This window comes from Pinus tabuliformis, chromosome 8 (assembly GCF_031772625.1).
Source record: "Pinus tabuliformis cultivar Carrire ecotype Pingquan chromosome 8, CPIR1, whole genome shotgun sequence".
NCBI lineage: Eukaryota > Viridiplantae > Streptophyta > Pinopsida > Pinales > Pinaceae > Pinus > Pinus tabuliformis.
Window position 1 is genome coordinate 536,485,957 of NC_142294.1, and position 72,089 is coordinate 536,558,045.

Genomic DNA, 72,089 nt, shown 5'->3' on the forward strand with positions numbered 1-72,089 from the left:
CAAGCCAGCTAGTATTTCAACAAATTCAAATTGGATTCGATGGATCCATGTCATGGTAGATACATGGATGCGGATGTGTGGCAGACAACGAAAGTTGGAAAATGGTGGGAGATGAAAATGGAACTAGGGATCGAAGGCCATAATAGAATAGACAACTAGTGTCACAGAGAAATTCGAGGTTGTCGGAGGACAGTCGTTAGCTAGAGGAAGGCGCAAAAACCAAAGGGGAATTCTTCGACTAGTTAGGATACTCCCATTTTATATTTTTAAGTCAAAATTTGATGACAATCATTTGTTTTTCATGCCTGTTACTTTAGGTTTAATGTAGTTTTTTAGTGTCAATTTTTTGTTGTTGTTATATGCAACCTTTTTTTATAATAGTTGAGAGGTAAATTTAAAGGTAATTATCCTTAAAGAAAGAACAATAACTCACTAGTCTATCTTTATAATGCAAAAAAAATGTTTATACTACAATCTTTTAAAGTATTCATTCTTGGATAAAATTCTTGGAAACCAAAATTGTTGACCATTAACAAGTTGCACCCAAAACTTTGGTATCTAATGCAGTCGAATGTTGAAGAGTTTTGGTAAGAGTATTTCCATTGAACCAACACAATTATTGAATCTGATTTCCCTAAGAGATCTTATAGGGTCAATCATCCACATTAGTCTTTAAGAACGTCGGGGTTTTATTTTCAAAATCGTAGGATGGACTAGAATTGAAAATCTATTTAGGATCCTCAAGTCGTGATGTCGACAACCACTTATTCTCATTGGGCCCATGTACCACACATTTGCATATGTCTATGCTATAAAACTTCTCGAATCACATGAAAGCATTCATGTTCAGAATATGCAATGTGATTAGTTGAATTTGTGCATTACCCTATTTTAGAAATCTAAATATCATTTTGTGAAAAAATGGAACCATCTATGCAAGGTACTCTTTAAAGTAGAAGATTTTTTGGACATGTGATTTTCTAGTGATGGCTACCAAAGGAGAAGAATTTTCTACCAAATAAAATGATGGTAAACTTGGATAAGATGCCCCTCACGAATTTAACTATGACTATGATTATTATGAAATATGATAAGTAATTTAAAATGGTGAACGTCAAATTGACGGTTTCAATTTTTTTTGTAGGTCACCTTAGATGTTTCCAAATTTTTGTTAACCGTCAAATACATCCAAAAAGAAAAAAAATATTATGTGGAACATCAAATTCCAAGCCTAACTCATGCTAAAGTAATAATTTCCTTATTCAAAATTTTAATATTTTTAAAACTAAACCATAGAATAAACACAATAAACAATAGAGAGTATGTATTTAGCCAGGGTGGACTTCTAACCTCTTTCCTTTATATCAAATGAGTCTATCACTCACCCAATGGAAATGTATAAATGCTATATATTGTTGTCCTTTTTTTCCATTGATATAAGAAATAATGAAACAACAAAATATTTGCATGGCCACATCTGAATATATCATAATATCAAGTAAGTTTCCTTTATATCAAGTGATTTTTTCACTCATCCACTTACAAAGTATAACTTCCATATATTGTTGTCCTTTTTTTCATTGATATATCAAATAATGAAGCAACATCATTGATATATCAAATAATGAAACAACAAACCCTTTCCATGGCCACATTTGAATTTATTATAATATCAAGTGTGTTTTCTTTATATAAAGTGAATCTTGCACTAGCCCACTTTCAAAATATAAATGCCATATAATGATACAACATCATTAATATATCAAATAATGAAACAACAAACCCTTTGCATGGCCACATCTGAGTTTATCAAGTGTGTCTCACTTATATCAAGTGAGACTTTCATGCACCCACGTGCAAAGTATAAATGCCATATATTGTTGTCCTTTTTTTTCATTGATATATCAACTAATGAAACAACAAACCCTTTGCATGGCCACATCTGAATTTATCAAATATGGGTTACATGCTATATATTGTTGTCCATATACATGCATAACATTGGATGCATTAATTCCTTTGATGTAAGTAATGTAATTCATAATGGTGTTTCATGCATAAATGCCATATATTGTTTTCCTTATATATGCATAAGATTGGATGCCTTGATGCCTTTGACATAAGTAATGGAATTTATAATGGTGTTTCGTGGATGATTTTGAGCATCAATATTGAGAAAATGAGGTTTAAAGCAAGTTAGAAGGCAAAATATTCGATATTGTAATAAGAAGGCAACTTATTTTAAGGTGGATTATTACGAGAAGAAACTCATCAAAACTTACCCGTTGGTATAAATAATTTAATTAGTGTATATAGAGTAGTTTTAGAAGTATGATTTTCAAACATGATTAAGAGGAGAAAAGTTGTTAGATCATTTATTATATTTATAAAATTATAAGCAATAAGTGACACTTTTGAGTACGGTTTTGTAAAAATATGATCAATTATGTTGCTACAACCTAATCAGTTCAATGCCTAAGTTATAAAATTAAATAGAAATGAAACATTAATTGCATAATTCAAGGGATTGGAATACAACATGCAAACTAGACTTAAGTAATTGTCAAGATTGAGGAAGATTAATGATAATGGAAACAATACTTTTATTCAGTAAGGAAACCAAAGATGTTGCATTGAGGAGCAATATTAAGCATTCTAGAGAGTTAAAGAAAAGCTGAAATTCTTATTGAGGTAGAAACATTTGCAAATAAATATGCCTTATTTTAACATAAATAGGTGTGGTGAGATAGATAAAGAAACACCCTAAAAAAAAACTGTACAAAAAATCAACTTGAATTGATTAGATAACTGACACATTTTCATAGTTTTGTAACATAGGAGAATGTGATAACAACCACCCAAGCTAGTATTAAAAAAAATTCATAGATGAAGCCATAAGAACTCCTAGATGGATTGTTTGGTGCCAAGGATATCAAATGGAACTATTCTAACATAGGCACAAGTTGAAGTAGGCTTCATGTCTTTTAGATAGGAGAACTGAGTCATCTTGACTATGAAATGGAGTTTGTTAAGAAACCAAAGAAAAAAAAAGGCCCACATATGAATTTGGCTTCAAAAGAATTTAGATAAAATACTACCCCTATACTTTGTATAAGATTTCACATAAGTATTCTCTTAAATTATCAATTTTTAACTTAAAACTCCTTTTAAAATATATTAACGTTATTTCTTCGATTAAGATCAATTGAATTTTCATGGCACACTAATCTCATTATATCAATGATTTTTTTCCAAGGAAAAAAATAGTAACTTTATTTATCCAAATAAAAAAAATTACATTATGTATATGCACTTTAGGAGTGCATTCAAGAAGGATCTACCTAGTTCCATACTATGGAAAAAAATATTAAAAAACATCTTGACAAATAGTCTTTATCCATAAATGTCATGCGAAAAGAGTCAATTTTGCGGACAAAACCAACCTCTCTAGAAGCTAAGGCTTTCTAGTGACAAACAAGACAATTAAGAACTAACCTTCTCTAAATATGCATTTACCATATAAGTAATCAAGTGTTTAGATCCTACCTGTAGTCCAACGCTGTTGTAGTAGTCCAGCCTCGTCGATCCGGATGAGCTCCTCCTTCTCTTCGAAACCTGCATTCACTAACAAGCAAACGATTAAATAGCACCTGAATAACTCATAAAATAAAACATATTTAACATATAGACCAAGGAGTATATGAAACAACTCATAAATAACAAATTGTTGAGAAGAATGGACTTATTTGTATTAATAGGAAACCAAAGAAACCTTACAACCTGAGCCTTGGTGTTGTGTAGGTCCCTCCGAGGGTCCAGCAAGAGTTCTCCTTTACTTTGATCAGCTCACCCACTTCCAGATGAAACAAGAAAGGATGGGAATCTCTCCTCACAAGCTTCTACAAGGAAGTCCTAATTCCAGCAACATCTACCCTTAGGAATGTTCAGCTTTCAACCTCTCCTCCCTCTGGCCCAATGCCTGTATTTATAGTGCTTTGGAGGAAGTTAATTAGGTCCACCATGAATGGGATAAGCCCCTCTTTCAATGGGATAGCTCCCCTCTTCATGGGATAAGTTCCTCTTTATTTGGGGTGCATGAACCATCTGGAGGCGCTCAATACACATCAAACCATCTTCTAGAATGCTCTAGATTTGACCACAAGTAACTTTTTTGAAGTGAAACTCGCGCCTTTTGACCTTTACAGGGGTACGCACCCATCCCTTTACATACAGAGCGTACAAGTACGCAGGTATTGTGAACTGGGGTTGCGTACACACAGGTAAGGCTAAGAGAAACTGCGTACCCAGAGTTAATTGACTTTAAAGGACTTTTCTCTCTTTCTTGAGTTTGACATGAAGAGCAGAGGTATGAGACTTGCCAAGGAGGATAGTATGACAATTGATGGAGCCATACTAACTGCAAATAGTCATGGTGACAAATTTTATTGTAATAGATTGCCCCCTAAAGTGCGAAGCCTGCAGTAGATTAGGGTTTTATATCATCTAGGAAGGGTGAAGTACTTTATCATTTCAAGGATTATCTTGTGGAGAGCCCGGTCAAAACCTGCAAATATTCAACACAAAATACATATATAAGATCATATCATCGCTGAGGTAGGCATTCCCATACTGAGATTGAAAACTTTAACTAACAAGCTAACTACTGCTCTAATACATGAATGATTTCGCAGTACATCATAATCATAGACTCATGTAGACACAGTATGGACGCAGCCATATTTTTATGATTAGTCTACTATATAATGAATACAAAACTCCTCGCAGCCTGGATGGTGGAAACTAGATCCAGGGTCTTCATTTCCACTTCCTGAATTGGTACGATCCTACCCATGCGAATAAATGAGTTGATGTCGAACATGGTAGAAACCACTTGATTACCATTCGATGATGTAAACTGTTAACAAGTGTGAGAGAGACCACCAGTGATGTCAATGGTTCTCAAAGTACCCAGTACAATCCATGAGATGCGAATGAATGGGTTGATGTCGAACATGTCACAGAATCCTTCGATCGAAAGTCAATGATGTAAACTGTCGTCAAAGGCGAGAAACCTGCCATTGATGCATGCAAACTTCAAGGTACTAACGATTTCTAAGTCATCTTTCTAGATAATGTGCTGATGTCGATAGAAAGCGACTCGTTGCAGGCAAGCCCACAACACGAAATCATAGTTCAAGTTGAAGAAATGTTGTTGTAAGGACTGACTCAGGGATGGTCAAAATGGATGACAAGTATTTTGCATATGAATGGTTTATTTGCAGAGACCTCTTGAACACATAACGACACGACAGATGGCTTGGTGACAATTGACCCAAAGTTAATACCCAGAAACGGTTGAAGACTTTCAAAGTAGTTTGATCAACTTTTAGGCAAAGGATTTCCCAACCCAGGTGAATGAAAGTGTCGTGTTCAAGAGTGGTGATAAGGTTTTTCTGTGACAAAGGATAACAAGTAGGCTCATTCTTCTCTCTTTTCCCCCACCATTTCTGGCAAGTACCTCTTTATTTTTTACAAGCTTGAGGAGGATAACATATGCTTGATTATAAGCTCATCCTTCAGATGAGTCCAACTTAGTTTAAATTCGGACCCTAAGAAGGAGTGGTCCGTTCCTGTTTGTAATCGAACAGGTCCTTTACTGTGAAATTTTAACGAGTCCAGTATAGGAGAAACTCGGCGTTTTTCAATTTTAGAGAGTCTGAAAAAACTAAAGAAGACTCCAGGGTTGAACTTTTTCGTAAATTTGTGTCTCCCAAGCCCGAAAAAGTATAAAATAATACTTGAGAGAACCGCTTGATCTTGCGACCAAGGAGTACTTTCATGATTAGTGCCTCTGACCTGAAAAGTAAAAAGCGATCAAGGGCATGTCGTTTTATTTCCAGTATCGAATTTGAAACGACAAAAATCCGACAATCCTTTCGTGTTTTTACGGTCAGAAAAGGGCTATAAGAGGACTGTCTTTTAATTCCATTTTAACGAGTGTAAAAGAAACGCTCGGTGATCTTTTCATGTTTTAGGAGTCAGAAAAGGGCTTAAAGATGACTCTGATGTTTTGGTTCGTAAAAAATGACAATTTTCCCTGAAAATCCTTTTGTCCTGCACAAAAACAACACATTACTCATACCTGTTTAAGATAGGCAAAAATACATTGAAAAATATCCTTTCATGGTGAAAAATAAACAAACTTAGCATTCATTTACCCAAAAAACCCAATAAAAAGAACTTTTACCATTTTACTGTTGAGGGAGAGAAAAGGGATTTTGGCAAGAAACTTCCCGTGGACTTTGCGGAGAATCCGACCGTCGGAATCGAGTGTCGTCTCTTTCAGGTATTTCACAACATCCTCCTCTTTGTTTTCATCCATTTAGAATTTCATTTTAGGCCCTAGTTTGATTTTTTGGGGGCTTTGGGGTTTCAAGGTCCGCCTTTCGGGGTACGCAGGTGCTCCATGGGTGACCCGTGTACCCTGACATTTTCTCAATTGGGAAAATGGCAGGTGTACGCAACCTACCTTCAGAGAAGCTGTGTACCTATGCTCTGTCTCTAAAGGCGGGGTGCGTAGTCTGCGCAAAGCAATTTTAAACCCCCAAATTTCCAAATTGAACCATTAATTTTTGATTTAGTGAATTCTAATAGATGTTTTCTGGTGTGTAGATTGCCCACCATGCTTGATTGGCGCGAAAGAGAACACGAAGATGTCGATTTGGCCGCGATTAATCATCAACCTTCCATTGATGCTTTGAAGGCATGCGGTCTCTACAAATACTGGGCCATACCTGGCATGAGGGCCCAGGTGCGATTCTTAGAGTGGCTGGTTGAAAGGTGGAACGTTCAGGATCAATGCTTTTACATCGGAGGGCACCAGCTCGAGATAGAGCCCTCAGACATATATTTTCTCACTGGTTTGCCCAAGAGGGGCGAACAATTGTCTCTGTACGGGACTAGGCCGGGTGGCCAATCCCTTGCTAGTCTCCGTCTAGAGTGGTGCAATAATCAGAACCAGGAGAAGGGGATAGATATCAAATATATATCCCGACCTGAACTTATGGTAATTGCCTTTACAGTTACCAGACTTTGCGGGGCTGCCGCTTTGCACATTGCCACTGGATCCCAAATGCGGATGGCGATTGATTGTTACCGAGGCACCATTTTCAACTGGTGTGATGCTGTGTTGGCCAATTTAAAGGGCCAACTGACTAGGGCAAAAAATGGGCAACTAAATACTTTTGGTTATGGGCCTTTAGTTGTGAGCTTTGCTCTAGAGAGAGTTTCGATGCTGATCCCGCAGCATCTCACTGTTGAGGTTGGGCCTCCTCGGGAGCCTAAGTTGATGCGATGGGTTGCGGTGATGGCCCGTCATCCTGATGAGGGAGCGGGAGTTGTCCGATTTCCTACGGGTTACTTTCAATGGTTAGAGGACCAGGTCTTTGCGATCCAGGATTTTCCTTATGCCGGAGTGGATTTTCGTGGAGATCCAGACATGGTTATTCCACAGGGAGAACAATGGGACGACACAGGTACTTCATTTTTCACAAGTTTTTAAATTATCTATTTTTTTTGTTTTTTATATATCGTCTCAAAACTGACAGTAAAAATTTTCAAAATGCAGATGTAGGCCCACGGCGTCCAGCCAATCTCCGGCCTTTCGAGAGGAGACAACCAGTTGCACCGGCACCGGTCCCACAGGACGAGGCTACAGAGACCTTAGCTAAGTTGGAGCAAGACCTAGAGCGTCTGACGGCAGATATACCAGAGACTACTATAGATGATATTCCTATCAGACTTCAGCGCTATGTAGTCGGAGTCCCAGGACCTTTTAGGAGGTTCTTGTGTAGGGTAGCCCGTGCAGTGGTGTCATATAGGGAGCACCACCAGTGATTGGATGGTCACTTTGTAGACACATGTGACATTTTGGTTTTTTGTACTTATCATTTTTGCCGATCATAAGGTGTTTTTCAACCTATGATCGAAGACGATGTATTTTTTGACACACTCCTATCTATATATATATCATTATTACCGGCTTATTTTGTTAAACATGTGTGATGAAATGTTTGTAAATTTACATGTATGATTATTGCAAATGTCTATTTAACATTCGAGAAGCAATTGCATCTGCTAATGTATTTAAAGACCTTGGAATATGTTGATATTCAATGTAATCAAATTCACGTTCCAAGAGACGCACTCTCAAAAACAACCTTAATAACACTGGATTTCTAATGGCATAGACTCTATTAAGCTGTAATACAACGAGTTCAGAATCTAACCTCACTATCAAATTCCGAATCCCAAATGAAATAGATTCAGATAATAACTCAATCACTGCACTATATTCTGCAATGTTGTTTGTTGTTTGACCGAGGCTCACCCCATGCAGAGAAACTAACTCGTCAGAGGGCGAATAGATAACCCAGGCTGCGGAAGAGATATTCCGTGTACTACGACAAGCACCATCAGCGAATCCAATGTACGTTTGGAGAGGCGTCGACATCTGCAATATCAAGAGTAAAACCAAGATAAGCCAGAATAACGACGAAAAACACACTCTCTAAGCTAAGCACACTGTCTAAACTAACAAACACACCAACTAGAAAGAAAAACCTAACCTAACTAAAATCTCCATACCCATCATTTAAGCATAATACCTCTTTAGGTAAAGTCCATTTCTGGGTTTAGCCAAAGAGTCCCCGTCAAAGTCTACCAGCTCATAGGCCCCTTTTGCTAGCTTTCGCTTGACAATATAGGGCCCATGCCACATAGGAACGAATTTCCAGCACCTAATTTATCATTAGCTTGATCATATAACAACACTTGGTCTCCTTCCGAAAAATTTCAAGGGGTCACATTCCGATCATACTGAGATTTCATACGTTTTGCGTGAGTCTCGATCGCCAATGCAGCATCACGTCGAGTCTCATCTAATTTAGCTAAGTATAATAAATGCTTCTCCTCTTCGGAAGTAGCTGGAAGTAATTCGATGGCCATTTGCAGTGACGGGATTTCGCATTCAATGGGCAGCACAGCTTCCAAACCATAAACTAGTTGGAAAGGAGTGAACCCTGTTGATGTTTTCACTGAGGTTCGGTACGCCCAAAGCGCTGAAAATAACATGTTGTGCCAATTCGACCGATGAATACCAATGATTCGTCGGATCATGATAACTAAAACTTTGTTGATGGACTCAACCAGACCGTTCGCTTGGGGATAATAAGGGGTAGAACTATCGTGACGTAAACCAAGCTGGCATGTAAGTTCTATCATCATAATGTTTCGAAAATGGCGCCCATGGTCAGTGATTATCACTTGTGGGACACCAAACCTAGCAATAATGTGATTGAATACGAAAATTGCAGCTGTCTTGCCGTCTACCTCGAATGTAGGCATCGCCTCGGCCCACTTAGTAAAATAATCAACCACAAGGATGATATACGCATGCCCCCGGGCCGAGTGAGGGTTACATGTAATAAAATCGATACCCCATTTGGCGAAAGGACCAACAGGGATTATAGGGTGGAGAGGAGCAGGTGGCGCGTGCATCTTTCGATCAAACACTTGACAGTTGTGGCATTTTCGGACCGCAATAATACAGTCTTTAAACAAGGACGACCAAAAATAGCCAGCGCGCAATATCTTTTGGGCTATGGCATACCCAGACATATGACCGCCACATGCTCCAAAGTGACAGTCATTCAAAACCCTTTCAGCTTCCTCAACGTCAAAAAACCAAATCCGCCCCACGACGATAAAGAGTATCTCCAATAATTTTGTATTGTTGGGACTGGAATTGAATTTTCCGACGCTCCGACTTTGAAATTTCGGGCCGAAAGGATTGGGTCTGGAGATAGACGATTATATCCCCATACCACGGATCTAAAGTGCTGATAAGAAACAAAGATTTGTCCGCAATGGACTCCTCTGCCATTGTTTCTGTATCGGCACACGGGAAATCACACATTAACTCGGCAAAGACTAAAGATTTCTTAGACTTAGATTTCTCAAACTCCAAGTCGAACTCCTGCAGGATAACTATCCATTTGGAGTACTTGCCCCCTAGCAGTTGTTTAGTCAAAATATAAATCATAGGGTTGCAATCCGAAATCACTGTAGTTTTACGGAGTAGAATGTAGTGACGAAAACGCTGGACAGCTTGAACGGCTGTCAGTGCCAACTTCTCCACATGTGAGTATTTTAGCTCAGTGGGATTTAATGTCCGACTAAGGTAATATATCACATGTTCCGTTCCGAATTCATCTTCCTAAACTAAGACCATTCCAATGGTGGAGTGGGAGGCAGCGAGATACAAAAAGTAATCCCGGTTGTAGTTGGGAGGATGCAGCAACGGTGCATGGGTCAACGCGTGCTTAAGTGCATCAAAAGATTTTTGAGCTATCTCATCCCAAGAGAATTGAGCGTTCTGTTTCAACAACCGGGTGAAACCCTTTGTAACCTCGGCGTAGTTAGGAATGAATCGACATAAAAAGTTTGCTTTCCCCTGCAAACTTTGGAGTTGGCGAAGACTCAAAGGAGGAGGCAATTTGATGATAGCTTCTACCTTCGAGGGATCGATGTGAATACCGGCTTTTGAAACTACAAATCCTAGCAATCGTCCCACTTCTATGCAGAAGACACATTTGTGTGGGTTCAACCGAATATGATAATTCCTACACCTCATGAAAATGGCTCGTAAATGGACGAGGTGGTCAGCTCGATGTAAAGAATGAGCAGGCAAATCATCGAGATACGGTTGCACAATGTGTTTGATGTCATGAAACGCATAAGACATTTCCCTTTGAAAAGTGGCTCCGGCATTCTTAAGTCCAAAAGGTAATTTGCAGTAAGCAAATGTCCCCCAAGGACAAATGAAAGTCGTTTTTGGTTGATCGGCAGGTAGAATATTGATTTGATTGTAACCGGAAAAACTGTCCATAAAGGAAAATATTTCACTGTCGGAATAATCATCAATTATTTGATCGATATAGGGCGTGGGATAGTTGTCTTTCGGACAAGTACGATTGATATCCCTATAGTCGATACATATTCTTATTGTTCCCTGTTTCTTGTTAACTGGAACAATATTCGATACCCAATCCGTTAACGGGATCGGATAAATGAAACCTGCTTTCAACAGCTTCTCTACTTCTGCTTTAATTGCAGCCGCTTTTCGAGGGTGAATCTGACGCAGACGTTGCCGAACGGGTTTAGCGTCCGGGTAAGTCTTGATCTCATGGACAACAATGGAGGGATCAATTCCTGGCATTTCCTCATAGGACCAGGCAAACATGTCGCGAAATTCTTGAAATAGGGCCTTGTATGTCTGAATTTCGTCATCTGTACACGAGGCACCTATATGAATGTTCTCAACAATTCCAGGTTTGACTGAAATGTCAATGGGAATAGTTTGAGAAATGTTTCCCAAATTCAGCTCTGAATCAGGATGTTTCATGGGATTCTGAGCTTCCTTGACATATTCAGCTGTAAAGATTGATGAGAAATCATTTTCAAAGCCATCACCCTCAGGTAAAAATGAAGATCTATGATGGAGATCTTCCCATGGTAGATCGTCTACACTTAGGACTTCACGAAGTTGCTCGTCAGATGACACAACTTCGGGAAATGCTATTAACTCCGAGGTTGATGTGAAAAGTGATTCCTCACGGACCACATTCATTTGGTCAAATTAGGTTGAACTCAAGTCGGTAAAAGACTGCACGGCTTCATAAGCAATTTCATATGGACTCAAAGGCATAGCATCACCAAATGAGTCTATTTCAGATTCAGATGGGACAATCCAAGGATCATCGTAAATAATAGTGTCTGACGTAATCATATGAATGAATGCAAATGAAGGGTCTGCGTTGATTGGAGGAAAAGGAAAAGTTCCCAGTAAACCAGAATCTTAAACTAATCCTACGCCAACATCCTTATAAGGGATAGTCGTTTTACCGACATGCTGGATACTTTCTGAAGAGGCTGGGTCGGACAAAAAGTAAGCCAGCTGGTCTATTGTCACGATCTTGCCATTATGTGGAAACTTTATTACTCGGAAGACCGATGAAACGACCGCTGTCATAGCGTAAGACCAACTGCGACCCAAAATAAGGTTGTAGTCTAGAGGGGCATCAACCAAGTCCACATCCAGACTAACGGTTTTTCCTTCAACCCCTATAGGCAAATCCTGTAGAATGCCGAATGGATGGAACCCACGGCCATCAAAGGACTTAATAATTGTCGGGGATTGATTCAGTGAAGGAGAACCAAGCGATCTCCAACATTGTATCGACATAATACACGTGGAAGCTCCCTCATCAATTACAGTCCGATGAATAGGCCTGTTTTTTACTATCACTGGGATCTGGAAAGCCATCTGATGAGGCAAACGCGGTGTACTATTTTCTAGATCAAAGATTATTAGATTCGGGTCCTGAACATCAACAGCTCCTATAGCCGACAAAAGTAATTTGCGTTGTGCTGGGCATGATTGCAGCACTTCCAAAGCTGACATTGCTGAGGGTGAAACAACTAAGTCCTCAACAATGTTATAATTCTGGGCCGCTCTCGCATGTGGATTGAAAGCAGACTTTCGAAGTATACCCTTGGTGGGCGGTTTGATTACTAAGTCCGGTTAGGTTTCTCGATCTGTAGTGGATTGGAACCGGGAGCTGAGGTTGATGGATTAGAATGAGAAGATTCTGATTCTTTTCCATCAACAGGACTTTTACTACCATAATCTTGCGATCAAGTCGCAATCCGTACATGAGACATCATCAATATGGGTTCTTCACTAGCATTCGAGGAAGAACCTATCATTTTACTCTCCTGGTTTGGAAATGGATCTTTCAAAACAACAGGAGTTAGGGAACCTTTGATGATTTTCACAACCTCTGCCCGATGAGGGCAATCTCTTGTAAAATGATCTTCTTCACAAATTAGACAAGGATAACGAGGTTTGTGCTTTTCGTCATTGGTTTCCGACTTTTATTTTTTCTCCTTTGGAGCTTTGTCTGCTTTATCCTTCTTCTTGCCTTTCTTTTTCCCACCGTTTTTTGATTTAGCCGTAGATGACTCTACAGCGTGAATATCGGCAGAAACTTCAACAGAAGATTCTCCTGTCAGGGAGTCTGGTAAGGTTATAATCGTAGAAGAATTCTTTGAGGATTTCTTCTTACTTTTGGTGTTCACCGTACCAATCATGCCATCAGCAGCATGAGATCCCGAAGGAGCAGCAGCGATTTGATTTGACTTCAGAAGATCTGGGATCTTTTCGTGTAACGTACCCGACTGAGTATAAACTAAGTCAAGGTACTGCGCTTGAGCAATGACTTGCTCCTCAGTAACTACTCCGGCCTTAGCTACGTCTTCAGTAATCTTCGGTAACAATGATTTAACAAACCATTCAGCTAAGATTTGGTCCGGGATAAAAACTTTCACTAAACGTCTTCGACGTCTCCATTCATGAATATGATCGGAAATATAAGTGGACGTCGATTGTTTTAATGAAGTTAGTAACTCTGTGCCATTATCGTATCTGACCGGCAACTGAAAATGAGTTAGGAACGAGGTAGCTAACTGGCTAAAATTATAAAAAGAGGCCCGTGGTAACTCAATGTACCACTTGGCCGCGAGACCAATGAGTGTACGCTGGAAAAGACGTAAGCGGATCGAATCATCCGAGATGGAATTTGAGGCACACCAGAGGTGGTAAGTCATCACATGATTCGACGGGTCCTCTCCAGACTTACCTTCGAACTTGGGTATGTCACTGGGCAACTTATTTGGCATTGGCGGCCAAAACGGAAGATAATTTATTGGATCGTTCGTTAGGCGCGACAAGTCGGGTAAATCCAAAGTTGCGATAAACGGTAATTGCCGATTAGGATCCCTAAAACTCTGGGTCACAAGACCAGTTCCAGGAGGAGGATATCCAGGATAACTAGGAATAGGAATCGCGTTCGGGATATTGTATCCTCCCGGAAAACCAGGATTAACCGGACCATACTGGGGTTGTTGTGGTTGTTGATAAGTGTACCCAGGATACGGTTGATACTGGTAAACTGGCTGTTGGACAGCAGGACCGAATTGGTACTGTCCCTGGTACGGTTGATAAGTGAATTGTGGTTGACTTGTGACAACCGTACTTAAACCAGGTTGTCCTACAGGTATCTGAACCGTAGTTTGAATCGTAGATCCAGACAATGGTAAAGATGTCTGAGGAGTGGTTGCAGAGACAGTAGAAACCAGAGGTGTCGATACTCCAGAAGTAAGTGCGGTAGATTGAACATATGTTGCGGTAGTTGCAGCAGTCGTTTGAGATGGAGTACTAGGTACAATGGGCGACTGAGTAACTACCGAAGTTACAGAAGTTTGAATATTTGACTGGACTGGTTGCTGGGGTGAACCAAAAACTAAGGGTTGTCCAGTTTGAGATGACAACTGTATACTTGGCTGCAACACCTGTTGAACTTGTGATGGATCCCCAGCGGAGTCGCCATTTTGTCATGCGGAAAGAGTCAATTTTGCGGACAAAACCAACCTCCCTAGAAGCTAAGGCTTTCTAGTGACAAACAAGACAATTAAGAACTATCCTTCTCTAAATATGCATTTACCATATAAGTAATCAAGTGTTTAGATCCTACCTATAGTCCAACGCTGTTGTAGAAGTCCAGCCTCGTCGATCCGGATGAGCTCCTCCTTCTCTTCGAAACCTGCATTCACTAACAAGCAAACGATTAAATAGCACCTGAATAACTCATAAAATAAAACATATTTAACATATAGACCAAGGAGTATATGAAACAACTCATAAATAACAAATTGTTGAGAAGAATGGACTTATTTGTATTAATACGAAACAAAAGAAACCTTACAACCTGAGCCTTGGTGTTGTGCAGGTCCCTCCGAGGTTCCAACAAGAGTTCTCCTTTACTTTGATCAGCTCACCCACTTCCAAATGAAACAAGAAAGGATGGGAATCTCTCCTCACAAGCTTCTACAAGGATGTCCTAATTCCAGCAGCATCTACCCTTAGGAATGTTCAGCTTTCAACCTCTCCTCCCTCTGGCCCAATGCTTGTATTTATAGTGCTTTGGAGGAAGTTAATTAGGTCCACCATGAATGGGATAAGCCCCTCTTTCAATGGGATAGCTCCCCTCTTCATGGGATAAGTTCCTCTTTCTTTGGGGTGCATGAACCATCTGGAAGCGCTCAATACATGTCAAACCATCTTCTAGAATGCTCTAGATTTGACCACAAGTAACTTTTTTGAAGTGAAACTCGCGCCTTTTGACCTTTACAGGGGTACGCACCCACCCCTTTACATACAGAGCGTACAAGTACGCAGGTATTGTGAACTTGGGTTGTGTACACGTAGGTAAGGCTAAGAGAAACTTCGTACCCAGAGTTAATTGACTTTAAAGGACTTTTCTCTCTTTCTTGAGTTTGACATGAAGAGCAGAGGTATGAGACTTTCCAAGGAGGATAGTATGACAATTGATGGAGCCATACTAACTGCAAATAGTCATGGTGACAAATTTTAGTGTAACAATAAAAAAATAACCCTTGTAGCGTGTCAGGTAGGACCATCTGTAATAGATCATTGTCATACAAAAACTAAAATAGGGCACATACCACTTTGATAGCCCATAAAAACAACCCAAAATCAAACAACCTACAGAGCCCAAACATCCCAAGATAAGCCATACAACAAGCCCAAAAGTGACATCCAACATAGATGGAAAGGGAAACAAAGCTCAACACGAAGCTTGGTAACACCATGGTGAGAAGCTAGGCAACATTAGAAAAGAAGTGCAGGTGGCAACAACCAAGAGAGGGTGGTGTGGAAGCAACAAGTCCAAACCCTAAAAAATCCTCAACAATGACATCTCAGATGATGGAGGAAACAAAAAAACAGAGCCCACATAGGTGGAGATCCTAGTGAGTGAAATCAGAAGACCGAGTGGAACCTTCAACATCCATGTAGGTTGAATAAAAGACGATAGCACCAACTAGAAATGATGATGCCAACACTTGTCGAGGAAGAAAACACGACATCAACTACGACCACGACTAGGAGGAGGAATAAACCATAGAGCATAGGTAGTTAGGGTTCCCAACCACCGAGCCATCCACTCCCTCAACTCCTCCCTCCATAATATATCAATGTAATTTGTTAAATGTCAATTTCGTTTTGTTTCTACCCATTTATTTTCTTAAATGTCGAAATTATTCCATTTTTTGGGCATTGCATTCTACATGCAAACATTTTTTCTTGTTGCATTTCAAACCCATTAATTTGTAATACAAAGGTCGCTTGAAACATCATGGAGTTATTTCAACTTATGTTTCTAACTTGTTAATTATAAACGTGGAATGTCACTAGGCATATGCCAACAACTTTTCTTCTTGTAGCATTGACTTATCAATTTTAAATGTGCATGCACAAAAATATATTAATGTTATTTCAACAATTGGAAAATATATTGTTATGGCCCAAAATATTAAACAGGCACTATCACTTAGGATTTATTGAAAAACAAGAAGCATGTGAATTGAGAGAGCATGAAGAGAGGATTCTAATTGAATTACACTGTGAAATTTTTTTATGATAAACCACACAATTTTCAACATTTATGCCTAGTCTCAACATGTGGGAAAACATTGTTTTCCTTCCATGGTTGTGTTGATCCTATATCCACACATAGATGGTTCCCTTATTATATGCACTTATTGAAAAGTATAAGACATTGGGTATGACCTTTTCTTCAGTGTTGGGTTTTCTCTAATCAAGATACATAATGAGAATTTCAAATACAATTTGTAGGACAAGAACTTGTGAGAGTTTTCTTGTACGTAATGGAAATAGATACATTCATCTCATAAAGTGGCACTAATCCAAATTAGATGCTAATAAAAATATCTTTGTAAACTTTATATTAAGTATTTCAATGTTTTTTAACAAAGTTGAGTAAATGTCCAAAATTCACCTAGAAGTTGAAACAAATTATTGTGATGGTTGGCATTTCAAGATAGGCCATTAAAAATGAATGCTATGGAGAAGAAAGGAATTTAATAGAGATGTGAGATGAGGAGTAAATAAAGAAGGGTAGTAGCAAAGATAAGATCTCAAAGAAGTAGTTTTCTTAATGGTTGGAGGAGAAGAAGACATTGAGTTTGTCCCACAATGAATGAAGAGTGTTGTTGAGCCATGGTCATTTACAAATCCCTTGCTAGTGAGTAAAAATAAATTAAATATGCATAGATCATCCTCTTATGCCCAATTTCCTACATAATAAAATTCTCAAATTAAATTGGTTTTCTTCCAGTTGGGCTTCCAGGAACATCTCAATATTTATGGGTGTGTGTGTTTTAATATTATGTAGAATGCTTTGGGTGATATTATTATTGTTATTTATGTTGTATTGTTATTGTTGGTTGCACACATAGTCATAATGAAAAGTTCCACATTGTATTTCTCTTAATCAACCAATTTCCTTTATTATTTAATGAATGACAATAATGCTCTATTCTCCTCCATCCATTATCCTTAGAGATTGAATATTAATGGTTGTCATCTAAGATTCAGAGAACTTATATAGGAGATTGCAAATTTATTTAATTGAGTTTGACTAATTGTTGGGTTCTTTTTATATTATTGGGAATTTTTCTTTTTTTCTATGTCATTTCTCTCTGCTTTGAGCAATGTTTTTTCTGCTAAGTGTTTGTTATTTTGTGGTGGCTTTGCATAGCCTACAAATTTTCAAATAGTTCCAATACCATACACTAAAACATTTTTGTTTTTACCCATTTTGCCATAGAGCCACTTCATTTTGGCATTGGTAGAGTTGTAGATGTTTGTGAAATTGGGATTGCAAGCAACTGAGTAGTGAATGAAATATGAAATAGAGTAGCCTTATTTTCCTTTGGTTGACGTTCAACTAGCCTAGATTTTATTTTTGGATTTTCATACTAAGCTTTGTAACTAGTTAATAAACAATAAATGAAGACTCTTGATTTCAACCTATTTTTAATTGTAGAGACATCATTCAATTATTTTACAAAGTATTCACATCAGTGAAATAGGCCATACATCTACCATTTATGGACCACATGATTGTTGGAAATACTGGGGGGGGGGGTGAATTAGTATTCCTTAGCAATTATCACTTTTAAATATTGTTAGAGCATTAGTTAATATTCAATTATTATTGATGTTTATCCAGTAGCAACAGTAAAAAAAATAACACAATAGGCACAAGAATTTTAGGTGGAAAACCCCCTCCGAGTAAAAAACCACCGAACGTTTTTCTAATAAATTCTTTAATCTTCAGCCCCACTGAAATGAAAGTTACAACTTTCTAGAATTCTAGAAAAGCATTCTTCTCCAACTCCCACTGGAAGGATGCCCCAATGCCTTGGTTTCTTTAGTAGTCAATTGAATGGATGCCCCAACATCCTAGACCAACCTACCACCCTGAAGTGTTCACAGACTCCAACCTATATGTGACTTCATGCACCTACCTTGCACCTCCCTTCCACCCTATAATGACCAGAAATGAAACAAGAGTGTGGACTCCCATAGTAAGGACAATGATCTATGATACAATATAATTTACAATGATTTTCTTGTACTTGACCAATTACCCAATCACACTATGACTTGAAACCTAACCATGACATCATCCAAAAATGCCTCTTCAACTATAGGCAGATTGACTTTTTACAATAATGACTCTTTTACAATTATACAATGATGATCTTTTACAACACTGACTCTTAACAGGAATTGACGCTTGAATTGACATTGATTCTTGGATCACTTGCAACTGCTGAGGTATTTCCATGCTTCCTTCAAGTAATGGTACTTTGGTGTTGCATGTCCTTCTAGTATGTTTTTGAGTTTTCTTGAAGTGTCCTCCTTCCTGCACATGCATTAATGAACAAGACCCAAATCAATACACAAACAAAATAATTACATTGTCTTGCAAAAACACATGTCAAAGATGATATTCAAAATTCAAATGCAAACACTAATCATACATACCTTTTTGTAGTAGACTTACCCTTGACTGTTGATGTGTGGTCCTTATTGCAATGATCCTTGAATGCATACTTTTTCTTGCCTTCTAGGAGCTTGATATTGAATTTGTTGTATTTATGTAATTTCGGATCTTCAAGGTCTAAAATTATGTCCCGTCATAGCCCTCTAATTTCTCTTTCCAACCCCATAGGTCTGATCGAGATTGGATTATTTAAGAAAGAGTTATGCCCAATCTCCCAGTATGACCTTATTATAGACTAGTTCAGTAGAGAAAACTTGTGTGAAGTGCCACATGCCATTGTTTCAACTTTGTGCTGTGAAAACGATACCCAAAAAACTACAATCCATCCTCTTTTTATCACTATTTATGAAATTTGAATCCAATGCTCAGAGAGAAAGTTATGACGATTTCCCCAAGTTCACCCATTTGACATGGAATTCAGGAGCCTGCAAAAACCCTAACTTCCTCAGATCCTATCTCTGAACTTATAGAGAACCAAGATCTGAAATTCATTCACGAGGTTCATCAAGAGTTCAGATCAAATGGTTTTTAATTTCAGCATCTTAAGCTTTGTAGAAAACAATTTATAGCAAAAATTCCACGAAGACCTTTTTGAAGCAGCGAAATCCTAGAATCCAAGGCTCTAAACTTCCTTCAAAACAAACCTTCAAACTTGATCATAATTTTGTACCCTAACCAAAACTCAACGAAACCTTAAACTCCTTGCAATATATCCTATGTTAGAAGCTCACAAGGGCCGAGAAATTACATGGGTCTTGTCACCAGATAGTTCGTTGAAAGTACTTACAAGAGGAGGATATGAGGGTCACTATTGATAGAAATGTCTTGAGTTGAGAGGGTCCTCAACAAGTGAATGTCAGAGGGATTTTAGGAGCATAAAACATTATTAATTATTGATTATTCAATGACCACAACCAATGATGAGTGCCAGGCCACAACCCCATGGGGTTTTATCCCACTAACTAGGGTTACTAACTTCAAACACGAATAAATCTAAAACCGTGAAGAACTACATGGCATGCCATATATCAACGGAAACATCTCAATGAGTAGAATCCATCTAGAAGATCCTTAAATTCCTTCAATAGACCTTCAAACTTCCTTCAAAGCAGACCTTCAAACTTGATCATAATTTTGTGCCCTAACCAGACCTCAACGAAACCTTAAACTCCCTAAAACAGATCCTTCATTAGAAGCTTATGAGGGCTGAAAAATTACATACGTCTTCTCACTAGATAGTTCATTGAAAGCACTTACAAGAGGAGGATATGAGGATCACTATTTATAGAAATGTCTTGAGTTGAGAGGGTCCTCAACAAGTCAATGTTGGAGGGATTTTAGGAGTATAAAAAATTATTAATTATTGACTATTCAATGATCACAACCAATGATGAGTTCCATGCCACAACTCCATGGGGTTTTAGCCCACTAACTAGGGTTACTAACTTCAAACATGAATAGCTCTCAAACCATGAAGAACTATGTGGCATTCCATATATCAATGGAAACATCTCAATGAGTAGAATCCATTTAGAATATCCTTGCCTTAGAATAGAAAGATTTGTCAAGTCAAAATATCCATGCAAGATTGAGGTAGCCCCTGGTGCTGCTTGGGTTGACATCAATGACACCCATTGATTAAAAGTCTCCCCCTTTGGCATTGATGGAAACACAAATACTCCTCCTGTGATCATGACACCTCTTCATACTGCCTCTTCTCCCCCTTTGACATCACTGGAAAAGGTTAACTCCCCCTAACAAACTGTCATTGTGCGGACATGTACTCACCTCCACTCCCCCTTTCTACTTAGTTAGATAAGAGAAAGAGTTTAATGAGAACTTGGGAGAATCCCAAGCTTTTGGCGAAGATACTCAAATGCTTCATGAGGTAATTATTTAGTAAAGATGTTAGCAATTGTTCCTTTGTGACAACATATTCAAGCTTGATATTCTTTTTGGCAACCTTCTCTCTAATGAAATTATATTTGATTGGAATGTGCTTTGTTTTGGAATGCATCACAAGGTTCTTGGAGATATTGATGGCACTGGTGTTATCACGGAATATGGGAATGGGCTCATCAAACTTGACTTGAAGATCTTGCAAAGTTTGCTTCATCCAGAGAACTTGAGTACAACAAGCTACGACCGCGATATATTATGCTTCTGCTATGGATAATGAGATTGAAGACTACTTTTTACTTAACATGAAACAAGGCAACCACCTAGATAAAATGTTGCTTCACTAGCACTCTTATGATCATCAACACTTCCTGCCTAATCTGCATCTGTATAAGCTTGGATAACTAGATTGTTTCCTTTGGGATACCATAAATCATATTCTGATGTGCCTTTAAGATATTGAAGAATTATTTTGATGATAATAATATGAGATTATTTTGGTGCTGCTTCGAATCTTGCTACTTGTCCAACTTCCTGCATTACATCTGGCCGAGAGGCTGTCACATATAGAAAACTACCAATCATAGATCTATACAACCTCTTGTCCACATCCTTTGACGAATATTCTAAACTTAACATGCAACCTGTTACCATTGGGATAAGGACACGCTTGGAATCTTCCATCTTGAATTTTTTGAGCATTTCCTTAATGTACTTGGTTTGATATATAAATATTCCTTTATCTTGCTGAGATATCTGAAGCCCTAAAAAGTATATCTAAAGCCCTAAAAAGTATGTCAGCTCGCCAAGTAGAGACATTTCAAACTCACTTTGCATCTTTGTGGAAAAGGTTTTACTTAATCTATTATCATTGCTTCCAAAGATTATATCATCCACATATACCTCGATAATCGTTAGGTTATCTTGATCCACTTTCACATAGAGATCGTTGTCAGCACTTCCATTCTTAAATCCTTGTTGATGTAGATATCGATCAAGACGAGCATACCAAGCCCTAGGAGCTTTCTTGAGACCATATGGTGCCTTCTTTAATTTGCACACATAGTCTTCTTTGTTAGAGAGCAGAAAACCTTCGGGTTGTTCAATGTAAACTTCTTCTTCCAATTCACCATTTAGAAAGGCTTACTTAACATCCATTTGGTACACCTTGATTTTCCTCGAGCATGCATAAGCGAGAAACATCCTGATAGCTTCCATTCTGGTAATGGGAGAAAATGTTTATTCAAAACCAATTCCTTCTACTTGTCCATATCCTTTGCAGACTAATCTTTCCTTATTCCTTGTAACACGTCCATCCTCATTCAATTTGTTTCTGAAGACCCATCTAGTTCCAATAGCATTTTATCCTTTGGTCATGGAACCAATTCCCAAGTGTCATTCTTCTCAATTTGATCTAGTTCTTAATTCATAACTGCTGCCCAATGTTCATCTTGACTAGCTTCCTCAAAATTGCTGGGCTCAAAAGTGTTGGGTGTGGAGCCTGATTGTCTTCTTTATTAAGAGGTATCACCGCATTGGACCCCAGTTCATAATGTGGCAGCAACGCTGCCCATAATATTTGCGCTGCAAGGGGGGTCCCGGGGGCGGGTGGTTGTGATCTTTGGGAGCCCCCCCCGGTGTGGGATCGGGAGTAATGCCCCAGAAGTGAAAAATAGATGTAAAATTTCCCTGTAAAATGTTGTGATTTCATAGTCAATCTGGGCCATTCATTAGGAGGATATCTGATGATAGAAGCTACGTTTAATTTAGGTTTTTTGCCCTAGAAGGAAATCCCTCACTATATATGAGGGAATTGTATTGCATCTATGTACATCGATATTATGAGCGAGAAAGAAAGAGGAGATTGTGTGAGAGATAAGAGGGAATTACAATGAATCTGTTATAGGTTGTATCTCTTCATTTTGCTAGATAATATAAAACGAATGACTGGCTATTTCTCTATGGACGTAGCCTAAATTGGGTGAACAATGTATATATGTGTCTCTCTTATTTTATGTGTTTTCTTTGTTTATATTTATGCAATATATTTTATGTGTTCCATTGCTCTGTAATATATAATTTTCTAACAAAAAGTTGTTAAAAGAGAAAGGTGGGCTTGTTGTGATGAACAAAGCAGTCAACTTCTTCTGGTTCCAATTCCTTCATTTATGTTGCCAATGATTTCATTTGACAAATGATTATTTTGACACCATTATTTTAAAACTTTTTGAGACGTTTCTTGTACATCCTGCTAATAATTTCTTATTTCCTCTCGGTTTACTGTTGTTTCCTTATTTGATTGGTCTTGTTTTGGAGCTTCTTTTTCATCCTTCATAGATTCTACCTCAAGCCCCTTGGATTTGTTTGAAGAGAATATCTCTTTATTATCCTTTGCAACACAGTCTTCATCAAAAGTAACATTTATGCTTTTAACTATTTGTTTTCGTCTCAGATTGTAGCATCTAGAAGTCTTTCTTTTGCGTGAATAACCAACGAAAGTACCTTCATCAATGCGGGAATTTAACTTGTCCAATTTTTGGTCTTCTCTTTTGATGTAGCCTTTACTTCCAAATATTTTGAAGTATTTGACATTAGCTGATCTTCCATTCCATAGTTCGTACGAAGTCATGTTACAGTTGTTCTTGAGCTGACCTATGTTTATAATGAATACAGTTGTATTAATTTCTTGAACCCATAATTTATCATCTAATTTTGAGTCATTTAACATTGTTCTAGCCATTTCTTGTATGGTTTTTTTTTTACTTTCAGCAACTCCATTCTACTATGGTGTTCTGGCTGTTGAGAATTGCATTTTCATTCCATTTTCATCATAGTATTGCTGAAATGTTTTGGACGTGAATTCTTCGCCATTATCTGATCAGAGATTTGATCTTCAAATCGGTTTCATTTTTTACCAATTCCTTGTATATTTTCAAACATTTGAATGCCTTAGACCTTTTCTTTAAGAAACTGAAGGTTGTCATTCTGACATGATCATCTATCATTAGCATAAGGTATAATTCACCATCTAAACCTTTTGTTCTCATAGGAGCACATAGATCAGTATGTATTAATTCCAATGGACATGACACAAAGTGTTCCTTTGTCTTGAACTCAACTTTTTCCAATTTTCCATGCCAACAAGATTCACATATCGTATTGGTAGGTTTTGAAATTTTATGGATTTCTCTTACTGCTTCCATTTTACCGATCCTGATCAAATTGTCGAAATTTATATGTACCATTCATTTGTGCCATAACCAACTTTCATATCTTTTTGCCAAACCACACCCTTTAGGTTTTCATCCAAAATGTATATGTCATTTGGAGCTCTACTTGTTGTAGCCACAATTTTTCCAAATTTTCCTTTTCCGATTTCACATTTACTAGAGTTGAATAACATCATGTGTCCTTGATCACAGATTTGTCAACATTGAGCAGATTGTGATTCATATTTTCAACTAATAACACATCCTTCGCTAATTCATCCTTGTTTCCAAGTGTGACCACACATGTTCCTATGACATTTGAAGACCGGTCATTTCCAAAAGACATAGTTCCATCCTTATTTTCCTTCAAGGATATGAACTTATATCTATCTCCAGTCATATGCATTGAGAAACCACTATCAGCATACCAAACATTTCTATTACTTTGAGCCTTGAGAGTGAGAGCACACCTTTCAATCTTCTTTTTCCATACTTATTCATTCTAATTTTGTGAGAATTCCTTTGAATAACTTCCAAGTCTACAATCTTTAGCAAGGTGTCCAAAATTGTTACGTTTGTAACATTATACATCATCTCTCAAATAATCAAATCTATTGATATTCCGTTGAGCTCTTGAATATACATTTCTAAAATATCTCCCAGAACTATATCCATTCCAAACATACGTGCGACATTCTACAACTTTATGTCCAAATCTCCCACATGAATAAAAATGACCATAAAAGATAGGTTGATACCTGGGAGGAAATCTTCTTAGAGGAATTAACTTCCATGGTTCTTCCTGCGATTCTTAAGCTCTTGACTTAGCTGGGAGATCTACCTGCTTGGTATATTTTTCATATCCCTCTTATTTTGTTGTCATAGTAGGAGTTGACACCCTTTCATATTTTTATTTGTAACCAAGACCAGTCTTATCAATGCATGATCATTGATTGATGATGAGTTATTCTAATTCGTTTGATACGTTAGCATACTTTTTAAGAGTTTTTCCATTTTTTACTTCCTTTCATAGAGAAACTATTTCAACTTCCAATGTTTCTCTTTTCTTGTTGCTTTCCTTTAATTCTTTCCTGAGCTTCAATTCGATTTTATTCTTCAACCTTGATTTTAAGATTTAGGACATGTTTCCTTTATGTCTTTAATTTGTCTTCAAGAGTGTTGACATGCTTCTTCTCGGCCTTGAGCTCTTTGATAGCCCTAATCACTTCATTTTGAAATTCAACCTCAGTCATCTCTTCTTCTTCGTCTCCTTCTTCATCAGATACCTCTTGCTTATTGTACTTGGACATAAACAATACTCTTCTGTTGATTTCTTCTTCGTTATCACTATCTTCATCGAATGAGGAGCTATCTTCTTTGGAGAAGAAACTCTTCTTAAACCATTTCTTCTTGCCTTGCTTGTTGAACTTCCTAGGACCTTTCTTTCCTTTTGTAACAACCTCATTTTTATGAGGACATTTGGCTGCAAAATGCCCAATCTCACCACAATCAAAACATATTAATGGAAGTTTACCTTTGATTTTTCTCGTACCTATTTTAATTTTCCGTGTGAAGTGGGACAATTCTTTATCTGAAAATTCTTCTTCTTCTTCTTCTTCTTCTTCTTCCTTTTCTTCATCCTTACAACTGCAAGTTTTTGTTTTCGGAGTTTGATTGTACTCACTAGTCTTCTTGGATGCGACACATGTTGTTTCTAAGTGAGATATGCCATCCTCTTCTTCAATTCTCATTTCATATGCCATAATAATTTGATGCAATTCATCTATGCTGAGATTGGTCATATTCGATCTATCTTCCAGGACATATTCCTTTAGGTTGAATCTTGCTGGCAAGGTTTTGAGGATATTTCAGACAACAATTTTTGTGTCGACAAGTTCTCCCAAACCTTCCAATGTATTTGTTGTTTCATCAACATACTGACATTATGTAGCAATGTCTTTATCTTCCCTCATTCTGAGTTGCTCAAAATTTCCCTGAAAATTTGAAGCTTTTCTTCTTTCACCTGTGAGTCACCTGCATATATATTCTCAAGCTTGCCCCATACCTCTTTAGCAGTTTTGCAACTCAATACATTAATATAGATAGATTCGATAAGCCCACTGATAATAATATCTTTAGCCTTTGCATCATATACCATATTTTTCTTACCTTGTTCATCTAGGGTCGATGTGAAGACTTTTCAATGATTTCCCATACTTCGTATCCTTGTGCCAGCAAATGAACCTGCATTCTTTCACTCCAAAGTGCATAGTTATTTCCATTGAAAAAAGAACTCTATTCTTAGTGTATTCCATGATCTCCTTCCAGTTGTTAGACTGTTATTGAAGGAACCAAGCTCTGATTCCAATTGTTGGAAATATTGAGAGGCGCGGGGGGGGGTGAATCAATATTCCTTAGCAATTTTCACTTTTAAATTTTTCAGAGCATTAGTTAATCTTCAATTATTATTAATGTTTATCCAGTAAAAAAAGTAAACAAAATAACACAATAGGCACAAGAATTTTAGGTGGAAAACCCCCTTCGGGTCAAAAACCACCGAACGTTTTTCAAATAAATTACTTAATCTTCAACCCCAACTGAAATGAAAGTTACAACTTCCTAGAATTCTATAAAAGTATTCTTCTCCAGCTCCCATTGGAAGGACACCCCAATGCCCTAGTTTCTTCACTAGTCAATTGAATGGATGCCCCAACATCCTAGACCAACCTACCACCCTGAAGTGTTCGCAGGCTCCAACCTGTAGGCAACTTCATGCACCTGCCTAGCACCTCCATGCCACCCTATAATGACCATAAATGAAACAAGAGTGTGGACTCCCATACGAGGGACAATGATCCACAATACAATATAATTTACAATGGTTTTCTTGTACTTGGAAGATTACCCAATCACGCTATGACCTGTAACCTAACCATGAAATCATCCAGCAATGACTCCTATACCTCCCAACAATGCCTCTTCAACTCTAAGCAGACTAATTTTTTACAATAATGACTCTTTTACAATTTTACAATGATGATATTTTATAATATTGAATCTTGACAAGAACTGACGCTTGAATTGACATGGCTTCTTGGACCACTTGTAGCTGTTGAGGTACTATCATTCTTGCTTCAAACATTGATATTACAATATCCCAAACAATGAAATAATCAACCAATCTAGCACATCTAGTTGTTCTAGTTAAAAATAATTGCAATCAAAACACTAAACACAACGGGATCTAGAAATGCATCCTTTATTTATATTAATAACTATAAATAGTACATGCCCATATAATAAATCTCGAGCCCCTGCAATGGCATGCACAACTGCTTATCGAAAAGAGAAGACAAATGTATTGAAGCACAATTGTGGACCTTGGATGAATCCACTAGGCAAATAACACCCATGGGGTTTTCGTCCCATGGATCAAACTGGAACTGGCCACACCAAGTTCTCAAGAAGAATACAACAAGATAGATAAAACCCGAATGATCCAATACCTAGTTCCTATCCCCTTTTATAGGCTAGATGTATTCTCTAGAAGCCTTATTTTATTATTTCCCTCGAAAAATGAAGGAAAATACTAAGGGATGTTACCATGGGAAAATACCACAATAAATACCATGGGTAGGTTTCAACAATTTTTACCATATGCAAAAAAAAAGAAATATTACAAATCCTCCCACCCAAAGATTGCTTGACCTCAAGAAATTCACTGCTATCCACAACAAAAGCTTTGATACCAAGATCCCATACAACCTGATGTGCTATTCCATACCTCCATCCTAAATGATCTTGAATGGATCCTTCGATACCTAGATCCCAAAAAATCCTCTTACTAGTATGTTGAAAATAACAACAAGAAATGCTAAAAATAGCATTGCTATAAATAGAATTTTAGGTACCAGTGTTGGACATAGCAACAAGGAATGAAAAAAATGGAAATGCTAAAAATAGCATTGCTATAAATAGTATTTCGGGATAGATTCCAATTTTAGTTAGTCCCTAAACTAAAATTGAGAATTAATATTCGAATTTGATCTTAGCAGTTGTTTGTAAAATAATTAATTAATTCATCTTGAGTTAATTAGCTGTAGAAAATCAAACATGAAGTCTATGTGAAGACATGCAACAATTTCTCCATTGATTGAGGAAGTTATCCCTTGATTAAAGGAGATCAGGATGAGTTGTACTTTGAGTTGTAATTAGTTAGCTCAATTAACTGAGTTAAGTCCAATTATATTAGTTCAAATATTTTTTGAACTAATTGTGAGTTCAGTTAGTTAATGCATGCATGCATGTAACTACTGCACTTCAGATAACTGAATATTCTCTCATAAATAAGTCATGCATGTCAATTCATACAGAGACTCAGTTGAGATCAGATGATGGGACAATGTACTATCAGTTGCAGGAATATTCCATGGAGGATATCTCTTGCATATAAAAGGAATTCATTCCTTGAGGATTGCGCAGTTACTTCTTTAGTTTAGTGAGTGTGTGATGAGGCCAATCACATAGGTTGAATCATTGGACCCCAAGAAAAACTGCGTAAGGAAATAGGAGGCTTGGAGGGTTGAGGGAAGGCATATCTTGTGTCTATTCAGTCTGTGAGCTGTATTGTTTGATTCTAGAGAGAGCAGGAGAGCTTGTGAGTTATTCTTTTTGTAATCTAAACATATTTCCATTTGTATGATAATACAGAGATTAGGGTTTTTTAGTTGAGGCTTTCCCCAGAGTATTCTTCTATGTTCATGTGTGATTTATTTCTCATTCTTAGTTATATGTGTTCTATTTGATCTTGCTCATAATCGATTAAGCTTCCGCAAGTTTGTTGTAGAAGTAGATCTTGTAATTTGCTTTAGTATATTGCATAATCTGTTGGTCTATAGTGGTAATTTATACATGGTATCAGAGAAAAGGTGATCAAAGAAAAGAACAATATACAAAGAAAGGAGAAGTTCGAAGTTTCAAGTTCCTGATTATAGAATTCGAATTCTTATCACATCTCAAATTTCCCCAATGGCATTGAACGATTTAAGACTCGAGTATGCCCTTGATGACAGATCGAATTATATAGCCTGGAAGGATCACATGGAAGTAGTATTAGAGGACAATGGTCTAAAGGACTTCATTGATCAAGAAGTCCCCAAGCCAATAGCGACTAATGCTACAGAATTGGCGGAATGGAAGAAATGTGTGGCTAGAGTGAGGAGAATCCTCCTGGAGGGAGTTCGAGACCACATTGTCTTAAGACTCCATGGGAAGGAGACACCATTTTCGATGTGGAAAACATTGAAAGATCTATATCAAAACAACAGCGATCAGAGGAAGCGAGCACTGAAAGACAAGCTTTGAAAAATCAAGTGTGAAAAGGGTGACACGATCTCTACATGTATGAACAAGCTCACCACCTGCAGGGATGAGCTTGGAAGTGTAGGGATCATGACGGCCGATGATGACATGGTGAGTCTTGCACTCCTCGGTCTTCCTAAGAGTTGGCATAGCTACCAAGACTCGATTAATGGAAGAGAAGATCTGCCAGATTGGGAACGACTTTGGTCAGATCTGATGCAGGAGAAGATAAGAATAATCACTAGAGATGGTTCTTCATCCAAGGAGGATGAAGAAAATTGCACCTTAGCGAGTAAGGCGAAGAAAGGGAAAGAGAAGGATTCTCATCCCAAATCAAGTTCTTCCCATGGTGGGAAGAAGTTTGACAAATCAAAAGTGTGATGCTTTTATTGTCATGAGGTGGGCCGTTTTGCTACAAATTGTCCATTGAAGAAATCCAAGATGGGATCTAAGGAAGGGTCTGAAGGTGAGGCATTGGCCTCATAGTTTGAGTTGGATTTCACTCTCTTCTTATGGATGGTTTCATCCATGGTGGGATGTGGTTGGTTTCTTGACAGTGGAGCTTCTTTCCACATGACCGACGACAAGAGTTTGTTCAGTACCTTGGAGGAGAAATATCTCCATATACTCATAGCGATGGGTAATGATGAAAAGTATAGTGTCTTAGGTGTAGGCACAGTTGTTTTTCAGAGGGAGAATGGAGCATGCATTACCTTGACTGATGTCAAGTATGTAACAGGACTGAGGAAAAATTTGGTGTTGATCGCAATGCTAGAAGACAAAGGCTATGATGTAGTCTTCAGTAAGGGAAAAGTTTTCCTTCGACACATCTCCACGAGACAGGTGAAGCAAATCAGTTCATGAGTCAAGAACCTGTATGCTCTTGAGGTTCAAGAAGCATGCAAAGCCTTGAGGAGCAAGGCAACTGATGCAGACTTGGTGGTTGAGAGGGAAAGTAAATTACCTCTCAACATGCAGTGCCAGAAGAAGTATCAGACAATTGTGGAGGAGCCACAATTGGTGAAGCAACTTCAGGAGGTTGTGGAGCAGCCACAACTAGAGAATCCGAGAGTAGATCGAGTGGAGACATCCACTCATCCATAGACCTCCAGTAGGGGTAAATTTCGAGCCAACTGGGCAGAGGGATCACATGCATCCATACCTCTAGGTTGGAGGTGGGGCGATGTGGAGTGACAGTCCCAAGAAGGCTGAAAATAGGGGCAGGATCATTGAGGTACCCAACCTCTTTGATTAGAACTTGCTATGGGAGCCCTAATGAAAAGTAGTAGGACTGGCTGAGTGGGTAGATACAGATGCGGATGGAGTAGCAGAGAGAGCTACAGTGTAGGAATCCCAAGGCAATGCAGAGCTAGCAGGATGCAACAATGCGTGAGGCACAAGAGTGTTGCACTAGTGAAGGATGGCACAGAGAGGTGTGAAACGATGCGAGATGCATGGAGTGTTGCAATAGCTTAGAGGTCACAGAGGGAGCACTTGTTAGCGGCAGTGGGAGCTTCAGCATCAGAGGGTGTTTCTAGCCCAACAGGGAGGTTAGTTGGGAGATTTTTTTGTTTCTAGAGTTGCTAGAGCAACAACACTTGGGAGAAGTGTTGCATGCAGAACATTCCAAAGGCTTAGGATTGCGTTCGAGTTGAATGCCTTTCTTGTTGAGAGGGAGTGTTGAAAATAGCAACAAGAAATGTTAAAAATAGCATTGCTATAAATAGCATTTTAGGTACCAGTGTTGGACATAGCAACAAGGAATGAAAAAAATGGAAATGATAAAAATAGAATTGCTATAAATAGTGTTTCGAGATAGATTCCAATTTTAGTTAGTCCCTAAACTAAAATTTAGAATTAATATTCGAATTTGATCTTAGCAGCTGTTTGTAAAATGATTAATTAATTCATCTTGAGTTAATTAGTTGCAGAAAATCAAACATGAAGTCTATGTGAAGACATGCAACAATTTCTCCATTGATTGAGGAAGTTATCTGTTGATTAAAGGAGATCAGGATGAGTTGTACTTTGAGTTGTAATTAGTTAGCTCAGTTAACTGAGTTAAGTCCAGTTAGATTAGTTCAAATAGTTTGTTGAACTAATTGTGAGTTCAGTTAGTTAATGCATGCATGCATGTAACTACTGCACTTCAGATAATTGAATATTCTCTCATAAATAACTCATGCATGTTAGTTCAGACAGAGACCCAGTTGAGATCAGATGATGGGATAGTGTACTATCAGTTGCAGGAATATTCCATGGAGGATATCTCTTGCATGCAGAAGGAATTCATTCCTTGCGGATTGTGCAGTTACTTCTTTAGTTTAGTGAGTGTGTGATGAGGCCAATTACACAGGTGGCATCATTGGACCCCAAGAAAAACTACGCAACGAAATAGGAGGCTTGGAGGGCTGAGGGAAGGCATATCTTGTGTCTATTCAGTCTGTGAGATGTATCGTTTGATTGCAGAGAGAGCAGGATAGCTTGTGAGCTAATTCTTTTTGTAATCTGAACATATTTCGACTTGTATGATAATATAGAGATTGAGATTTTTTAGTTGAGGCTTTGCCCAGAGTATTCTTATGTGTTCATGTGTGATTGATTTCTCATTCTCAGTTATATGTGTTCTATTTGATCTTGCTCATAATCGATTAAGCTTCCGCAAGTTTGTTGTAGAAGTAGATCTTGTATTTTGCTTTAGTATATTGCATCACCTGTTGATCTAGAATGGGAATTTCTACACAATACTACCCCCAATGGGTTCTCTTAGATCCCAATGCCACTTAAGTCCTAGGACTTGTGGGTTATGGTACCATCTCTACCCTCCATTGTTGCTTGTGCCAAAGGACACAAGATGAAATATGCCCTTGGCTATGAGTATCCTCCTAAGAATCAACCCATCAATAGAGTACCAATTCATAATCTCTCGCCAATCCATGCCTTGGGAAGGATGAATACTTGCAAATCTACTATGTTGATGTTGCTTGATGCTCAACTCATGTTGTTTCATTCGGTCACACAACATGATGCATTTGGAGAACTCTGCCCTGCTCTTCCAAGTGTATAAAGGTGGGTTGATAGTGTTGCAAGCCTCATCTATGTACTCCTGTAGAGAGCTGCTTTGGAACTCCCAATTGTACTCCTCTTGCTGCCTTGTGAGGGACTTGAGTTGTTCCTCAACATTAGACAACTCGGTCATTGATTCGACACATATCCCTATGAGCTTCTCAATTTTTCTATTCTCCTGTAAGGAAATGTCTCAGACTGTCCAGACTCTGCTTCAACATCATAAGATTTGTCTTGAAATGCATGATCCTTTCCTGAAATTCCTCTACTGGTAATTCTAGTGCCCTATTGAATGTCTTGGTATCTGTCTGCACCGTATGACCCATGACCATAGCTTTAACTTGAATCTTTGACTAACCCTCCAGAAATGGCTCATCCTACATACCATATTTTCCATGCTACCCTGCATGATCATGCTCGTCTTGTCGGATTATTACTACTTGCTCCTCATTTGATTCTCCTTGAATGTCTTCTTCTTGGCCTTCTCCACATGTGGAGATAAGTTGTCCAACTTCTCTGGTTGTCACACATGGATGTACTGGTGGATTGTTATCTACACCTAATTGCACATACTCTTTATGGATTTTCTCCTGGATATCTATAGACTCAACTACCACATGATTAGGATGAATTGCCTCCTTCCTTTCTCCATGTACTTTGTGTAGCTGAATGATTGTTATCAGCTTGTCTTGCAAGTTTCCCTGTAAAACATGGTTTTGTTTTTCACCATCTGTACTTGACTGCTTGGATCTGTCATAGGTTCTCTTATGAAAACCGGTGAACCCAACTATTAACGAATCCCCATGGTTTTCCATTGTTGCCTCCTTATCACCTGGACATGAATGGTTAAGGGTCCATGGTCCCTTGCAGATAAAGCATAGTCCTCTCCTCCTTAGTTCATTCTTGCTGCAGATTTTGTTCTTGCTTCCTCCATCAATCCTTCTCAACTCCTTACTAGTCAGCACCCTTGTTGAAAATAGTAACAAGAAATGCTATATATAGAAGTGCTAAATTTAGTACTTCTATAAATAGCATTTCAGGATACCTTCCTATTTTAGTCAGTCCCTAAAATAAAATAGTGAAGCAGAACTCGAATTTGATCTTAGCAACTGTTTGCAAAATAATTAATTAATTCATCATGAGTTAATTAGTTGTAGAAAATAAAACATGAAGTCTATGTGGGGACATGCAACAGTTTCTCCATTAATTGAGGAATTTATCCATCAGTTAAAGAGATAAGGATGAGTTGTAATATTTATTTGTAATTAGTTGGCTTAGTTAATTGAGTCAAGTCCAATTAGATTAATTCAAACAGTTTGTTGAATTAATTGTGAGTGTAGTTAGTTAATGCATGCATGCATGTAACTGTTGCACTTCAGATAACTGAATATTCTCTCATAAATAACTCATGCATGTCAGTTCAGACAGAGGCTCAATTGAGATCAGATGGAGGGGCAGTGTACTATCAGTTGCTAGAATATTCCATTATGAATATCCCTTGCATGCAGAAGGAATTCTTTCCTTGAGCATTGCACAATTACTTCTTCAGGTATTGTGAGTGTGATGAGGCCAATTCACACATGTGGCTTCACTGGACCCCAAGAAAAACTGTGTAAGGAAATAGGAGGCTTAGAAGGCTTGAGGAGGACATATACTATGTCTATTCAGTCTGTGAGCTGTATTGTTATTTTGCAGAGAGAGCAGGATAGCTTGAGAGTTGATTCTTTTTGTAACTTGAACAAGATTTCCACTTGTATGATAATACAGAGATTAGGGTTTTAGGCTGAGGCTTTCCCTGGGTTATTTCTTCTGTGTTATGTGTGATTGATTTCTCATTCTCAGTTATATGTGTTCTCATTGATTGTGCTCAATTTGATTAAGCTTCCACAAATTTTATTGTATAAGTAGATCCTGTATTCTACTTTAGTCCATTGCATAACCTGTTGATCTACAGTGGGAATTTCCACATGGTATCAGAGCAAAGGTGATGAAGGCGAAGAATAGTATACAAGGAGGAGAAGTTTGAAGGTTGAAGTTCCTGAATATAGATATCGAGTTCTAATCACATCTCAATTTCACCAATGGCGTTCAATGGTTTAAGACTCGAGTATGCCCTTGATGGCAGCTCGAATTATATAGCCTGGAAGGATCGCATGGAAGCAGTATTAGAGGATAATAGTCTAAAGGACTTCATTAATCAAGAAGTCCCCAAGCTGATTGATGCTACTCAACTAGCGGAATGGAAGAAATGTGTGGCTATAGCAAGGAGAATCCTCCTAGAGGGAGTTCGAGACCACATTGTCTCGAGCCTCCATGTGAAGGAGACATCATTTTTGATGTGGAAAACATTGAAAGATCTATATCATAATAGCAGCGATTAGAGGAAGTTGGCGCTGAAAGGCAAGCTTTGAAAGATCAAGTGTGAAAAAGGCGACACGATCTCTACATATCTGAACAAGCTCACCACCTGCAAGGATGAGCTTGGAAGTGTAGGGATCATGACCGTTGATGATGACATGGTGAGTCTTGCACTCTTCGGTCTTCCTAAGAGCTGGCATAACTACTAAGATTCGGCTAATGGAAGAGAAAAACTGCCAGATTGGGAATGACTTTGGTCAGATCTGATGTAGGGTGAAATAAGAAGAAGCACCAGAGATGGATCCTCATCGAAGCAAGATGATGAGGAAAATCTGGCCTTAGTGAGTAAGGTGAGGAAAGGTAAATGGAAGGCGTCCCATCCCAAATCTAGTTCTTCTCGTGGTGGGAAGAAGCTTGACAAATCGAAAGTGCGATGCTTTCATTGTCATGAAGTGTGCCATTATGCTACGAGTTGTCCACAGAAGAAATCCAAGATGGGTTCCTCAAAGGGATCTGATGGCGAGGCACTGAACTCATAGTTTGAGTTGGATTTCTCTCTTATCGCATGCATGGTTTCATCCATGGTGGGATGTGTGTGGTACCTGGACAGTGGAGCTTCATTCCACATGTCAGGTGACAAGAATCTTTTCAGTACCTTGGACGAGAAGGACCTCCAAATGCGGATCGATATGGGTGATGATGGAAAGTACTGTGTTTTAGGTGAAGGTATGGTTGTGTTTTAGAGGGAGCATGGAGCTCCTCTCAACCTGACTGATGTAAAGTATGTACCAAGTCTGAAGAAGAATCTTGTATCTGTCGCTATGCTAGAAGATAAAGGCTATGATGTAGTCTTTAGTAAAGGAAAGGTATTCCTGAGGCATATCGGTACTGGACAGACAAAGCGAATTGGGATTCGAGTAAAGAATCTCTACAAGCTGGAGGTAGATGACTGTGCTGCATTGAGTTCCAAAGATGAGATGGTGCAGAGCCAAGATGTTGGCAAGCTATGGCATAGAAGACTGGGCCACTTGCACCATGGAGCCCTGAAGATCATGCAGCAGATTTCTACCGGATTACCCAAGGGAAAACTTGAGTAGACGAATACATGCAAAGGTTGTACCTTGGGTAAGTATGCGAAATATTCCTTTCCGGATCGAGATAGTAGAGTTGGAGCAATCCTGGAGTGAGTTCACTCAGATGTTTGTGGACCCTTCTCTATAGCCTCCACCGCTAAACAAAAGTACTATGTTATTTTTATTGATGATTTTTCTTGTAGATGCTGGATCTGCTTTATGAAAAAGAAGGATCAGACCTTCCTGAGGTTTTGTGAGTTTAAATCCTTGGCAGAGAAAGAATCTGGAAAGAAAATAAAAGCCTTGTGTAGTGAAAATGGTGGAGAGTATGTCTCCCAACAGTTTAAAGACTTCTATGATGCAGAAGGAATTAAACGGGAACTGATGGCACCCCATAACCCACATTAGAATGGGGTGGCCGAAAGGAAGAATAGATCAATTGTGGGAGAAGCTTGAACGATGTTGCATGACCAAAGCCTAACACTACATTTGTGGGCTGAGGCATGCAATACAACAGTATACTTGTAGAACAGAAGCCCGCACCATATACTGCGGATGAAGACACCTATGGAGGCCTTTTCTGGGAAGCGACTTGATGTAAGTCACTTTTGAATCTTTGGATCATCCATTTACTGTCGTGTGACTAGTGGTTCCAGGAAGAAACTAGACCCGACAGCTGAGTTGGGAATACTTGTGGGGTACATGGATACACCCCACAACTATCGGGTGTACCTGCCTTCCGCTCAGAGGACTGTGGTATGCAGGGATCTAAAGTTTGACAAGAAGAATGCCATGCAATTATCACTTGAGTGGGAGCTCAAGTTGCATGCAGAGGAGAAACTTTCAGTTCCTAAGGAGGAGGTGCCTTAGATTGATGCGGAACAGCCTCATGCAGAGGATATGGGAGTGGAGACATCCACTCATGCTGATACTTCCAGAGATGGGTGGAAATGCTCAAGGGAAGCTGACAGGTTTATGCTAGATGCACAAGAGAATGTGGGATAGCCATCTTCTCAGTGAAGACAGAGGAGGTCGCTGAGCGGTACACTGGGTACATGGCCCTGGTTGGGGAGTGTGTAGATACCAAACCAGTGTGTAGATACTGAACCTTCTTCATTCGAGGAGGAAGTGCAGCAACTAGTCTGGGTTGATGCAATGGTAGAGGAGTACGATTCTAAAATTCAGAACAGTGTGTGGGATGTTGTCCCTAGACCTTAGGGTCAGTCAGTGGTGAGTTCCATATGGCTTTACAAGGTAAAGTAGTCAACGAATGGCAGCGTTGAGAAACATAAGGCATGGTTTGTTGCCCGGGGTTTCTCATAGGTCGAGGGGATCGACTCCGATGAGACTTTTTCTCCCGTAGCAAGGCAATCATCGATTAGATCGATGTTGGCACTATCAGCTCAGATGGGGTGGAAGATCCACCAGATGGATGTGAAGACAACATTCCTCAATGGGAAGATTGAGGAGGAGGTGTACATTGAGCAACCAGAGGGTTTCAAGACCTTCGATCGTGAGTCGCATGTGTGCCGACTCAAGAGGGCTTTGTATGGGCTGAAGCAAGCACCCTGTGCTTGGTACACCAGGATCGACAGCTATTTCACCGGGTTGGGCTTCAACAAGAATGAAGAAGATTCGAACCTTTATCACATCATGGTAGAAGGTAATCCATTGATCATTGTTCTTTATATTGATGATTTGATTTTGACAAGTGATGATCAGCTGATACAGTCTTGCAAGGAGGATCTTTCAAGAGAGTTTGAAATGAAAGACATGGGTCTTACGCACTACTTTCTAGGCATGGAGGTGTGGTAGAAATATGGTGAAGTATTTATGTCTCAAGGCAAGTATGCCAATGAGATACTCAGGCGCTTTCACATGGAGAAGTGCAAGCCCATGCAGACTCCTCTAACTGGGAACTAGAGGAAGGAGGATGCTACTTCAGGTGAGGTAGTAGCTGCTACTGTTTATTGGCAGCTGGTGGGTTCACTTATGTATCTGGTGAACACATGACCTGACTTATGCTTTGCGGTGAACCAGCTGAGTCAAGCTATGGTTCAATCTACCAAGTTGTTTTGGAAGGCAGCGAAGCATGTGCTGAGATACCTCAGAGGCACATCTCAGTTCAGATTGTGGTACATACGGACAGAGGGAGTGAAGCTTTAGGGCTTCACAGATACGGATTGGGTAGGGAGTCCATCAGATAGGAAGAGCACTTCTGGAGGAATCTTCAACCTTGGTTCAGCTGTAGTTTCTTGGTACAGCAGGAAACAGAGGTCAATTGCACTTAGCTTAGCAGAGGCTGAATACATGGTTGCTAGTTAGGCTGCATGTGAAGCCATTTGGATGCAGAATATTCTAGTGGGATTGTTTGGTTAGAGGATGGATCCTACAGTGATCTACTGCGATAATCAGAGTTGCATCAAACTCTATAAGAATCCAGTTTTTCATGACAGGTCTAAGCACATTGATATCTGGTATCACCATCTTCGAGAGTATGTGGTCAAGAGGATCATGTTGTTGCAGTATGTTTCGACTGACGAATAGGATGCAGATATTTTGACTAAGGCATTGTCAAAATGAAAGTTCGAGTTCCACAGAGACAGGATTGGGGTTACTGATAATCCCTTTTTTGTTGAGAGGGAGTGTTGAAAATAGCAACAAGAAATGATAAATATAGAAGTGCTAAAGTTAGTACTACTATAAATAGCATTTCGGGATACCTTCCTATTTTAGTCAGTCCCTAAAATAAAATAGTGAAGTAAAATTCGAATTTGATCTTAGCGACTATTTGTAAAATAATTAATTAATTCACCATTAGTTAATTAGTTTTAGAAAAGCAAACATGAAGTCTATGTGGGGGCATGCAACAGTTTCTCCATTAATTGAGGAATTTATCCATCAATTAAAGAGATAAGGATGAGTTGTAATATTGAATTGTAATTAGTTGGCTCAGTTAACTGAGTCAAGTCTAGTTAGATTAATTCAAACAGTTTGTTGAATTAATTGTGAGTTCAGTTAGTTAATGCATGCATGCATGTAACTGCTGCACTTCAGATAACTGAATATTCTCTCATAAATAACTCATGCATGTCAATTCAGACAGAGACCCGTTGAGATCAGATGGAGGGGCAGTGTACTATCAGTTGCTAGAATATTCCATTATGAATATCCCTTGCATGCAAAAGGAATTCTTTCCTTGAGGATTGTGCAACTACTTCTTCATATTTTGTGAGTGTGATGAGTCCAATTCACACATGTGGCTTCACTGGACCCCAAGAAAAACTGTGCAAGGAAATAGGAGGCTTGAAGTGCTTGAGGAGGACATATACTATGTCTATTCAGTCTGTGAGCTGTATTGTTATTTTGCAGAGAGATCAGGATAGCTTTAGAGCTGATTCTTTTTGTAACTTGAACAAGATTTCCACTTGTATGATAATACATAGATTGGAGTTTTAGGTTGAGGCCTTCCCTGGGTTATTTCTTCTGTGTTATGTGTGATTGATTTCTCATTCTCCGTTATATGTGTTTTGATTGATCGTGATCAATTTGATTAAGCTTCCGCAAAGGTTATTGTAGAAGTAGATCTTGTATTTTGCTTTAGTCTATTGCATAATCTGTTGATCTATAGTGGGAACTTCTACAACCCTTTTGAGTAATTTTATGTTTTTCCTCACAAACTTCTCGACTAGATCATAGGATCCCTGTGGTTCCTTCCTCCAAATGGTCAACAATTTACATCTTAGTATCTTGCAGATGTGAGCATGGCCTTCTAATAATAGAGACACAATCTTTTGCATGCTTGTTTTGACATGGTCTGAATGAGTTGATGTAATACTGGTGTAAAAGTTTTGGAGCAACTAAAAGATCAACTCATCACATTCCAAATTTAGTATGAATGTGCCAAAGTTGAATTATGCCATGAGTTTTAAAATTATACACTGCTTCTGAAAGGTGGGAAGCATGATGTTATTCAATTCCTTAAGGGCTTCTACTATAATCCGCAGTATATCTCTCATGAGATCATTGTTATAGGGTAGTAGTGGCAACATTAGAGATATGATCCTGCTGAGACAAGAAGCAATTGTGATCCTGACCTCTTCACAAGGATGTTCCCAAAGTTTGGGTTGTATCAATGCAAGCATGGATGGCTTGAGAGCCCAACTAAATTTCTTCCATTCTGGCTGCCCTACCTTAGAAAGATATGTGTCTAATTCCTCCAACTTAAGAAGGGAATTTCCTGACTTTATACACTCCAACTCAAATCCAAGTGCAAAGAGATACTTGCTTCTGACATCTTCCTTTCGTATATCCTTTGACTGTTGAAGGATAACATGGATATTTTGAGAGAAAGGCCTGTTGTTATGCTCTTGCTTATGATATGCACATTGTTGCCATTTCCGATCCACTGAAGTATTGTAGCCTAGAGGATTGGCTAATGTATTACCATGTCGATTTCTAAGTTGCTTCCAAAAATAAAATGATGAAATTATTAATGAATTCTGATACTTAGTTTTTTTTAAGCCTTACGAATATGCAGCTGCACTATCTTAAATTTAATGATAATTAGATGGATCATATAACTCATAAAATAAAGGAATGAGCTCATGGGTCACCGTGGAATCCCACCAATATGCTTTCACCTGAAATAGACCCACCATAATATCATTGCAATAATCTCTCATTCTGTCGCTGCAAGTTAAGCGATGTTGGCCCTCAAGAGATATAATACCTTAAATTTTAATTGGTTGAACAACCGAATGGTAAAAACTTTCTTGACAGACAAAGATGAAACATTGTGCTCTCTGCAACATTCTATGGCCTTTTGTATGGATCCACCTTATATGGTATTCGCACCCACGAACTTCAGTCCACGGCTCTCAGTCCTGCTCACCTATTAGTCAGTCCGCTATTTGACCTAGTGTTATTTGATGTGGCATCATGACCTAGCAATAATGCAGACAAGAGTATGCCCCCCACAACTTGGTTTCCTCTGTTGTGATTTCTACTTACACGCTGCATGAATAGCCCAAGGTTTAGTCAATTTAGCAAGGAATGCAATGATCCTCAAAACCGTGGGAAATAAGTGATTAGAGCATCATTTTTTACTCTTCACTCCTAGAGGGAAACGATGAATCAAATCGATCTATAGAGAATTTCAACTTGGTCATGCAGTCCAAATGGAGTCATGCAATTTCATATTGTGTGGCTTCTGCAATTTGATTCTCTCCTCAGTCTTTGACAAGAGTCAATTACACCTGCCCCAACGAATCGATGCTTGATGTGTGGGTTTCTCAACAAAGTCCACCGCCCCTGTGCAGCCTGATCAATAGCTCTCGGTCCTAGCTCAGTCTACTGATGTGGCTCATGGTCTCTTTGCAACTCGTTAATGTTGTTAATGGCTTCGCGATTGTGAATAAAATCAATAGACAACCCCTGTAATAACTCTGTTTTGACCGTCAGCTTCCAACAACTAAGATATCCCTGCGATATTTTTGACCTAGAAGCTATCAGAGCCTCAGAGCTCTAGCACCACGTATTTAATGCCATGCCCCCAATCAACTAAATATTTCTATGGTGCCAACTTGGAACAACAACGAGCACATCCTTCACTACTTCAATACTTCCCATCTGCGACCTTAACACTCACTCCCACTTAAGCACCTAATTCTATTGTCTAATGTGCTAAATCTCCTGATGACAGGTCGGTTCTCACATTTACTTAGGTCTCACACCCTCCTTAACCCACTGTTGTTGGATCTATAACCGTGTACTCAGTGGGGTTATACAACTCCTTCATGCTGGTGTTCTAACTCTTGATCTTGCCCCCTAGCAACCTCTTCATCATGGCTCTATCATTTTTTGAGATCTTCTCCCTTCGATGTGCGTGGGTCCAATTGAATTGGGTCAATCTGTGGTTCAATGATCCCCTTCTTGGAATGGAGTTTGGCTTGATTGAATTATAGGGACTGGTACCTTTGAAAGATTGTGCTCTCAACAACTCTTTTCCCTAAAATTGGATTCTCATCTTCACAACAAGATACTTAGATTTCCTTGATAGCACCAACTCGGCTCTTCCCCAATATAATGCTCCAGTAAAATTCAATGGGATTTGATCTTCAAAATTTATCCTGCAAATAAACTCAATGATGAATAGAGCAATTTTTTAGAATGGTTGGCTAAGGTGGCAATGGATAACCACCAGAATTGACATCACTAAAACTCAAATTTTTTGTTTGTTTTTTTGTTTGAAGCTCCCTGCCCCAATATTGATCTAGATCCGTTTCTTGAACTGGCAGTAACAAAAAATTCAAAATAAATCAACAGGATCTAGAAATGTAGCCTTTATTTATGTTAATAATTCTAAATGGTACATGCCCATACAATAAATCTCGAACCCCTACAATGGCATGCACAACTACTTATCAAAAAGAAAATACAAATGTATTGAAGCATAATCGTGGACCCTAGATGAATCCATCAGACAAAATAACACTCACGAGGTTTTCGTCCTTGGGATCAAAATGGAACTAGCCACGACAAGTTCTCAAGAAGAATACAACAAGATAGATAAATGATCCAATGGCTAGCTCCTATCCCCTTTTATAGGCTTTATGGATTCTCTAGAAGCCTTATTTTATTATTTCCCTCGAAAAACGAAGGAAAATACTAGGGGCAGTTACCATGGGAAAATACCACAGTAAATACCATGGGTAGGTTTCATCCATTTTGACCATATCCAAGAAAAAAGGAATATTACAGGTACTTTGGCACTGCATGTCCTTCTAGTACATGTCTGAGTTGTCCTGAAGTATCCTCCTTCCTGCACATGCATTAATGAACAAGACCCAAACCAATAAACAAAAAAAATACTTACACTATCCTGTAAAAGCACATGTAGAGATGATATTCAAAATTAAAATGTAAACACTAATCATACATACGTTGTTGTAGTAGACTTACCCTTGATAGTTGATGTGTGGTCCTTACTGTAGTGATTCTTGAATGCATATTTTTTCATGCCTCCTAGGAGTTCGATATTGAATCTGTCGTATCTATGTAATTTCAGATCTCCAAGGTCTGAAATTGTCTTGTGGTAGCCCTATGTGTCCTCTTTCCAACCCCACAGGTCTAATCGATATAGGATTCTTCAAGAAAGAGTTATGCCCAATCTCCCACGATGACCTTATTATAAACTAGTTCAGTAGAGAAAACTTGTATGAAATGCCACATGTCACTGTTTCGACCTTCGGCCCTGAACATTATACACAAAAAACTACAGTCCTTCCTCCTTATCGCGCTATCTACGAAATTTAAATCCAATGCTCAGAGAGAAAGGTATGACGATTTTACCAAGGTCACCTGTTTGACATGGAATTCGGGAGCCTACAAAAACCCTAACTTCCTAAGATTATATCTCTGACAATATAGAAAACCAAGATCTGAAATATGGTAACGAGGTTCATCAATATTTTGGCTCAAATGGATTTTAATTTCAGCGTTAGAAGCTTCGTAGAAAAATATTAATAGCGAACATGCCATGATGACCTATTTGAAGTAGCGAAATCCTAGAATCCAAGGTTCTAAACTTCCTTCAAAACAAACCTTCAAACTTGATCATAATTTTATACCCTAACTAGACCTCAACAAAACCTTAAACTCCCTGCAATAGTTCCTGCATTAGAAGCTCATGAGGGCCAAAAAATTACAAAGGTCTTCTCACCAGATAGCTCGTTGAAAGTACTTACAAGAGGAGGATATGAGGGTCATTATTTATAGAAATGTCTTGAGTTATATATATAGAGAGAGAAAGAGAGAGAGAACTTAAAAATTTGTTGTGGATTTTCTAGATTATTTATTTTTTTATGTAAATATATTTTAAAAAATAAATAATAAATATAATTAGATTGAAAAAATATTTCGGTGATAACCACATTGGAGAAAATATCATTGACGTGTTTCGAACCAACTAGTGTGGTTCGTCTTTTAATTTATTTTTAAAATTTTAATTTTTTTATTTTTTATGATTTTCAATTTAGTTATGGATCAAAGAAGCCTAAGTTTAGAAGAAAAAAATGCAATTTTAAATATCAATTTGGGAGTCAATTTTAGTTTTTAATCTAGAATTTTTGGGCTAAAGTTCTTGGTTTGAGGTCACATTTATCATTAAGTCGGTAAATATATTATCCTTGTGTATTGGAGCCATACTCTCTCTTTCTGGAAAAAATCCCTTAGCGTCGAAAGGTGCACATAGCTCAATTGGGGTATAATTAGAAACCACATTTTTTTAAGTATTTTGTTCTTTTGAGAAACACAATGAGTTAGGCTCTGAACTATTTTTTGAGTGATCTTTCTCAAGCTCTTCCTCATCAACTTCCTCTTAGGGTCGAAGATCTTCAAATATACTATTGGAGAGATGGATAAGTGTTGTGATAATCTTATCAACGACATAAGTGATCCACTTATCCTGCATTGTAAATGAACCTGTTAATTAGACTGTGTGTAAACTCAATAATATGCTTTGAGATAAGCCATGCAAGTAGTAATCAAACCATTCCTCAAAATTCATGTAGGAAGATCGACATTACCGTGATAATTTTAATAACACATGAATAAGAATATAATTTAGCCATTTCCAAGCATACATAGTTGAGACATGTTAGCAAGTTAAGTACCCCTTAGGCTACTGTCACTTATGATTTCTTGTTAATTTTGAATGCACCTTGCTCAATATTACTTTGAGAGGTTGAAATTTACTCTGAAGTCTGTTTTGATGATGGATGAATATTTTGGGCTTTTGAGTAACATTTAACAAAATTCCCATACTCATGGAAAATGTTCCATTTCAAAAAAATATACACATAATATAAGACTTGTATATAACTCCAGCCCTCCAAATTGAGTTAAATCACCTCAGGTACTCCTTATTCAAAGTCCATTTCCAAACAAATTCTAACACATGTGAAAAGTTTTCCCTTAGGTTCAATGTAAGTTATGTAACACCCAAACTTTTCTCTAATAATTTTGAAGGAATCAAGGGCCCAAAAAATGCCAGGGAGGTGTGGTAACTTAATCCAAATAGGAGCAAAAGAAATTTCCATATTTGGGTTAAAGTCAAGAGTCCAATTGAATAGATACATTTCTTTGTAACCAATGAAAAAGGGACCAAATCTAAAGATCAAGTCCCTATCTTCTATATTTTTAATTTGATATTGGATTGAATCATTACATAAATTTTCATCCATCTCAATGCTCATGGAGTGGAGAAATCAAAGAAGTTAGCTTATAAGAACAGTTGTTGCAGCAAGACCCAATTTGGAGAATTAGGGTCTAGAACATTTCAGGGCTTATTTGAGGCCTTAAATGGTGTTTTTTGGGGATGAAACTTTGCCACATAAGAATTGCACCCACTGACGCTATTCTACACAAAGAGACATTTCCAACAATCCAAGAAACAAGTCAATTGGAGTTCATATGCAAAAAAACCCTCCCAAAAGTTCACCTATCATGATGAACCACCATAATTTGTTATGATGCCACATCAACCCCCATTATTCATGGAAACTAGGGCTAGCCACATGAACGTGATGAAGAAGGGTCTAGAAGGGTCAATATTGTAACTCTAGTTAAGATTTTGAGGAGTCAAACTTAATGACTAGTTGGTTATTGGGATATGTTATAACCTGGCTACTAGGAGGAAAAGTGGTTCCATTTTATTTGAGTGCATTTTATTCCATAGTTGAAAAGAGTAGATGAGAGTGAATAGAGAGAGAGAGAGAGAGAGAGCATAACATAGAGTGTTTGTGTTATGTAGCATCCCACCAACCACAAGTCTCACTACTATGTATTTGCACCATTTCCATTTAGAGAAAGAGAGCGCAGAGCAACCTCACATTCTAGCTGAGTTTTCTCCTAAAAGGGTTTCCCACAACATATCTTGTGTTCATTGTGGTTTATGAGTCTTTATATTTCACAATTCTCTATTTTTCGTATTTTATCTATTGCATGCACAAGCAGAAAACATTAACTCAATAAAACCATAAATATAGGAAAAATAAACCCTCATAATATAGATTTTCAAATTTTAATATATTTTTGTCAAATCTATTGGGATGCATTCTCCAACAAAATATCCACAACATTTATGTGTTTTTGTAGTAATAGGTAGAAACAAAGTTTTGAATAATACAATTCTTAGGGGTCCATCCTTGAAGAGTACTAGGGCTATGCCAAATGTTAGTGAACTTATTAATTAATCATCTCTTCATCATGATTTTGATGTTCAAATTTTTCATAGTGTCCTGCATCTAGAGTGGGGATGGAACCCACCCATTTTGACAAATCTATATTTCTTCTCATTGAGATTGATTGATAACATACCAACAAGAAAAAACTCAACAAATCTAAAGTGCAAGCCTAAGGAATCAAAAGGTATAGAGAAGAAGACAATAATATTTGGAAATCTGAAGTTGACAAAATCACATAAAGATCCATCCATAGAATTGGGATGAGGGGATTAGTTATCTGCAGACACTACTCATAACTTCACTAAACTAAAATGACATGACAAAAACTAAAAATATCCTAACCACAATAGAAACACAACCTCTATCTCAAACAAAAGTTAACAAAACTAATATCATTAATTTAGTTTTGAAAACCGATTACAAGAAATCTACAAAATGAAAAATACATTGAAAAATTAAATATAATTATTTTATATTTTAAATTTTTAATTATACAATTTCAATTTATTAAGTTTTTTAAACAAATATGTTTCTTTCGCATTTATCTATATAAAAATAAAAATGAACTTCAATGACAAAAAATGAAAAATTTATAATATTGTTATAACATGAACTTACAAAATACAAAAACTCACTTTCAATGACCATCCACAAATATCACTATTTTGAAAACTCTAAATTTGTTTATCCTTATTAATAAAAATAGGTATAGATGACGGGCAATGAAGGGGTTACTTTATCAATATTATTATTTATTTGGATGTGTGTTATTTGTATATAGATATTTAGTTCAGAAGTGTATTGATTTATGTAAATCAGATTTAATTTATAAGTAAAAATAAAATTATAACAAATATTTGTATTAACGAATAAAATAAATAAATTTATATAAATAATTAAATATCTGTTTTTATATATAAATAAAGGCATAAAGTCATTTCTCGAATTCCTAGATATAATCTCAAATATTATATTATATATATATATATATATATATATATATATAATTATAATATTTGAAAAATATATAGATTAAACTTTAAATTTTAAAATGATAAGTCTTTAAATATGATTAAGAGTTTTAAAAATTGAGAATTTCAAATTATTATTATTATTATTATTTTTCTTTTTTCTTTTTTTTCTTTTTTAGAGATGAATTTTGACTTAAAGATTTTTTAAAGATTTGAACTTATTAGCTAAAGGTTTCTCTAGAGACTTAAACCCAATAACTAATCCACTAAATATGTGCCTTCACCATTTATACTAAATTTCTTCAACTATTATTTTTAATATTTTGATACAATGAAATTTCATTATTTTTATATAATATTTAAATGGTTATTTTTTATATTAATTTAATAAATATATTGTATCAATATTTTATTGTGTAAATTTTTAACTTAAAATTATTATTATCAAACATATAAAAAAATTATTTTAATTTTATATTTAAAAAAAATACACTTTCCAAAGTAAAATTACTTATGTTTTTTTCTATATTTTAAATAATTTTTAACAAATTTTAATATAATTTTATGTTAAATAAATTTAAGTCAATTTTTTTTGAATGAAAAAAAAGTGTCTAAGCAAATTATATATATATATATATATATATATATTCTTGTCTAAGATTGGGGCATGAACTTGTAAGAACGAGATACCTAACGGTACCACGCATTGATTCGAAATAAAGCATTTAGAAGATCAGATTTGATTGGTGTAGACAAATTAGGAATCTAGTGCGCTTTTCCTCTTGGGAATAATCTCTTGACCTTTAGGCTAACAAATTTTTATTGCTTCTCTTCATCTATGCATTTTCTGATATAATTATATTTAAACAGACAAAGCTTGTGGTGGTGCTGGAGGAGATTGGGGCAGAGTTGTAGGTGGCGGGGCAGGAGTTGGAGGAAGATTAGGCGAAGGTGCTAGTGGTGTAGCTGGAGGAGAATTTGGCAGAGTTAGTGGAGTGGGTGGAGGTTTGGGAAATGGTGCAGGCAAAGGGGGCAGACTGTTATATCATAAATTCTTAAATAGCATTGGTTTGTTTCATAAATAAAGATAATGGTTTCAAGCAAGAATAAACAACATTAGTGTGTGATATGAACAAATGGGGATTCTCTACATATTATAAAATGATAATTTTCAGTTTTCACTTTAAGGTTTCACATGTAGGCCATTTCCATTCAAAAGCTATGGACATACTTTCTCTGGGATTTAAGGTCTATGAAGATGAATCGTGATGTGATAATTTATAGTTTTCACTTGAAGGTTTCACATGTGAGCCATTTCCATTCAAAAGTTATGAACAAACTTTCTCTGAGATTTAAGGTTTATGAAGATAAATTATGATGTGATAATTTATAGTGTTCACTTGAAGGTTTCACATGTGACAGTTTTTGATCTCTTGTATAGTTGCTGAGAATGGAGGAAACTGGAGTGTGGGTCAATGCCAGCTTGTATGTTTGGGATGGGCAGTACTAAAACAGAGTCAGATACTGTTCCTTGACAAGGCAACTGCTTCAGTTGAACTACAACAAGCATCATGTACTATCCCTAATAAGGTAGTGGCGAACAGTGTGGAGCAAGCATACACAAATCTGCCTAGAGCACCCTGTGGATGGCGGTACTTCTAAGGTAGAAATCACTTGGTCTCTCTAGTTTCCTCTCACAAGTCCTCACGATGTGATTTTGGTTTTGATTTGTCATAACTTTAGGTCGCTATATATTTGCTTGAGTTTCCAGGTATTCTTTCATTCCTAGGGTGGATGTATTGTTAGGCATATTGGTAGATCTACCAATATTACTACATGCCGGGTAAAACACGTAAGGTATTTACCATTAGATTGGATGGTTTACTCTCCTCTAGTATCTATCCTTAGACGTGGGGTTTAAACTTGGGTTACTCTTTGTTGGCTTCCATTCATACCCTCTCTTTAGAATGCCTATACTGTTCCTGTATGACATTCTCTCCCTTTTTAAATTGGAAATATTTCACATTTTGATGATTCTCTGTATTGTTATATACATTTTTATCTGCATTTTTCGGACTCACATGACATCTACCTTCCAACGTCCTAATGCCTATCTGGACTGAGATTCTCACACTTGTTTGTCCTCAACATAACTAGGGGGAAGGATCTTGTCTGCGTCCAAAAAAATTATATCCACTTTGGCAACATTGGGTTAATTTTTTCATCATTTCAATGCCTTGCAAGACATTTGATTTCCAGGTTTGTAACAAGTGTTGGACTTGTTTCGGGTGTTGTTGTTGTTGTTGCTGTGAAGGAGTATAGGTCTGGTCACCTGGTCATTGTCTCTGGTTTCTTTCTGTATCTCTTGGTGGCTCAGCTATGAGTGCTGGTGTACTGGGGGGTATTGGTTTATTCGATGTCGGATTTTACTTTCCTGATAGTTTTTTAATTTTCTTGTCGATGGTTGTTCGGATCACTCTATTTTGAGATGACTTGGGTTTGCATCACTCATTATTCTTTGTCACACGTCTACTAACATCCTGGATATTGGAGATTTTGTGGCGTTAATTTGGATTGTGCATTCCATTTTATATTTCCAATCATTTGTATCATTCTGTTTTCGGATGAGTTTCGATGGCAGTATATCTCTATTGGCGGGATGTGGGTTTATGTTCTGTAGGTTCTTGTTTCGGGTTTGGAGGTTTGTGGATCCCTAGGCATTCCTGGCGGGGATTTTATGCAAGGTACACCTATTTCTGCAGGAGATCTATTAAGCAAAGAATCATCGAGCATGCTGCTGACATTAGACACAATCGATCCGCACATTAGCCCTTGTCGAACATGCAGAGAAAACAAAACATCATGTCTACATTGAAGAATCCAAAGTCATTGCTCGGGTCGATCATTTCCACCACAGGAAACTCAAGGAAGCAATTGAAATTGAGAGGCATGCCAGAAACCTTAATAGGGATGATGGCTGGAAATTAAGTAAAAGTTGGATTCTAGCTCTCTCCTCTTGACTCTTCCCTCCCTCTCCTTTATCCTGTTTGATTTTCTATTTCTCTCTTTTAGTCTTCTAGTTCCCCTCCCCCCCCCCCCCCCCCTTTGTTTTGGTTTATTCCTTTAACCTCATTTTCTTAGCTTGTGATTTAATTTCTAATCTCATTGGTTGACCTAGCCTCTCCAAAAATGTTTTAATTTTCTTAGCCATCCTCCTTTATAATCTAGGTTAGTTCTTCCCCGCAAATTGTGGTCTTATTAATAACTTTCTTATTAATCGAAATAAAAAATTATTAACTGATTCCTAGACCTAGAATACCTTGGATTAGTCAAATCCCTAAAAGATCACATTATATAAATTAATTCTAAAAATTAATATTATTAAATTAATTATTTACAATATCAAAATAAAATAGTTATTCATAACTAACTAAATATTAAACCATTTAACATATAACATTCTTATTGTAATAATTAATAATATTCTACTTTGAAATATTATCATATTTACCTTAAATAAATCAAACCCCAACAAATTGTTATTTATTTTTAATATTCTATTTATATAAATGATTTAGCCATTCCCTAATAGATCACGTTATATAAATTAATATTATTAAATTAATTAATTTATAATATCGAAATAAAATAATTATTCATAACTAACTAAATATTAAGCAATTCAACACATAATACTCTTATTGTAATAATTAATAATATTTTACTTTGAAATATTATCAAATTTACCTTAAATAAGTCAAACCCCAACAAATTATTATTTATTTATTTTTAATATTCTATTTATAACATCGAAATAAAATATTTATTTATCACATAATAGATAGTTTTTAACTCTGTAACAAAATAACCAACAACTAACTCTGGGCAATGATGCATCCATACTATTTTCTCACCTTGTCCTGAGGATAAACCACATTAGTTGGTTCGAAACGTTGACCCAATCTTAACGATGTGATTAATCTGAAAGACTGATATCTACATTATGGATCACAAAAGTCTTAGATCTAACAAGTTTGTATATGTCGATCCACGATGTTTGGGTGCACATGATAAGAGAATTGCATGGATGCTGAGCGAAAAGGAATACAGAGGTGGATTTCCGCATCACATTGAGCGCTAATGGGAGGACACTCACCTAGTGCAACGGCTAGATTTCTGGGGTGTTCCATTCCGGTGTCTTATTTGTCATCATATTGGACATCTTATGGCACAGTGTCCACGCAGACTGGGTGGCAAGAGTATGTGACACAAGAGATATGGTTCTCTTTCGAGGGAGAAGGCAGAGGCTCATTATACTATTTCTATGAACGATCATGGGGAGGCTTATTACCTGGGCGATGCTCGATGATTATCAAGTACTCTGCTTTATTCTCACCCTTTCCATTCCACTGATTTTCATTCTGTGAAACATGATGAATCTGCCCCCTTACTCGTTCCTTCTTCCCCCTGGACCCCAGTAGGTTTTGGTACACCTACGGTTGATGACACCTCACCACCTCCGTTGGACCGGATTCCCCTTACCCCTCATGTTGACTCGGCTCTTCCGAATATTGTACCACCCCCTCCAATGTCATATGATGCACCCTCCACATCACATATTACATATATTCTTGCGACCTGCCCTACACGCACCTCTCAACCTATCCCGGGGAATAGGACCCGATCTACATCGCCTATTCACCCTTATATTCTCCCACCAACTCAGTATATAGTGACATATATTTCCTTCTCCAGAAGAAGACCTTCGACCTACATACTCTCACCATACACAAGCCTCCAGGCACACCAACCCCCCACATCAGTCCATCCTCGACGGGCAATATCACCGTCTATTGAAAACATAATTGGGAGAGTAGACACTTCCGAGGACATGCACAACCTCCTCCATTTTGTTCTTCCGATTCACATGACCTCATTGACGTTCCTATTGCATCTACTACCTCCCCTCAGGTCCTTAGAGCACAGATGCCCATTCTTGAGCTAAGATGAACTTCATCCTGTCAATGAACATTCGAGGTATGGGGGCTGCTCGAAAATATTTAGCTCTCAAGGAACTTTTTCTTTCATCTCGTCCCTATATCATTCTTCTATAGGAAACTATGAATTATGCACTTCATGTGATTGAATATTTCAGGAAGATGCTCCCCGACTGGCACATGACAGCGACTGAAAATGCATGCCTCTCGGGGGTTTGGTGGCTCTTTGGGATCCATGTTGGGTTAGGGTGAAGGAATACTCATGTTTTGCGGGCATTCTCCTTGTTGGTTACATCATAGGTTTACCAGGCTGCATACATATATTAAATGTATATGCACCATACAGAGGCCAGACCTCCTTTTGGAATAAAATTGTTGCATCAGAGATTTTGGGACTGGCTTCCCTTGTTATTTCTGGGGACCTGAACTGTACCATTGGTCTAGATGAGGTATGGGGGAGTTCCAGAAAAGTGGATGCTTTTGCTGCACAGATTAAAGACATTATAGCTGACTTTAACCTTGTTGATATATGTCCTCCTTCGATTATTCCTACTTGGGACAATGACAGGATGGGAGACAGATATGTGTTGTGAAAAGGCTTGGTCGTTTCCTATTATGTGAACAATTAGTTGAGCGCCTCAGGTCTGTACAATCAGATATTGTGAATAGTTATATCTCAGACCATCGTCCCATTATCCTTCTCTGGAGACGGAGGGATCTCAGAAGTGGGATTCATTTTAAGTTTAACCGTGTGTGGCTGGAAGACCCGGATTTTAACTATGCAAGAAGTCTGGAACTGGGACAAGGTTTGGAATAACTCTCCCATGACACATATTCTGGGGAAACTTCGGTCCCTTAAGATGGAGGTCAAAGTATGGGAGATTAGGAAATGAGGTCAATTGAAAAAAGATATAAATGATATCTTGGTGGAGTTAGATGCTATGCGGCCTCAAATGCTAATGCATAATCCCCCGGGTGCACTCAAGAGTCATACTCATTCATTGGAACATAAAAGGAAACAAATTCTACAAATAAATGAGACAACCTGGTCCCTTAAGAGTAGAGCTATATGGATCTGGGAAGGGGATAGAAATACTAAATTCTTCCACAGATTTGTTAATCATAGAAGGAAGATCAACTCTATATGGGAGATCACTGATGTAGATGGGACCCAATTTCATACGCAACAGGATATTAATAGAGCCGCAGTACATCATTTTGAGAGGGAATACTGATGCAAAGATTATGTGAATGCTAAGGACCAAATATGGGGGGTGGATTTATATCCATCCATGTTCGACGAGGAGGAATTCCTGGGGGTGCTCAAATCCTTAAAGGGAGACAAGAGCCCCGATCCAGACAGGTGGATGGTTGAAATTTTTACTCACTTTTTTGACATTTTTCAACAAGATCTACTCGATATGGTGGAGGAATCGAGAACCACGGGCTACATTCATCCGCATATAATTTCTACCTATATAGCTCTCATTTTGAAAAGGACATCCTAGACTACCTTTTCAGATTGTAGACCCATTTCTCTCTGTAATCTTATTTATAAGATCATATCTAAAACTATTGCCACCAGGATTAAGCACACACTATCAAAGCATATATCTCTTGAGCAGTTTGGGTTCTTGAAGAACAAACAAATACATGATGCAGTGGCTATTGCTCAGGAGAGTTTACATTCGATCCATGCAAAAAAATCAAATGCCGCTATCATGAAGTTCGATCTCTAGAATGCTTATGACTACCTAGACTAGGAATACTTGAGGATGGTTCTCCTCAAAATTGGAGTCCAAGTCAGGTGCGCTGAGTGGATCATGGCTTGCGTCACAAACATTTGATACGTTGTTATTATTAATGGTTATCCCACTAACTTTTTCAGGGTAGGGCAGGGACTCAAACAAGGTTTCTCATTGTCGCCATTATTATTCATATTGGCAATGGACAGGCTCATTTTACACATCAAAAAAACTATGTCAGATGAACACATTGAGGCACTGGCCCTGGGAAGAGATATTAGGATATCACATAGTTTTTTTGTTGACGATGTGCTCATCATGGGGATGATCAATAGGTTTGCATGGCTGACTTTATTTCATATTTTTGCAAAATTTGGGAGTGCAACCAGACTATACATGAACCTTCAGAAGTTTATCATCCTACACTGTACGTGTGATCCAGGGGTTATTGCATACATCCATAGACTTTTTGGGGTGGAAACTGACACATTGACGGGGGGCATGAAATATCTTGGTTATCATATTAAGCCCTGTAGTTACAAGATAAATGATTGGATGTGACTTGTGGAAAGTTTATATAAAAAGATCACTGGATGGGAGTTCAGAAGTTTATCCTTGGGAGGTCGTATCACACTGACCCAATCAGTGATCACACAACTGGGTGTACACTGGGCACATTTATATTATCTCCCCCACAGTATTATCCAGTCTTTGAATCGGATTATGGAAAAATACATCTGGTCTGGTGCGATACACCATACCAAATTCCACCTTGCTAAACTAGAGCTTATATCCCTTCCTAAATGCTTGGGTGGCTGGTGGATATTGAATCCGTGGAGATTTGGAAGGGTGTTATTGCATAATTCATTATGGAGGGGTATATTTGGGTATGGCATATGGGGCAAGATCATCATACACAAGTATCAAAAGGACCATGATTTTACTACTTGGATGCACAAAGGAAGTATTGGGATTGCATCGGGGTCAACCATTTGGCTTAGTTTCCAAAAAAATCAGTAAATGGTTCTTGCAAAACCTATGTTGGAGACCGGGGATAGGGCATCGGATAATAATCGGGATTGATAGTATACTTGAAACATAATATCTCAGAAGGCCTTGTCCATTACACTAGCAGACGAGGGATTTTATTTTGGAGCTAGGCCATATCCGAATGGCAGGGTCATGTTCCGATTTGGAAATTGGCGTGGGAAATGGGACTGGATGGGCAGTTGGCTCGTGAGTGGGATCAGATTCGAATAGGTGTGAAATTAGTTGGGGTCTATCAAGAGGGAGGCGGGGACCAGATTGTATGGATTGGAAAAATGAAGGAAGGTGGCGTTATGGTAGTTAATGTATACAATACCCTCTGCTACCAGGAGGCACACAACAATGAGGTATGTTGGTTCTATGCATTCTGGAAAACTAAAATTCCCACTAAGATGATACTCTTTCTTTGGCTAGTTTGGAAAAATAAAAATCTAACATGCGAGAACCTTCAGAAGAGGAATTGGCAGGGGCCGGGGATTTGTATTCTGTGCAAGAATGCGGAGGAGGATAATGGCCACCTCTTTCTAAAGTGTCCTATAACAGTTCAGATTTGGAGTTACATTGCATGTTCCATTGGTTTTACATACAACCATTATGACAACATTTCTAAATGCTTAAGATGGTGGAGTAATCAAAACCCATCATGGTGGTACATCCCACTTTCTTTTTTCTGGGAAATATGGAGATGGTGCAATAAAATATTTTTTGATAACTGCAGGGATAATGATGTGCGGGTGAAGGGCCGTACTATAAGGTGGTATACACTTGTTAAACAACATAACTCATGGCCAAGAAGAATAACAACAAAAAGACATGCCCTGAGATTGAGTATCCAACTAGATTTTTTGATGGTGCGATAGAAAGGAACAACTGTGGATGCGGATTCTAGATTTCTATATCAGAGGAGCAGGAAATATGGGTTCATTGTGGTGCTGGCAGGGGCACAAATATGAAGGCTGAAACAGTGGCACTATGGGTCCTTCTTTGGTTCTCAATTTATCTAAACATCCCTTCCATTCACATTTTTGGGGACTCTCAGATCATCATTAAATATGTAATGTGATGCGCAAAAGTAAATCAGCCACTGCTACATGGCTGGCTCAGGCAAATTGAGAATCTTTGGGCCACATTCAGGAATTATACAATGAGGCATATTGGGCAGAAGTTTAATAAAAATGCGGACCATCTATCTAAGAGGGGGCTACAAGATGAATTGGATGGGATGCACATAAAATTAAACTCGGCGATACTATGGTAGAGGTCAGGGTACTTCCACTTCCGAGATAATATCCAAGCTCTGGAGGAGCACACATCTGAAACTTTTTGTTTTTATTTTTATTTTCAAGGAGTGTTATTTGCTTGTTCTATGCCGCTTTTTCCTGTACATAGCATGTTGTTCATGTAGATAATAGATTATTACAATCCAGACAAATATGACCCAAAGTTGGGAGCTGATATTCTTGCATATTATACCATGTGGTACATAGTTACAAATTAGACATATTTATTTTGTGCAGAGAAATTGGGATGGACAGATACAATGACAGTATTAGATAAATCTATGATGGTGTTGGCATTATAAAATGCATTATGTACTGCATTTTCTAAGAGATATACATAATGCTTTTCTCTTACTGAAAAAAGACCCTCTTTGGGATTTAAGGTCTACGAAGATGAATTGTGACATGGAATAATTATGAATTAATTAAAAAGTAATAATAATACCTAGTTTTAATTTTATTTTCATATAACATTTTTTGTTTGTTTGTTGAATTTAAATTAATAATAATGTTACATAGTTATTTTTTTTAAATATAATAAAATCTATGTTGAATTTTATTTTGTTTTGAAGCTTCTTTAATTTTGAAATAATTAATTCCTTGAACACTTTCAATGTTTAACTAATTTATTGAATAGAAAACAACATTGAGATCTAATTGATTTCAAGAAATGTTTATTTCTCTGGAAACTGAGTTGTGAAAACCACAATTTTGCCCAAATAATGAATTTTGCAAGAAAATGTTGAAGAAATTTAATTTGGGAATGTTTGAATAGTTTTTTGATAGTGGAAATGAATCTAGCACCATCAACTTAAAATCTGAAAGCTTGGCGTGTCTAACTTGGATTTCCAAAAAATCCGCGATTTTTCTCATAATTGTGCTAGAATTTCCAATTTTTTTTCCGAAATTGTGACCTCATTAGACTCCTGCTAAAGCATCTAGCAGAAGTTCCGAGAAATTTTGTTTGTGTGTTTTCTAATCTTAGCATCGACCCAATATCATGCATTGATTAGACATAAAGCATTAAGAAGATCAGATTTGATTTCCCTATTGATTTCCCAAGATAGAGGGCATCCACCGACATAAGAAAATGTTATGCATCTCATTCATCTATAAAACAGTTGGCATCATGCTTAAAATTTCAAATTTGTTTTCCTCGTCAAGTGGAAATTTGATGACGGTCAATAATTTTTCATGCATAATTTTACATTTTAAATATATTTGTGAGTGTTAAATTTTTGTTGTTACATGCAAATTTTGTATAACAATTGGAAGGTAGGTTTAAAGTGGTCATTCTTGAAGAAGAAAGCACAATAACTTATTAGTCTAACTCTATAGCACCAAAAATATATTGAGATTCAAGTGATTCTTGAAAACCACAACTCTATAGAAGTGACACTCCAAATAAAATGTCATGTAAATTAGAGAAGGGATAACACCTATGTTATATATGTTAAATCTTGATATATTAAGTAATTAATACCTTAAAAAATATGTAATTATAAAACTTAAATTTTGCATTCTTGCATGTGTTTTTTTTGTAAGCTTGGCAATACCTTTCTATTCCATTTTCATAAAAATCAACAGGCAAGTTTTACATCCATATCAATCAGGATTAGATGACCTCAACTTTCCCTTTGGGAAACTAGGTCTATTGGCCATCTGACTGCATTATAAGTTGTCCAAAACTTTAAAATCCTGAGACTGTCTAGTATCACTATATATGTCTGATTCTCTTTAATTTTCCTATTATCTATGTAACTAAACATCAAAATCTGTAAATCCATCTTATTGACCTCTCAAAATTTTAAAAAAGAACCATGCTAATTATTAAATTACTCATTAGATGAGTCTATGAGTGTCAAATATTTAGCACTAGACCCCGATAATTCGGTCTGAGGGAGGGCATGGGATGTGCTTCTCTGTGTGACTGAGGCGAGAATTTTGTTGTCGGATCTAATGTTGGATGAGTTGAAATCCCTTGTGTATTTCCTGCAAGTCTGATTCAGCCTTAGATGATCCGGCAGAGGAAGCCATCATTTCTTTTTCTAGAGTATTTTTCATTATTCAATATATATATATTATCTACTGAAACTGGGTATACTGACCTCTAGAATGGCTTGGGTAATGGACTAGGGTCTACCAGTCATCCATGTCTAGATCGATATTTTTTGTTTTTTTGTTTTTAAGTTTGACTCCCACCCAAAGATCAATTGTCGGCCCTATGGAGGCGTGTTGACCTGGTAAGCCTAGGCGGCCTCTCGAGTCAAGCTTGAAATACTGTGACACCCTCTACCCCTAGTCTGCCATGATTAGGACTATTGACCCCCCTGTCTTGCTCCATTGTTTCGGCTTCAGTCTCGTCCCCCCGGCCTGTGTTCCCATTGTGTGAGGAGGGTCGTACCATGGTACTAAACAGTGATCCACATAGGTGCCCTTGAACTTGATACCTAAGCATCACCAACACTGCCACCCATGATTCCGTCCAAATTGGAGACTAGCTCGCAAAGAGACGACTTGGTAAGAGTAAGATAACATAATACAAAAGGATTATAAGCAAAAAACCAACACAACCATTTTTTTCGCATTAAGTTGACCTGACCTCGACGTAGCAGGGCACCAACAATCACCCTTTGTTCACAGAGTCCACTTGAGACAAGGTTTATGATCAAAGTTTCATCTTCCTCTTCACATGTAACTTGTGACCTTTCACCTTCCTTTTCTCCTAATTTCCGTTATTTTTATAAATAAAATGCTAATAAATGCCTCATGCATTTCCAAAGCCTAGCCACTGTCTTTGCTAATTTCCTTAGCCATAATAAATTGAATCAACACCCACTAGGATGTTTCCCCCACCATTCAGCTTGGAATACGTGTCCCATCACTGTGGCCTTATATATTTTTAAATTTTACTTGGAATTTTCACTAGGGTTATTATAATGTACATGGGGTTTTGGTCTGCGTTTTTCATATAAAGGTTTTTCCTCAAGTTGTTCTCTCTGTATTAAACCATATTCCTAGGTTGTCATGGGGTAATTTGAAGAGGAATTCCCACAGTTTGATCCAATGTGGAAAAAGTCAAAGTCGGGATTAAATCGGCAAGGGTCCAAAAGTTGAAAAAGTCAGCAAAAAGTCAACAAAATTTAAAAAATACAAAAAATCATTTTTTAAAAAATTCTGACTTTTTCAATAAAATCCTAATTTTTTAAAAATAAAAATAAAAAATCGTTAAAGAAACTACCTCATTCACGATTTTTTGGAAAAAGTCTCGATTTAATCTCGACCTTTTCAACTAGGAAAAAATGGCAAAAAATCAGCTAATTTAATCAGCCAGCCAAAAAAATTGCGTCTTGAAGATTTAATCCCGAATTTTTCCACACTGGAAAATAATGGAAAATGATGAAAATAGAGGCCTCATTAATAAAAAGGATTTTGAGGATCAATGGGCAAGACTTGGTCAGCTCAATGTTGGAGCTCTCTCTCATTATTCTCTCTCTCTCTCTCTCTCTCATACTCTTGGAGACTTAGAGTTTTCCTGGAGAACTCTTGGAGGGTGTGGCATATTTGGATTCTTGGAGCAAGAAGGCAAAGGAAGAGAAGGAAAGTGCAAGAGGGAATCGAGATCAACAACTACATCAAATTTGCTTGCAGGTACTGAGCTGCATGTATGATTTCTTCACTAGTTTTGGCATGCATGGCACATGGATGTGGTTTTTTGGTCATGATCTGTCACTGGCATGGAGGATTGCCTGGACTAACAATGGATTTTCCTAGCCTTTCCATTTTCTAGATAACCATGGTGTTGTGGGTTATTTTCTTTGTATTATGGTTGGTTCTCATGTTTCCTTAGCTTGGGTTGAGTTATTAGTTCTTGGAATCCTTGGTTGGAAAAATGCTCTGGAGCCCTATAATGGCTTGGGTTGAGTTACTAGTCTCGTAGCCTTAGTTGGACAAATGCTCTGAAGCCCTGTAACAACTCGGGTTGAGTTACTAGTCCTATAGCCTTGGTTGGAAAAACGCTCTGGTTCCCGGTAAAATTTGTGGGTTTAGTTACTAGTCACGTAGCCTTGGTTGGAAAAACACTCTGGAGCCTAGTAAAAGCTATGGGTTGAGTTACTAGTCCTGGGAGTCGGGTTGGAACAAATGCTCTGGATCCTTGGAAGGTTGGGATAGAGATCGATCTAATGTTGGTTTTTTGATGTCCAACCGTGAGTGTAATCATTGCTTGATGGGTTGAGGTGGATGGCCTTTGGAAGCCCTAGATGAGTTTTGATTGATGTGTTCTAGGAGATCCCACATTCATGCTTGGAATATGGCACACGGGGTGAATGAATGAAGAGAGATTTGGCTTAGCCATTCTCCGGTTGGGTGGAATATGGAAGTCCCATCCTAGGTTTGGATTTTTCATGATTAATGAAAGGTTATTTCTCCTGGTATTTCTATGAGTATTATGATGGATTATATGTGATGTATATGGATATGATTTCATTGGTATTTCTATCTCTATTATGCTGGTTATGTATGTATTTTATGACAACAGTTATGTATGGCTCTCATCATTTTCTTACTTTTTATTGAATGTTCAATGTTTCTATGACCTAATGGATGAAATGGCAGTTAATGTGATAAGAAGACAATGCTTCATAGCAAATCTCAGATAAGTATGAGACTTCTATGCTCAGATCTATTAATTACACCTGTAGGTTTCATATTTACTAAGTGTTTGACAAAATACTTGTCATGGCTAGTAGGGGTCCAATGAAGCTCTTGAACAAGTATTTGCTTTAGTACTGTCATTTCCATGTTATTTTACTCATTTGAAGATATGGTTCAATTATGGGCAGTGACTTGGACTCTGGGCCTGAAAAAGTGGCTCAAATCCCGGAGTCACTAGCATAGCACTAACAATTTGGGTCTCTGGTCACTGGCGGGCAAGCCCATGAGAGCGAATATAGGGTTATAGTTGCATGCATGCCTTATCATGGGAGCAACTTTGGGTTTAATTAATCTAAATGATAGGTTAACTTAGTGATTGGGCACCTGGAGTGGTGGATTAGCTCCTAGGGGTCCTGAAGCACCTGAGGAAGGTCTGTGTGTGGTGTTTCCATCAATTCCATTTCCTTAAGGTTACCTAGGAGGTTGAATCATATCATAGTAGCCTCTCATCACATGTTTACCCTAGCTGGCCGGTTGCTTGGTGTTACACAATATTTTATCACACCTCCTGCACTTCCTTGTAACATACCTCGAAGTGCCTAAAACATGACCATTATGTAGTGTACTCATTCATATATGCAACTCAGATCCTCCTTAACACATTGATTGGAAAATGCCTTGAGCTTCCTGTGAAGGAAATAGCTCTTAAACCCTAATTTGAGAATCATCACTCTTACAAGACTAAAAACCATGATGGTCGCCTATTGTATTATACCTGAACCGTGATGGCATTGCTATGTTTACTTGTATACCTGCGATGATCCTAAAACGATAATTTTCCCAAAGATGATGATAATCTTCGTGATCTAGAAGCTTCCAGAGTGAAGAGCTGGAGGTTGTTTGATGTAGATAAGGTCGAGTTCTCTCAACTTGGCCTTTTGGTCTTATCCCTATGAGCTCCCTCCTTGAGATGAGGGGCTAATCCTATCTTTGGAGACATCCTAACTCCCTTTCCCATCCTATATATTCATCCTCTCCCATTCCCAAATGGTTGGTCTATGTCTATTTGCACCTTTATGGTAAGATTATGCCTATATGCTACTCATTTGGCTTAGAGAAGGAGTACTTGGAAAGTTTAGCTTGGACTTGGACATTCATTCAAGGAGAGCCTATTGACATCAAGGCTTAGTTGTATGCTTCCTCCTTTATTCTATTAATATACAACTGTTGGTTCATTTTCCCTAAATGTATATGTTCATGTATCATTTAGCTTAACGCTCCTTGATCTGTTAAGTAGGTTACTTTTGAATATGCTATTTGTATTTGCATGCTTTGTTATGTCTTGATCTCTTGTGCAGGTGCATAAATGTTGTGATCTTTAGGAACGAGCCCGTGACACAAGTTGATTCAAGGTCTTCAACAAAGGACAATGTGATAGCATCAGAACGAGGTAGGCCATCTTCTTCGTCTCTCATTTCAATTGTAACTTAGGAAAGTGTCCAGTAGATTGTCACGTAGGTTTCTAGTCCCACTCATTGGGCTAGAGGGATCGTCTCTATCCATAGAGAGGATTTACCTAGACAACAAAATGGCGACTCCACTAGGGAAGCTATAATCCTTTCCATTCAATCCTTCACCTTGAATTTGTGATGAGTTTGACCAACCATCAGTTTTCTAGCTTGTTTGCTTTTCTGTAACTATTTTCACTTGCTGGTGATTGCTTGAGGACATTGATTTTTGTCTGGTCTTGAAGATTTTTTATTTTTTCTTCATTTTTCTCGCCCATCATGGTTTTCTTCCTGACAGTCGCGATGACATCATGGATGTTTTAATTACAGTTGCGATTATCGTTGTTTTTCCTTTAACAGGCGCGATGATCCCAGAGTATAAGAGAAAATAGGGTTTTTCTTCTTGTTTTCAGTCTCTGTGTCATCTATCAATGATTTTCCAGAGTGTCTACGGTGTTTTTGATTGATTTTCTTGGCTAATTTGAAAAATTTGTCTCATTGGATTTGAAGTGAAATCTGATTGATTTCTAGGGTTTCTAGTCAATTGGTCGTCACTTGCTACTTTTTGGTCTCATTGAGATGTTTGTTTTGCTGTTTGATTGAGTGTTGTTTTCTTTTGGAATAATTGAAAACATCGTTTTGCATTTGTTTTAGCTTGTATTTCGAAATTTTCTTTTTGTGGAAATGCATTAGATTAGTTGCATTGAAAAGTTATTTTTTGAGATTCATCATTGAAAATAGATCACACTTTTCAGTGATTGAAAGCTAAAAAATTGTATTAGGTATATCGAATCATTGGAAAGAAAAGCATAATTCATATAAGTGCATCTTTGTAAAGTAAAACCATTATCCATTCGAAAAAGTTGCATTTAGGATAGTTAGGAGTCAAAATCATTTTTACTTTTGGCAATGCATTTGGAAGACGAAAGTGAAAGTTAGTGGAAGGAATTTTTGTATGATGCATTTTTTTTTATGCATTATTGATTGAAATTTCTTCCCTTGATCAGTCTAGCTTTCATAGAAACAAAAATTTTCCTTTTCTCATATGGTTGCATCATAGGTGTTTAGGGGACATCGTTTTGAGCCTTAAAACAAAAACATAATTGAAGATCAACTTTAAAATCTATTAATCTAAGGAGCATCTGAAACATTAACACTCATACTTGGTGGTCCAGGCTAGAGACATGTTCTAACGTTTATAAAACTCAGCAGTTGTCGTTCACAATACTCTTTCATTAAACAATGCTAGCACAGACTTGTGCTTCTCGTACTGTCGAGTATATAAAGGGATACCCTTATAGGTTGCAAAACCTTTATTCATAGGAAGCTGAGTTTGCCACCCTGTAATTGTGATACACCGAAAACAACATTCAGGGAAATTGCCTACACGTTTTCCAAGTCTTTAGTAAATTTATTTGCTAAGGTGTATATTGTAGTTCACAGTTACTTGGTAATCCATTTTTTCTAGAGTAACCTGAGTAGTCATTTCGATATTTTTTGACTCATTAAACTTGAAAATATCATCGAGCACTTGTCCTTTCAGTCTCGCTAAACCAACGAAAGCGACTAGAGTCACATTTTCGTCCTTTTCTCGACTCTTAAAACATGAAAAAGAAATTTTTTTGTTTCAAATTCTAAAATTAATTGACCGCGGAACAACATCCTTCCTGTGGAAATACTCCTTAGTAGATCTTAGGTTGATACCAATGGAAACATTTCTTGAGTTCACCAGTCAAGGGAACCCCTCTAATGCGAATCCTAGTCATTTTCCTTCTTTTGGAAATATTGGTGCTCATTATATGGCAACGTTGTCCCTTCTTGGATTGACCATTGATCTCCCAGTTTGGTTGTTTTCGGCCTCAGTGGTTCCAAGTGTCCAAACTGCTTTTCAACAAAGTTCTCCTCCACTTGAACAATATCAACCTCATATTGATCCTAAAGTTGACCCCTCGTCTTCTTCGCCTATTTCTTCACCCTGTTCTTCCTATTCGCCTGGTGAAAGTCTAGATTCTAGTAACCAAGAAGCTAAGAAGACGAAGAAGAGGACGAAGAAGAAGAAGCAAAAGAAGCAACGGGGCAACCAAATAGCCATTGCTATGGATGAAACTGATGTAGAAAAATACTCCAATTAGCCTTGGAAAGTAAAATTTCATTGCATATTATGTAAGGGTGACCATCTTCTTCGGAATTGTCCTAGTATTCCTAAGGTCCTAGAAGTGTGGTCCACAGGTTCACATCAACCTTTGTCATCAGCCTCTAGAGATCATGATGGTCATAAACCCTCAACTAGTAACAATAAAGCTCACAGGAAAAAGGGAAAAGTCAAATTTCCTTGTAAGTTGTGTGAAGGTAATCATCCCATTCACCTTTGTCCTATATGGATGAAGCTTCCCAAGAGTTGGAAAAACTTACAGCTTCTCAACTTCGTCTTCTGACCAGGTATCAAAAGCTTTCCCCTAATCCTTCACTAGTTGATCCAGCGATTGATCAAAATTCATCTTTGGTCAACCGCACTCTCTCTGAAAGTGAGTCTCATGAGTCTGTTCTCGACCAGCCATTGGTTGAGAAACTGGTAGAATTGACAACACTTTCGTTAATCGTACTTTTTAGGAAGAGAGTGAACCCCATACCGCTCAAGTTCTTCTGGTTTCTTCAGTTTCGAATGAATTGGAGGGGACTCCTCCTATTCTCGAGGTGCACGAGTGCATTTCTCCTGTTCCCATAGAGTAAGAGGGTAACTCTCTCATTCCTATGACACCCCTTCCGAGTAGTTTAGTCACTTATTTTGATTGGAGTTGACTGGCAGGATATCGACTTCCATATTATGTGCATTTCCAGATTACAGTACAGGCTTACGATATGGCCTTACTGAGCACAGTCACAGATGAGGGTGCATCTATTAGCATTTTGTCTTCAACTGCTTGACAAGATTTAGGTTCTCCTCAGCTTGTCCCCGTCACCCAGAATCTTTTAGCTTTTAATAGAGGAACCAGTCAATCGTTAGGGATCCTTCCCAAGTTACTAATTACTTTGGGAGGAAAGGATGTCTATATAGATGTGATGTTTGTCCAAGGCCCTTTAGATTTTAATCTACTCCTTGGTTGTGACTATGTTTACATCATGGGAGCTCTTGTTTCCTCCCTCTTTTGATTGATTTATTTCTCACATGAAGGAAACATTGTGATCATTGATCAACTTACATTCATTGGTCCTGAATAATCTCCCACTCAACCATCATTCCTAAGTGGTTCTTATACCTATGCGGTATCACCCCCGCCACAGGTTAATTAAGTGGCCACCTGTTCCATGCCCACATCTACTGATGATCTCGTAGGTGATGTAGTACGCCATGTACTAGGGGCATTGGAGCCCAATTTTTCCTTTAGATCCTTGGAAATGTATCCCTTCCAAAGTATTGTTCTCCCATCTAATGAGAACCTCTTGGAAGTCATGGCCTCTTTTGGGTTGTGATAAAAGGGATATGGAGCAAAGTTCCTTGTCTTGTGTCAAACTCGTTAAAAAATGAAACAAGGACCAAGAGCAGAGTTCCTTTACCTGTGTCAAGCTCATTAAAAAATGAAACAAGGTGTCATGAGCATGGTTTTTTTCTTATGTCAAGCTCGTTAAAAAATGAAACAAATCCCCTTCCAATTCGAGTCTTTGATTAGATCTCGTAAAATCCCAATCAAGTCTTTCACTTGATCTCGTAAGTGAACCTTCATTCCATCCACCTGTTAGTAACCAGTAGTCTACTTAAGTGAATGAAATGAAGCTTGGGGGGCATGTACCTTGAATTGAGTCATTATGCTAGGGGCATGCAAATTTATCTCAAGCATAGTTTATCTTTGTTTCAAGCTTGTGTAAAAATGAAACCAAATCCAAGCATAGTTTTTTCTCATGTTTCAAGCTTGTGAAAAAATGAAACCATCCTCAAGTATACTCAAGCATAGTTTCCCATGTTTCAAGCTTGTGTAAAAATGAAACCATTCCCATTTTACATCTCGTGATTGCCATCTTTCTTTATCATCCTGTTTTTCTATATGAGCCTTGGTTCTTTCATTCCATCATCATCATCTGTTTGGGCGATCATTAGCTTTCACTTGGTTGTTTTACCCTTGCCTAAGGAACATCTGCGATGAATGGCCTTATTAGCCAGCTTATTGACCATTACATGTTTTGAGCAGTTCCATCATGACCAGAACCAGTTACTATCCTTTTATACCACTCGTTCTTCTAGCCAGAGTCATCTTTCAGCTCTTTTCTGACTCTAAAAAAATGAAAAGATTTCCAAGTACTTGTCGTTTTGAACTCTTAAGAGTAAATGAAATGAAATCTAATCATTATAAGTTTAACCCTTTTCCGGACTGAGATAGACTATTGTATGAAAAAGGAACACCTTAGTCAAACATGGCTAGGAGGTTCTCTCGAATATTATTTTCTGTCTTTTTGGGTTCGAGGGACAAATTTCGAAAAAGGACATGATGGAGTTTTCTTTTTCATCTCTTTTTCAAACTCTCTAAATGTGAAAAAGATACCGAGTTACTCTTCTGTTAGACTTGTAAAAAATAAACCACGAAAGATTTGTCACCATGACGAGCCTGAGTTTCTCCTTCCTAGGACTTGTAAAACTTACTAGGATGGATTCGTTCGAAGAATTAACTTATATGACAAGCATATGGTATCCTCTTCAAGCTTGTGTAAAAATAGTGGGGAAAAGTGAAAGTGAAACATCTCTTATATAGGCAACATGTCGCTCTTGAACATGACACTCACCTGTTTCTCGTGTCAGGTTTGGGATATCCTCACTCACTCACTTGTCCTTCCGGGTTTGGGTGATCCATTTTTCCTCTCATTTTATTATTCCACTTTGTCATTATGACCCTTGGTCCTATGATTGAGTGAAATGCTGCCACACTTTGGAGTCATGTCACTGATATGTTGAAGAGAAATCCTATCTGTAGTCTATTACCTATACGTTATCTAACTCTTTGCCACAATCTTGGATCCTACTCATTTCATTCCACTTTATTCCTTGTTTTGTGTCGATGATGGGGGAATCATTATGACCCTCCTTCGACGGGTCACTTCTTGTCGACTTCAACTCATTATCTAGGAAGATGACTTAGAAATTCTCTTTCAGTATCTTAGATCTTGCATTCCTTAATGGAAATTTCTTTGCATCTGAAGATAGGTTTTCACTATTGACCTTTGATTGGGTGATTCCATGAGTGTTTGACATCGATTTCATTTTCACATTCACGGATTGTACTGTCGTACCTTGAGTACCATTTTCATTATTGGTGGTTTCTCTTGTGCCTGTTAACGGTCCACATCATTGGCCGATAATTAGGTGGTTTTCTAGCATTTTCGACTTTGACATGTTCATTCACATGTTAGAATTTGTACTTTGATCGGGTTTGGATGGAGCACAATACCCTGAGTTTTGTTTGACATGACTCAGGCTGCGTGGAGTTATGTGTTATTCATTATTGTACACATGTTTCTACGATGAGGATGGTTCTGACCATACCGTGGGACTTTACATTTATGATGATCCTTCTATATTGGATGGCTGCGTCCATACCATGAATTCATGTTTTGATATCAGATATGTATATGTATATGCATCCTTGATTTGCAGGTTTCCTGACTGTGTTTGTTCTCGCCCTTGCAAAAGCTCATAAAACATCTCAGCCATCACTCCTTGTTCTGCCTTCATGCTTTAGGGGGAATCTGTTACACAGTATTTTGTCACACCTCCTGCACTTCCCTGTAACATACCTTAAAGTGCCTAAAACATGACCATTATGTAGTGTACTCATTCATATATGTAACTCAGATCCTCCTTAAGACATTGATTGGAAAATTCCTAGAGTTTCCCTTGAAGGAACTAGCTCTTAAACCCTAATTTGAGAATCATTGCTCTTATGAGACTAAAAATCACGATGGTCACCTATTGTATTATACCCTACCCACAATGGCATCGCTCTATTTACTTGTATACCCACGATGATCCCAAAAAGGCAATTTCCCCAAAGAGAATGAGAAGTTTCGTGATCTAGAAGCTTCCAGAGTGACGAGTTGGAGGTTGTTCGGCGTAAATGAGATCGAGTTCTCTCAACTTGGCCTCTTGGTATTATCCCTATGAGGTACCTCCTTGAGATGAGGGCCTACTCCTATCTTTGGAGAGATCCTAACTCCCTTTCATAGCCTATATATTCATCCTCTTCCATTCCAAAATGGTTGGTCTATGTCTATTTGCACCCTTATGCTAAGATCGTGCCTATATGCTACTCATTTGGCTTGGAGAATGAGTGCTTGGAAAGCTTAGCTTGGACTTGGAAATTCATTCAAGGAGAGCCTATTGACATCAAGGCTTGGTTGTATGCTTCCTCCTTTATTCTATTAATATACATCTGCTAGTTCATTTTCCCTAAACGTAGGTTCATGTGTCATTTAGCTTAACACTCCTTGATCTGTTAAGTAGGTTGCTTTTGAATATGCTATTTGTATTTGCATGCTTTGTTGTGTCTTGATCTATTGTGCAGGTGCATAAACACTGTGAGTAGTAGGAATGAGCCTGTGATGCAAGTTGATTCAATGTCTTCAACAAAGGACAATGTGATGGCATCAGAACGAGGTAGGCCATATTCTTCATCTCTCATTTCAATTGTAACTTAGGAAAATGTGTAGTAGATTGTCACGTAGGTTGCTAGTCCCACTCATTAGGCTAGAGGGATCATCTCTATTAGCAGAGAGGATTTACCTAGTTAGCACTTGGGTAGATGTGGTGGGAGGGTTTTACAGAATGGTATCAGAGCATGGTTGCGCTCACCTTGGGCTATGTGTTGATCATGCCTTGATGTTGGTTGCATATGTGTTTATTATGCATGTATTCCATGTGCTTGTTGCATTTGCATGGTGTTGATTATGGTTGTAGTGATGTCGCAATGTGAAGGTTGAAGGTGTTGTCACGCAGTATGTCTTCATGTGTGTATGGTTGATTATGCATTGTTATGCACGTCAGTGATTACATATTATCAAGTGCACGAGACGTGGTTGTTGTTGTCATGCATGAGGTCATGGTTTGTGTATTTAATATGGTCATGCAATAATGACTGGACTCTAGCTGGGATGATGGGTATCTAGTTTTGTACTCATGTGTTATATGTCTATATGCAATTGTTATGGATGTATAGTCTTGGTTATAGTTATGCATGAATAGTAGCTCAAACATGCCTTGTGAAATCATTGTATGAAATTTAGGTCATCATGGCGCTATTGGTTGTTATGATACTAATATGATGGCTGAGATAGAGTAGGAGATGTAGATCGTCATAATGAGGTTGCAACATTAGACTTTTGGGTAAGAGCACATCGTCATACATGTATTGTATGTTTGGCATGCAAGTATGTAAGTTAAGGATTGTTATATGCATTAGATTTATGTACATGTATTTTGATGTTATGGTTACATTCATGATAAACGATAGTTGATTAGTATAATCATATGCACATGTGTTAGATAGTCAAGAATGATAGGAACATGTGGTTGTATGCATTTATTTTGTTGCTTATGTTAGATAACTTGATGATTATGTTATATATTGTTGATGATTACGTTAAAGGATAGTTAGCTTGGTGATTAGGCTATATGTTGTTGATGAGCATGATATATAGCTTATTGTTGTTATGTGCTATTAACTTGATTAGGGTTATTTCATTGATATCTTGATGCTGTAATTTGGATTGGTCATATGTGTGATGGTTATGTTCATTGCATTGAATATCTTGATGTTATATGTATTGTGTTAACTTGGTTTGAAAGTAAAGGTACTTGGGGTCACTTGAAAGTAAACCTCCAACTGATCATGTGGAGGAGCCTTCAAGGGGATTGAGCTTGTTACTTTTCCCTTGCGTGTACATCTGATCTATGACTGCCCCCCAGGTAAAATTGTTGTATTTGGTGAACATAGTGACTATAATCCTAGAGCTCTACCTAAGGTGACGACAGAGAGAATGTCCTACTGTACCTGGAACAAACATTGGCTAGACTCACTTGGACTCTCTGGAGGGTAAGCTTTTCTCGGCATGGTTTATATAAGAGTTATTTGCACTAGATCGTTTCATTAAGCAGGTTATCAGGGTAACTGGTCCAAATACTCATTTTCTATAAAAAAAATTCACTTTGGTCTCTTCGAAGTTGGATTTCATCACAATATATATTGATCTCCATGAAGAGTAAGTTTTTGTGGTTTGAAATCCTAGATTTTTTAGCGCGTGTTACTTTCTGTGTTGTTTTGTTACTTTTTAGAGACTTTAGGTATAATTTAGATATTGTGTGATTAATAAATTAAAAGAATTTCATTATGGTGGAACTACCAAGACAATCATGTAGGATACTCAGGGATCCCCTTGAGTATACATCGAGATAGTTAGAAAAGATTAAAGAAGAAAAATATAAATCATCTGAAACTAGAATTGCAATAGAAACTGAAACTTCTACTATTATAGATTCTGATGTAAGCGGAATTGAAGTTAATCAACCTACAACATCTACTATTTGAGGCATTGAAGTAACTGAAACTGAATTTGATCAAAATCGGAATTTAACATCACACTCAACAACAACTAATTTACAAATTACTGAACTCGTTCAAACTGAATCAGATACCAGAGAATCTTCTGATAGAAACCTCGTTTCTAACTAGATATTGACAAACCTGAGTCTGATATTTCTAAATCTGAAATTCATACATCTGCTACAACACATATTATAGATCCTCCACTTTTGCCGCATGTGAAACTTAACATTACTAATAGTATTCCTCCTGGTCTTATTGCTTTTGAAGAACTGTTTCAGATGAACAGGATGGACCCATAGTTTCTACCAGTGAACCTGCAGATATCTTAGAACTTTTGTTTCAATCTCTTCACCGTGACCCTTGGTATTTTACACCCTTGAACTTTTTAGGGCAAGGGATTCTGCGTTACACGACTCCTTATTTTATCGTACTCGGTTTTGACTAGTCCACAATGATTCCTAGAAGTGTCATGTCAGATACATCCATGTATTCCACTTCTTTGGAGTGCACATTATATGGTGGTTTTTCACCACTTGTATATCACTCTCTTGCAGGAGCTTATTCAGGAGCTTCTTCATCGAACTCATCTTCAAACATGTCAACTGGTGTAGTTAACCCTACTAATGAAGGTTTGGCATCTGAATAAGCCATTAATATGATTTATGGTAATGTTGGTAATCCATAAGCTAACCCATCAGGTGGTTAATATCATAACATATTCTATTCGTTTGGGGTTTATTTCTGGTTATACATTATCAAGAAAATGAAAATAATGTGTTCTGTGTAGCTACTGTATAATTTGTGTGTTAAACCAGTTGGTGTGAAATTAAGTATCACGCAAGGTTTAGACTGTGCACATGGCTACTCTCTTTTGGTTAAAACAATTTGGTTGGTTAAAACTGTGTTCAAACTTGGATGATGTAGAAGTATGTAAGAATGATGTAGTATTTTTGAATTTCAAGCTTTGTTTCAAAAATAGCAACTAAACCAGAATGGAAGAGTGATATAGTA